The 72,089-nt window shown below is 40.8% G+C and overlaps 1 pseudogene; it reads right to left on the bottom strand.

Moving 5' to 3' along the window:
- Positions 1-16,217: 16,217 nt before the first annotated feature.
- LOC149005004 (protein IRX15-LIKE-like) lies at positions 16,218-62,116 on the bottom strand (annotated as a pseudogene).
- Between the last annotated feature and the right edge of the window lie 9,973 nt (positions 62,117-72,089).

Here is a 72,089-nt window from a genome sequence, read left to right as displayed (position 1 = left end):
GAATTACCTTTATCTTCAATCAAGCAACAAGACAGCATCATTTGGGATCAATCCCAATTAGGGAATCTCACAGTATCTTCAGTCTACAGACTTCTCAGTCACAAGAAACAACAGGTTCACATTCATTGGAAGAAGCTTTGGCACCTCCCTCTCAACCCTCGGATTTTACATTTCACTTGGAAACTGCTCCATGGGAAACTCCCATCACCCTCCCTACTCAGATACAGAGGATGCGATATTCCTGATAAATGCCCACTTTGCTCTGATGTTTTGATTGACATTAATCATATTTTCTTGAAATGTACCTTTGTCAAACAGATCTGGAGCAATTTCAAAGTATGTTGGTGGATACAAAAGGCAGACATCTGCGATCAAACTAAGAATTGGATTTCCAAAATCAAGCATCATTCCAAGGAAGAACAAGCATTATCTCTCCACCTCACTACACTCTCGATTATATGGTCGAACTTCAACAAAGCAGCTCATGGTCTTCCCAACAAATCCCATAATCAGATCTGGCGGCTTGCGTGGGATTTAAATTCAGAATACTTGAAGCTTTGTCAAAGAAGAAATCGAAGATCGAAGCAGCACCTGAATCTTAAATGGTCTCCTCCTCCCTCATATTTCATTAAATTTAATATTGATGGCTCTTCTTTGTTGGATACTTCCAGCAGATTCAAATCTGGCATTGTAGGAGTAGCTCGAAACTCTTGGTCATCACCTTCTCAGCTTTGCATCCCCATGTGGCAACATTTTCGCTATTCAAGCTGAAGCTGAAGCTTTAAAGAAAGCCATTCATCTTGCCATAGCAAACGGTTTCAAGAAAGTGATATTTGAAGGAGACAATGAAATTATCATTAATCTGCTTAATCAGCCATGCCCTATAGTGCCTTGGAAGATTAAACACATCTTAGATGACATCAAGTTCCATGTTGTAAATTTCGACTCTATTTCCTTCATCCACACTCTTAGGGAGGGGAACTTTGTAGCTGATAGCCTAGCCTATTATGCCGCCAATTCCCAGTCCCACATCCCCCCCTCCTCCACCCCCTCTCCCCTCATCCACTGGTTTCTGTACTTTGACGCCTCTGGGAATTACTTCCCTTGTGGCTTTAGTTTCAAATAAATTTCATTTATTACCAAAAAAAAAAAAAAAGATTGGATTTTGGATGGAACCATCCTAATAGGTAGGGGCTTTTTAGACAAGTGAAATGTAGCCATCCTCACTCAGTTCATGCTTTTATAATAGTAGTATGGTAGTATGATCGATATATATAGAGAACGTAAGTACATTCTCATACTTACACTTGGACTTCTATATTCGTCACCTTTCTGAGCTCTTTGTTCAATTTCTTTCTTTTGGGGTGTTCTCTTACGATGGGGAAAGTGTAGTTGGTTTTTGGTGTTCTAGTGATCTATGTTGTTGCTGCAGTGCGCCAGCGGCCGATTGTTCGAATGTTATAATGAGTATGTCAGATTGTCTTCCATTTCTGAGTAATGGAAGCAAAGAAACTAAGCCAAAGGGAAGTTGTTGCTTTGGGTTGAAGACGGATTTGAAGACTAACGAGGAGAGACTCTGTGAGGCTTTCAAGAAGGGTGCTTCCTATGGAATTCCACTCAACATGACTAAGGTTGTTACTCTTGTTTCTGCCAGTGGGGCTTCTACTCATCCCCTCAGAAAAATGAGATGGTGAGTTGTATTGATCTCTTTGTCTCCTTTTGTAATTCTTTTGTTCATTTACCCACAGGTTTCATTGTTTGATGTTGTCTGATGATTTGGGCTTTTCTGTTCTTGTAGCAACATCTGGTTATTATGAGCCTCAATCTTCATTGATTGAGGGGAAGCATAAGATTACATTATCTCATCATGCAACATTATATTGGAATATTTATTGATTAAGGGTAAGTGCTGGATTATAGTATCTTATCATGTATTTATTTATACGAGTGAATGGGATGGAAAAATGTAAAGTTAGATTGAAATCTTTCTTCATTGATTAAAAGTAAGAGATTGATTGCCAACGCAGAGCTAATCTAGTGGTGAAACCAACCTTCTTAGTGAAGAGGTCGTGGGTTCAACTCTTATTGATGCATATTAATATCTCCATCCCTCGGCTTAATAAAGCCCCTTGTATTAAAAAAAAAAAGAAAAAAAAAGTAAGAGATTGATTAAAGTATCATTCCATTTAAAAGAGTGAATGAAAATTAATGAGTGAATGGCATGAAAATTTACATTTTTGGATTGGATTGTGGATGGAACCATCCAAATATGTAGGGGCTTCTTAGGCAAGTGAAAAGTAGCCATCCTCGCTCAATTCGTAATTTTATAATACTAGTAATAACGCACGCACGTGTGATGTGTTCATGAATATATTAATTTTGTGTAATTTAGAAATTAAAAATTTTCCCCCTTTGAGTTGAATTTTAATCTAAAACTTATATATTTGTGATGCTTAATCATAATAATGGTTGCAAACGGACTGAAAATGACACTTTGCTACCATGGTCAAACATGTCACTCTTAAGTTTTGATAAATGCTAACACGAGTGTCTTTTAGTGAAGCAACAATATCTTAGCTTTGGAGATCTAGGAGATTACTTCGAGATCAACGTCTTTAGAGATTATCAGAGAGATTGTGTTACATCCAAAAAAAAAAAAAAAAATCCAAAGGCATAATAGGTAACCTTTCTTTTCCTAGATATAAATTTTTTTAACATTTTAAGGTGCGCTAGAAATTATGTATATGTAATTGGCAAATATAATTATATTTAGGAAATTGGTATTGAACGGTCCTAGAAATCCTACAATTGAATTTGGTAGGATTGAATCTAGATGTTCCATCATAAATGGTTTAGATTATTTAATTCAATAAATTTAATGATTGGAATTTATATGTACATGAAATTACTTTTCTTTTATTGTGAACTACAAATTTATCTTTACTTCATACTACAAAGAGACTAGATCTTTCATTGTACATCATAAATTTTATTTTTATCAATCAATTGCATAATTATATACCACAATAATTTTTTTTTCTTTTTAATTTCCTTCAATTGAGCAAATATTCTTTTTTTAGTTTTTTTTAATAATTTCCTTCAATTGAACAAATATTCTTTTGTTAGTTTCTTCAATATTTTTAGGGGTAATTCTATAGTATAAAGCTCTTTTTTTTTTAAATTTTTTTAATTATAATTATGTGATACAACATTAGAATCTATAAGTTCTAACTTGCACCATTATTGTCATTATTGGAATAATCTTTGGCATAACTCCTTTAGATTATCAAATATATTCATCACCTTTATTAAGATAAGGAAACTCATAAAGAACAAAGAGGGATTTATTTATTTATTTTTATTTACTATTGTTTTTTTGTGTGTTGAGTTTAAAATGATTAATTTTGGAGAGAAAAAGGAAAAAATTATCTTTTTGTTATAAATAATATTTATTATGGATGTCCATTACCCCAAAGAGATTGTACTTCCAATTGAAGATCTTAACCACCTCAGCATACAATCTTGGTGATTCACATTCCCATCTTAATTGAAGATTACGGTGATCTCAACACACAATGTTGGCAGTCAATATTTCCATTCTATGCACCTTCTATCTTGGATGGTAATCTATCTTTTCATATCAAGAATATCTTATTGTGTGTAAGAATTATATATTGTATTTCTTTGTAGACTCTGATATTTCCATATCAGAGTAGATGTTCCTTCTACTATAAATATGTAATGCACTCAACTGAATTAACTAGTTTTGATTGAACTCATATTGTCTTTCTTCTTTGTATTCAATATCTTCTTTATTTTATAACACGTTATCAGCACGATTTCGCTCGAAGTAATTCTGAACGACTCCGCTCAAAGAATTGTGTTTTGAGAAGAAAGACAGCAGACTATGGATCATTTTGTTTTCTATTCCAAAGTGAAAAGAATGATCGACCTCCTCGCACGTTTTTGTAAACAATGGAGTTTACCTTGTCCATCTTGAAATTTAAGTGCATCATGATAAAAAGGTATGTGTTTTATTGAATCTAAGAATCAAACAAATAATAAGATATTAGATTGCCTTAACAATTGTGGTTTGTCATTAACAATTGGTTTTATTTATTGTATATAGTGGTTGCTAGCTTTGCACCACAAATATTGTTAAATGCACCTAAAGTTGCAAGATTTGAAACTGTAAATGAATACAGTTCTGTAGATGCACTTGAAGTTGCAAGATTTAAAACTATAAATAAGTATAGTTCTACAGATGCACTTGATGTTGCAAGATTTGAAACTGTAAATGGGTACAGTTCTGCAAATGCACTTGAAGTTGTAAGATTTGAAACTGTAAATGAATACAGTTCTACAAATGCACATGAAGTTGCAAGATTTGAAACTATAAATAAATACAGTTCTGCAGTTTTTTTTTTAAAATTAATTATACTATTGAAATTATGTGGAGAAAATATTATTGATGAAGACTTGCCAACAAATTTTCAAGCTTCAAATCTGTTTTTACGATAGCAATATTGTAAAAGGAGTTTCAAGAAATACCCTGAATGATATCATGCCTATTTGTGGCTGAGTAAAATAATGGACTATTAATGAAAAGTCATGAAGCTCGTCTTATCTTATTGGTTCTGTTCTATTCCTTGAAGTGAATGCAACAATTAATGATATGCCTGAAAGAAGGCAAAATTAAAATTATGGTCATGACTGTGGAAGAGGATAAGGCAAAAGACAGAATAATTACCGTCATTATTATGGAAATAAATAAAAGAATAATAAGGATTCTCAATATAACAATTCAAGAAGTGAAGATACTATTTGTCACCGATGTGGTATGAAAGCTATTAGACATGTATCTGTCATACTCCACAATATTTAATTAAGCTTTGTCAAGCCTTAATTAAAGAAATAAAAATAATGTGGAGATAAATTGGTTTTTATTATTTCTCTTATTTGATGATGCGGAAGCCAATGTTCATATAATAATCGGTAGTACAACATTGATTGGAAGCTTCGGAAGAGCTAATCTATTATTATCTGGGAGATAAAAATTGGCTATAAATAATTCATTATTTTGTAGTAAGTCTCAAAGAAACTTGTTCTGTTTCGAAACTATTTGTCAAAATGATTATCAGATTGAGACTACAAATAATAGTAAAAGTGAGTAACTATGTATTACTACAAAAGTGTTAGACATTTACTCTCAGTTTGTACTACACGAATATCGCATGGTTGAAACACATGCTTGGGTAAATCAAAAGAACATTAATTCTGATAGTTTATTATTTGGCATGATCGATTGGACCATCCCGGATCAAGTTTGATGCGAAAAATTATTGAAGATTCAATTGTCATCTATTAAAGAACCAGAAGATTCTTTAATTGAGTGAATTTTCTTATTCAGCTTGTTCTCAAAGAAAATATATTATTAGATATTCACCAGCTAAAGTTGAGATTGAACATTCTACGTTTTTGAAACGTATAGAGGGTGAAATATATGGGCCCATTCACTCATCATGTGGACCATTCAGATAATATATGATTTTAATAGATGCATCTATAAAGTGGTCACATGTATGTTCATTATGAATTCGCAATTTGATGTTTGCGAGATTGTTTGCTCAAATAATGAGATTAAGAGCATAATTTATGGATTATAAGATAAAGACAGTTTGTCTTGATAATGCTGGTGAATTTACATCTCAGGCTTTATGATTATTATATAACAACTGAGATCACAGTTGAATAGCTTGTTGCTCATGTTTATATCCAAAATGGTTTGGTAAATTTATTTATTAAATGTCTCCAATTAATAGCTAAACCATTGTTTATGAAAACAAAGCATCATTTGTATGCATCAGACCAAAAAGTTGTCATAAATTCTCCCTATTACAATTGGCTTATGGTCAGAAGCAAAATATTTATCATCTTAAAATTTTTTGGATGTGCGGCTTATGTTCTAATTGCTCCACCACAGCGCACAAAGATGAGTTCCCAAATAAAATTGGGAATATATGTTGGATATGAATCTCCTTATATAATTCAATATATTACCAATGATATGAGATTTATTTAATGAATTAGTTTTTCCAACATGTGGGGGAGAGAATAAACAGTTGGAAAAAGAGATTGATTGTATGCATTATCATTATCTCATTAGATCCTCGCACTGAGCACTGTGAACTTGAAGTTCAAAGGATAATGCAATAAATATTATTAATCAACTGCCAGATTTGCTGACCTGCTAAGAGTTACTAAATCTCATATTCTAGCTGTAAATGCTCCAATTAGAATTGATGTCCCAGCAGGACAATCTTTTAGTGCAAATGAAATTAAACCACGTTTAAAACGTAAAAGATCAATCGGTTCCAGGGATAAAATCATAGAAAAGGAAAGGAGCAAATGATCAAGATGGTCATAATATAGAGACAATTGATTATGAAGATCCTGAAGACATAACTTTCTATAAAACCCCAGAAGAGGTTCAGGTACCTGAAAATAATGAAGAGATCTCGATTAGTTATGTCGTTGCAGGAAAAAGATGGAATCGAAAAGATAAAGTTGTCGACAACATTTTTGCATATTATGTTATTGTTGAAATAATACAACAAGACGAGGATCTTGAACATAAATTTGTTGATGAATATAAATCAAGAAATGATTGGCCAAAACTGTAGAGACGCAATTCAAGCAGAATTGAATTCGCTTGAAAAATAAAGTTTTTGGATCTGTAGTCCAACATCTGAAGGTATAAAGCCAGTGGGGTACAATTGAGTTTTCTGCGAAAAATGAAATTAGAAAATGAATGAAATCGTGATATATAAAGCATGAATTATGGCATAAGAATTTTCGCAGATGCCTGGTATTGATTACATGGAAACATGTTCTCTTGTAGTGGATGCAATCACCTTCAGATACCTTATTAATTTGGCAGTATATGAAAATTTTGACACGCGTCTAATGGATATTATTACAGCCTATTTATATGGCTTACTCGATTATGAAATTTATATGAAAATCCTTGAAGGATTCAAAATGACTGAAGCATATAAAAATTCCTAGGAAGTTTGTTTAATAAGACTTCAGAGATGATCATGACATATATGGTATAATCTCCTTAGTGAATATTTGCTAAATGAATAATATATGATCCAATTTATTATTGTGCCTTTATTAAATGATATGGATCTAACTTTGTTATAATAAGTGTATATGTTGATATTATTGGAACTCCTGAAGAGTTTCCAAAAGCAGTAGATTATTTGAAGAAAGTTGAAATGAAAATCTTGAAAAGAGAATGTTTTGTCTTGATTTGTAAATTGAGCATTTGACGAATGAAATATTCGTTCATCAATCAACTTATACAGAGAATATTTTGAAGCAATTTTACATAGATAAAGTACATCCATTGAGTACCCCAATGGTTGTGAGATCGCTCAATATAAAGAAAGATTTATTTCGATCCCAATAAAACAGTGGAGAATTTCTTGGTCCTGAAGTACCATATCTCAGTGTAATTGGGACATTAATATATCTTGCTAATAGTATAAGATCGGATATAGCATTTTCTGTAAGTGTATTAGCAAGATTTATCTATTCTCCAATATGAAAACACTGGAATGCTATTGAATATATATTTCAGTACCTTTAAGGAATTATTGATATGATATTATTTTATGAATGTGGATATCAACTTACTATGCAGATACATGATATTTATCTGATCTACATAAAACTAGATCTCAAACAAGTTGTTTATTCACAAATGAAGAAGGAATTTCAACAATATTATATGAAGATTATGCTGCATGCAAAGCTCAATTAAAGGGATAATACATCAAAGATGATAGAACGATGCATATTTCACCAAAATTCTTCTTCACTCATGATCTTTAATGAAATGGTGAAATCTATGTTCATTGATTTTGTTCAAGTGATAACTTGACAGGTTTATTTACTGAGGCGTTGCTTACTTCAAATCTTGAGAAGCTGGTATATGATATTAGAATGTACGTACTTAAAGATACTCAATGATGTTATCATCAGGGGGAGTAAAATACGCGTTGCACTCTTTTCCCTTAACCAAGGTTTTGTCCCACTGGGTTTTCCTGGTAAGGTTTTTAATGAGGCAGCTACTAATACGTATTATTTAGATATGTATACTCTTTTTCCTTCACTAAGATTTTTTTTCCCACAGGGTTTTTCTTAGTAAGGTTTTAACGAGGTACATTATCTATTGATGGACATCCAAGGGGGAGTGTTATAAATAATATTTATTATGGATGTCCATTACCTCAAAGAGATTGTACTTCCAATTGAAGATCTTAACCACCTCAGCATACAATCTTGGTGATTCATATTCCTATCTTAATTGAAGATTACAGTGATCTCAACACACAATGTTGGCAGTCAATATTTCCATTCTATGCACCTTCTATCTTGGATGGCAATCTATCTTTCCATATCAAGAATATCTTATTGTGTGTAACAATCATATAAAGTATTTCTTTGTAGACTGATATTTCCATATCAGAGTAGATGTTCCTTCTACTATAAATATGTAATGCAATCAACTGAATGGACTAGTTCTGATTGAACTCATCTTGTCTTTCTTCTTTGTATTCAATATCTTCTTTATTTTATAACACTTTTGTTTTTTCCAAGAGATGTAGTGGTTAGCAATTCTTTTAGGATACGAACAGTTGGATTTCATTTAAGAATAATAATTTGTTTTTTTCCCTTTTTTCTTAAGACCTAGGTCGAAAATGATTAATTTTTGAGAGAAAAAACATGAAGTTTTTCTTTTGTTTTCTCCAAGAGACATTGTAGTTAGCAATTCTTTTGGGATACGAACAGTTGGATTTCACTTATAATAATAATAATAATAATAATAATAATAATAATAATAATAATAATAATAATAATAATAATAATAATAATAATAATAATAATAATAATAATAATAATAATAATAATAATAATAATAATAATAATAATAATAATAATAATAATAATAATAATAATAATAATAATAATAATAATAATAATAATAATAATAATAATAATAATAATAATAATAATAATAATAATAATAATAATAATAATAATAATAATAATAATAATAATAATAATAATAATAATAATAATAATAATAATAATAATAATAATAATAATAATAATAATAATAATAATAATAATAATAATAATAATAATAATAATAATAATAATAATAATAATAATAATAATAATAATAATAATAATAATAATAATAATAATAATAATAATAATAATAATAATAATAATAATAATAATAATAATAATAATAATAATAATAATAATAATAATAATAATAATAATAATAATAATAATAATAATAATAATAATAATAATAATAATAATAATAATAATAATAATAATAATAATAATAATAATAATAATAATAATAATAATAATAATAATAATAATAATAATAATAATAATAATAATAATAATAATAATTGTTATTATATTATTATACCTTGTTGGTATTCATGTACTATATTATTATATCATAATTATAAATGTCCAATTAGAGAGTCCCATGTAAATTTTTGGGAGAAATAAAAATTCTCATCGTTTTTAATGAAATTTGTTTTCATCAATTAACATTTATTGAATAAATAATTTATTTTAAATGGTTGTAATTTTTTTTATTATTATATACAAAATTTATTATTAATGTAAAGATCCAATTGAGTGAGTACAGAAGGGTATTGGAGGGAAACTAAACTATAAATGTCCAATTACAAAATCCCATGTAAATTTTTGGGAGAGATAAAAAAATCTCATTGATTTTAATGAAATTTGTTTTCATCGATTAACATTTATTGAATAAATGATTTATTTTAAATGATTGTTATCGTAATTGACCAATAAACATCATTTATTATTAATGTAAATATCTAATTGAGTGAGTACAGATGCTATTGGAGGAAAACTAAATGTAGCTATGTTCCTTAAGTTCATACTTTTATAATAGTAGTATGATTAATATAGTATGATAGAAACACCCCCTTCCCCTAAAAAATAATTAGAATAGAATTTTTGTCTATGAATTATGGGTCAAAAACTCACTCTAGTCCCCGCAGCTACTGGTTACTCCACTCATCCCTATGAAGTATTTCTTTCTTTCTTTCTTTCTTTTCTTTTCTTTTCTTTTCTTTTCTTTTCTTTTCTTTCTTTTCTTTTCTTTCTTTTCTTTTCTTTTCTTTTCTTTTCCTTCTTCTTCTTCTTCTTCTTCTTCTTCTTCTTCTTCTTCTTCTTCTTTTTTTTTCAATAGTAGAAAAAATAACCTTTATTCATATTATTTTTATGAGTGGGTTTGTGTTTTGTCTGCAGACGGGTTGCGGTAAACCGTATTGGCTATTATATTTGTGTTGTGGAGAATCCTATGCCTTGCAAGCAAGATGAGGGTTGTGCTCATATTTGCAAGTCGGGAAACTACAAAGAATATAACTACATTCCTTACAACCCAATTTAAATTATCAATTTTATTTATTTATTTATTATTTATTTTTTAACTCCAAAATCTAACGATTCTCAATTTTCATTATCAATTTTCAATTTTTCATTTTGACATGTCAAATGTATTTTCCATTACACTAGTAAAAACACACGTACACTTGCATGTGTGCATAGTCAAGTCAAACTAAACCAAGAATAGACCCCATATCAGTATTAGTATCTAATAGAAAAAAGTTTGAATTTTTAACGAAGCGGTGTTCCTGAGTGCAAAAATTGCATATTCATCTTTACTTGATTTACATATTATATTATGCTTAATTTAACCTTCTTCCTTCCACTCTATTCATCTTCTTCATTTCTTATGTCATCATGGGATGTTGTTCTAGGCTATCATCAAAACCATATATTTTTAATTTTGTGTAATGTTAGATTAAATAGGATGAAAAAATATTGTTAAGGCAATCTAGAGGGGGGTGAATAAGTTGCAACTAGTGGACTTGCCTAAGTTTTCGATTTAATTGCATATACAAAGTAAATTGAAGATTTCAATAATAATTAAGAAATGCAATCAATCCACAAGACAAGTATTTTATAATGGTTCGACTTTGCAAGTCTATGTCCACTCTTCTCTTAGCCTCAAGAGAATATTCCATTAGTGATGCTCTTTCAATACAATGGGTAGAGATCAAACCCTTTACAATCTATGTTGATAGGGTAAGAGCACCCTTTACAATTTTTGTTCTAAGTAGGGCAAGAGTACCCTTTATAATTTTTGTTCTAAGCAGGGCAAGAGCACCCTCTACCAATTCTAATCAACTTAGACTAGAATTAAATAATCAATACAATTTAAAGAGTTTGAAGATATTACCTAATAAGGGGTGTGACACTTAACCCCTTGTGTGAATGTGATGCAATGAGGAAATAATGCTAAAGAAATGATATGCACTACTAATAAAGTTCCAATGGCTTTCAATAACTCAAGTTTGACTCCAATGAGCTTGCTTGACAACTTTGGAATGTCCTTCAAAGTTGAATGGAGTTGGAAGACAAGTGATTAATGCTAGTTCATCAATTTGAGAGCTTTGAGAGTTGTGAGGTAGTAAAAGCTCAATAGGCAAGGTGGAGACTCTCAATTGGGGGTGGTTGGGCTTATGAAGAAGGCATTCAATTGCTTGACCCAACCTCTTAACGGATAGAAAATTTCTGTAAAAATTCTAGACAGAGGCCCATTTGACTAAATGGAGATTCATCTCAATTTTTGTAGCTATTAAAAATAACCGTTAGGCAAAGTTGGGACCAGACAGACATCCGTTTGGTTAGATGGTCGTCCGTCTGGCTTGCCTTAGCCAGACAAATGTTCGTCTGGCCAGGAGAAAAATCCACCTGACACTCTATAACCAGACGAATGTCCGTCTGGCTTAGACGGTCGTTCGTCTACAACACAGAGTGTACAATGATGTTGGGACAGGAACTTGATTGGGTTTTTGGTATTTCTAGTTGATGCGTCCAAAATCTGCTCAGCCCTTGGATCTCCACGTGATGTCCTGCAAAACGAAAGCGTCAGATGTGGCCCGACCGCTGGGGTCGGGAGTCCACCTCCGAAGGCTAAGTCAGTTGATGAACTTAATCACAAACGGCTCTGCTAGAAGCACAGAGCTAATGAATGAAGAAACGGGAAAGGTGATCTAGATAGCAGATCGCTGATAGTCTAGGTCTATCAGTATGTATCTGAACCTGAGTCTCAGATAGTATTCTTTTTGATCGATTGATCCCTCCCTCACCTTGTATGGTAGTGAGGTTTATATAGAGTGTACCTTCGAGTCTCCTTCGTTGGATGCACTTGAGCCTTCTTCGGGTAGTCGTTGGATTTCATCAGTGAGATCCGTTGAGTGATAGACTTCTACTAGTTTGGGCTAGTAGAGGACTCCTGAGATAACCGTTAGGTTATGCGATAGTTATCCCTTTGATAATGATTATCCGCAGCCGTCAGTTTGAGTCTGCCATCATCAGGGTGATTACCCTAATCCATAAGTAAGATTAGGGCACGCTTGTAGCCGAATAAGCTTTCTTCTTCAGCAAGCCATCTTCCGGATCCGGTTCGCTCGGGAGCGATTCGGTTTTCTCCGTCTCGACCGGGGTCGAGGGTCGGACCAGGTATGAACCCGGTCTGATCATAAACTCTCCATATCACGAGCCCCCCAGACCAAGCGTTCGGTCGATCCCGAGGGCTTGGTTTTTAACTGAGTTCATCGTCAGGTGATGATCTCTGCGTGCTTCATTAAATGTCATATCACATTTAATGCGGTGGTCACTTTTCCTCGAGCGTTGTGAGTGTAAGGCCACATATCTCATTGCAGTTGATCTGTCGTGGCTCACGTCATCCAAGCGACGGTTTCCGAACGCCTATTTCGGATTCATGAGTTCAAACTTTCAAAACGTCTTTCGATCTTGATCGTTGATTTTGGATCAATCTCAATCGTTCAGATTCCCGAACACTCGTGCGGGAGTTTTAAAAGCGGTTCGTTGTCTTCGTAGGTTTCATTCTTCCCTGTCTCGGAATTTGAACCTTTGTCGTCGCGTCGCGCCTTCCTCGCTCTCAAGCTTCCGTCTCACTTGAATCAGTAAGTTCACCGGTCTTTTCTTTTTGTAGTTTCTTGAAACGAGTAATGGCGGACGATAGGGCTTCTTTAGTACCCCATGTTGGTGATAGCAAGTGATGCTTTTGCTTCTCCCGCTCCCCAACAGTCGGATAGTGATAACAAAACCCTAACCGTCCTCTCGGCAAGAGTTCGCTGAAGTTTCTCAAAAAGGTTTTGAAAGAAAAACCGAAACTTCTCCCCGTCCTCCTCGAGTCCGGATCTTCCAAGATTGTCGAGTCTTCTAGGCAGCCTCAAACCTCCGGGTCCAATGGTGGACCTGGCTCTGTTCCTTCCATTTATAATGGAGAAACCCTTCTTTCAGCTGTCCAAGATTTTGACCTTCCTTCCTCATATCAGGTTAGGGCTCCCCACCCCGATGAGAGGGTTGATTCATCCCTTTCGGGTGAATTTTCTCTCGTATATAGATGCACTGGAAAGCGGGGTTCGCCTTCCCTTTTTAATCCTTTGTTCTCCGCAGTTTTGAATCACTCGGAACATTTGTCCCGGAATGCTCCTCCCCAATAGCTGGCGTCTCATCGTCGGCTTCTTGGGTTTGTGTTTTGAGCTTGGCATTACGCCATCTCTTTCTCTTTTTGTACATTTTCATGTTCTTTCTATCTCCCATCCTCCCGGATGTGTCTTTCTTTCCAAACGCAATAAGGCTGAACTTGATTGGAGGGGCAGCATCCTTGTCAAAGGAACTTGCCCTTCCAACCACAAAAGATGGCGCGAACGATACTTTTTCTGTCAAGCGCCTCCATCAGATCTTAACTTCCCGACCACCTGGAGGAGGTTTACTTCTTCGTCCGAGAGTAACCGGGGCCTTCCCTTATCTAGAGAAGACGAGGCGGCCATCAGAAAGATCAAATCCATTCCGTGGTATCAAGAGATACATGGATATGAAGTGGAGTATAACTCCATCCTTCAAGATCTGGGGCTTGGCTCATTGTGAGCTTCTAACCATCATCCTTTGATTTGACTGAAGTGATATGTCTTGAATTCCCGATTCTTGTCCTTCTTCTTTGCAAGTGCCTCCCGGAATGAATCCCGAAAGCCTGCGGGTGAAGGCCGCTAGGGCTGTTGTGACAGCCGAGCAACGATCGCCCAGGGTCTTGACCGTAGATCAAGAGGCTTCTCTTCCCTCTCCCGACCCCTCTTACAGGGGTATCAAGAATATCAGGCCTGTAGCTGATGCTTCGGGTAAAGGGAAGAAACCAATGGTGGAGAGGGCTAATGTCTCTTCTTCCGCCCGAACCAAGAGGAGGCATGACACAATTGATGCTCCCTCCAACAAAAAATCCAAAGCTTCGGCGGATGGTTAGGAGGTCTTCATCCCCCAGTGGACCCTGAAGATGATCGACAGGGGTTACTCGGGATCCCGAGAAAGCTGCAGAATGGAGCTCCCTCGGTCTTGCTCCTTCCGATCACCGGGAGTTTGAAGCCCTGGATGACACCTCCCTTGTTAGTCAATCTACAAGGTACCGGTCTTCTTGCTTACTTATGTTTTCATAATTTCTTATGACTTCTTCTCGATATCTTCCGTCTTCCCAGAATGCCGTGTTGAGCTTTTATCAACACATGGAAGCATTGAGCCGGGTTGGTCGCACTCTGACTCCTTGCCGCAAACTTGTGAAGAGAAATTGGCCAAGGCCAATTCCGAAATAGACCAGGTTGGACGCAGCCTACCGTGGAGCTGCAGAAAAAGCATGAGGAAGAAGTAATCTCCCTTAAGGAAGCCCTCGAAGCTTCAAAATTCGTGTCTCTCGCTGCCGAGCGCGAGGCCGGGGAAGCAAAAGGCAGCTGCCACGTTGTTTGGTGACAGCCTTGAAATCAAAAGTAGGGAGCTCGAAGGACATCTGAAGTTGGCGATCCCTAGCAAGCCTGAGCATATAAAGCCAGAGCTTCGGAAGGAGTGCATTCGGAAATACCTGAACAACGTACCTTTCTCCGAGTTGCTAGGTCTCTACAACATTCAAGCTTATCGCATGGGGCAGAACAACGTTTGGGAGCAAATCCTTGGAACGATCCCTGACTTCGACACTGCTCCTTTTCGTGAGGTATGCCACCAAGAGGTCTTCGGGAAAGTTGGTATGGATCTCCCAGACTGGGCTCAGGGAGAAGATGATCCTTTTCCAGCTGACCCTCAATATGAGGCATATCTCAATGACGAGCCGACACTTCCAGAGGAGAAATCACAAGCCGAGTCTCAAGTTGTTGTTGTAGAGAATTCAGCCGATGCCACTCTTGAGGAAGGCTCTTCTCATGGTCCTGAGAAAAGTCCTCCCGACCAGGGTCCCTCGGGCAACAATGAAGAAAAGGCTTAGGGAGTTGCTCTTTTGTAAAGATTTACCCTCAATTAAATGAATATACATTTCTTTTTTCATGTTGGCCTCTGAATTTCCCCGTCTCCTGCCGAAATCTTGCCTTGAATATCAAAGTATTAAGAGCAAATTGCACTGGCACCCCAAAATGGAGGCTTTAAAGCACTGACACCCCATTTTATTTTTAAAAAACACAAACACCCCATTCATTAAACATACTAGTCCATTCTGTTAATAAAACCATTAACTTACAGTTTATTTTTTTTAATTCCAAAAATGCCCTTACCAACCATTAAAACCCTAAACTCCAATTTGTTCTCTCTCTTCACTCGGTTCTCCTCTGCTTTACGGTCTCCACCTTCCTCCGGCAAGGTCATTTTGATGCATCCACAACACCACAATAGTTACCCAAGAAACAAGCTCGAATTTTGATTGCAAAGTTGATCTTCCAATTCCAACCAAATCGCATTCAAAAATTGAGTTCACAGCCCATCTCAGACTCTCTCATTAATCCTTAAAACTCTCAGTCACGGACACCCACTTTGGCCAAGAAACAAGCTCAGGTTGAAATTTCATTTTCAAACCCTTCCATCATAGAAACTTCAGATACAATTAAACCATCAACTTCAATTTGCAAATATGTATAATGTAAAAGAACTTGCAGAAACCGGTAAAAAACGAAAATTTGGAAACTGTAAATTTACAGTAGAAAGGAAAACTCAAATTCTATCGATTCATGATGATGATATCAGTGTGATGTACAATTTGGGTAGAATTCTGAAGCGGCGTTACCGTCCATTCGTTCCACCACGAAATGGGCTAGCAGGTCTTTGTTCTCCACCATGTTTTCCTTACAGAGGAGCTCATCGTTGCAAACCCTCTCTATTTCTCTCGTGGAAATCATGAACGAACACCTGTCTTGGAAACGGCACCTTTCTTGCTTCTTGCCGAACACCGGCGGTGAAGATCGCCGACATCCGCCCCGGCGCTGCCGGATAATACCCTCTTGGACCATCCACCAAGATTACATCCCAAGCCACATCGTATAAGTGATTGGGTAGATTGGACGAGTTCCTTCAATTGACCTACCGGGTTGTGTATGAAACATCGTACGCTTCCATGTCGGGGTGTTTTTCTTCGTAATAAGCGATGTAGTACTCGTTTTCATCGAGAAAACTGTGCAGCCGTTGTGATTCGAGCTTTCCGAGAGCTGGAATTCATGGGTTAGACCGAAAACCAAGAAATTCGCGGGATTGAAAGAGGAGACGAATGGGTTTAGACTTCTTGAAGCTGAGGAAATGGTGGATTCAATTTTTCATCAAGAGGCGGTAACGGTGGTAGCAGATGAATTAGATCAGAAATTTAGAAGAATTGGAAGGAAGAAAAAAAGCAGAGACAGAGAGTCCAGAGAAGTCGAGGAATAAAAAGCAGCGAGGAATTCATGAGGGCAGGTGCTTTTAAAAAGAGAGAGTAAATAATTCAAGAAACCTTACTGCAACTGAGTGGACAATGGATGCATACAAATTGGCAGAGGTAGATTAACGTCAATTGATGCGAGTTCCTTGACATCTACAGAAGAATGTAATTGGAAGATCAATTTGCAATCAAAATTCGAGCTTGTTTCTTGAGTCACTATTGTGGTGTTGTGGATGCATCAAAATCCCCTTGTCGGAGGAAGATGGAGAGGGTAAAGCAAAGTACAGCAAGGTGAAGAGAGAGAATAAATTGGGGTTTAGGGTTTTGAGTGTTGGTAAGGGTATTTTTGGAATTAAAAAAAAAAATTGTGGGTTAATGGTTTTATTAACAGAATGGACTAGTGTGTTTAATGAATGGGGTGTTTGTGTTTTTTAAACATAAAATGGGGTGTCAGTGCTTTAAAGCTCCCATTTTGGGGTGCCAGTGCAATTTGCTCAAGTATTAATGATAAAACTTATCACTTAACTTTTCATTCCTCGCCGAATAATAATCTTGTAGAAATATTGTGAAGATGCGTTTCGGGAAGATGCATTAATCTTCCCCACTACTTCATTTATTGCAAAGTCCGCACGTTTCCCTTCTGCGAAGTTCAAACGTTTTCCTGCTTTTGTATACCATTCACTGTTTCCAATAAATCGGAAATACATCCATTATTTTAATGGCAGTGCGACGATTGGAGGTTTCTCTGCATCAGGTGCTCGCTTCCACATGTTTCCATGTGGCATCCCTTCGACCGTTGATCTTGCTTTTTGCGGATTTCGAAGCGTCATTTCGATCTGGGTAGTCGGTTGTCCTTAGCCTTCAACCGTCGTCTTATACCTGAGGCTATTTAAAGCCTTCGTGGGTACTCTCCATCTATCCTTACTTCTGCAAGATAGATTTGCTAGAGTGCCAAAGTAACCTTTCGTCCTTCGGTCTGCTTCCGTATTCCTCGTACTCCAACAACGGCTCTATCCACTTCTGAACAAGTAAGTTTTTTGGTTACTCATCTTTCCCCACTTCCCCCCTGAGTAAACTGCACAGTAGTTATACTTGGGGTTTAGTTTGTTGGTTTGTCAGAAGTTGTAGAAAACTAGGGTTTCCTCGCTGTTGCTGTCGTTTATTTTTGTACTGATACGGCTGTTTTTTTTTTTTGTTGTTGTTGTTGTTTTGCATAGTGGCTCCCAAGATCAACCCGAACTTTATCAGAGCAAAATCTTGCAAGAAAAGCGTTCCGTCGGTGGTGGTTGGGGCCAGTGCGGTGGTTTCAGCTAGTGAATCCTCCAAGCGTAAGGCGACTGCTGGCGGTGAATCTTCAAGTCAGATTCCTGCAGCCTCTATTGATGCCGTCCCTGCGCCTCCTTTGCCCGAAGTGATCGCTCGTCTTTCCCAGGAAGATCTTGATCACTCCGTTGCCGATGGTGTTGCCGGCGTTCCTGCTGGTGAGCCTGTTGGTGAACCTGTTGGTGCACCCCCGAAGGAGACTCTTCGGGCATCTGAGGCAACTATGTTGGCGTCTAATGAAGGTGTGGTCCCAGCAGGTGCTGCTCCTATTTCTAACTCTAGTGCTTGTATGGCATCCTCCTCCTCTCCTTTTGAGTTGGAGGATTTTGCCACTAGGAAGCGCGGCCCCCCCCCCCCCCCCCCCGTCGGGGGGCAAAGGAAGGACCCCCCCCTTTCGTGGTGTTGTTCCTGTCCCCCCCCCCCCCCCCCGCCTCCCCTCTTCCGCAGGCCCGGGGGCGGGACCCCAGAAGGAGGGGCGAGGGGCCCCCCACCAACAAAAAAAAAAAAAAAAAAAAAAAAAAATCATAACATGAGTGCGGAAGATAAATCATAGATCCAATAATGAAAGAATGAATCATAAACGAATCGGAATAATAGACATAATCAGAGTATCAAACAGATAAGTAAAGTGAAGCAAAAATCCCACTTTACATCCAGCGGAAAAGTAGCTCTAAAGAATAAACTAGATAAAAGCTAATCCCAGAGCAAGTACATTGGGTAACTAAATTATTCTCCACTTTGTAGACGACATCCTTGTAGGTGTAGATCTCATAAATAGCACAAGGACGCTTCCACTCAATGGTCGGACTAAGCATCGTACGGAGCATAACCACCCGTGGGATCTTCGTAGTAATTGTGGTAACCGCAATCACCTTCCCCGGAGATATGTCTCTTCGCCTTGCGCTTCCTCATAGGAACCGTCATAGTACTCAAGACTGCAGGATAGTCTAACAACATTGTACAATAAAGGAATGAGTTTCAAAGAAACTCAAGAAGGCAGCTTAAAATCCATAATAACATAAATGGCAGGATTCCGGAACAATCATAAATGCAATATGATATGAGACAAACAATGAATGAATGAATCTAACTCTATGTATGCTGGTCTCTATTGGCAGACATGCTTTAAGTCGTAGCACCGTACTTCTTTAGGAAAGTCCACTCACATCCTCAACCATTTAAGATATCTTGGATTCCCTCCAACCATTTAAGATATCTCCGAGCGACCGATTGGTAATGGGTCCTTCATCCTCAGACAAACCTTGGCAGGGGGTTAAGTCAACACACTCTCTCACAACCATTTGGTATAAGTATCGGCGCATGTCGTGGTAAAACCTAGCCAAATGCAAGTCTTCTACTTGGTTACATCAAGTCGATCCAGATACTTCCATTCCTCGTCCCCGACGATCCTTTCCGGTATCCTTCACACTAGAGTCCTCATAGTCCCCACTCGACTACGGACTCACCAACCCTATTGATCATCCACATATGGTAAACGGGAAGCTCTCACGTCCTCTCACGGGTTGGTTACCGGTCTTAAGCGCCCGTGAGCCCAAGTCTAACCATATGCAACCCTACCAATAAATGGCCCCCACAATGTGATTCCTGTCCTCTCACGGGTTGGTTAGCGGTCTTGAGCGCCCATGAATCCCCATTGCTACCACGGGTCGTTCGGTCTCAATACCCCTCCGATTAGGGTCTGACATAACAGGACATCCTAGCCAAACACTACTAGACAATCCTAGATATGTCATCCAACAGTTTAGGAAGGTGTCCAGAGGGCATCTCCGGAAATATCCCATAATATTCCCGTAGTAGTCCAAGGACAGAAGTGTCAAAAGGACACCTCTCCTTTCCAAACCATACGTAAGCATACACATGCATCAATTCATATCATCACATATATGGTAACTCCATATATGGAAAGAAATCAGTAATTACAATCACTTGTATAACATTGGTAAGTAAATCATTCATGAATCAATTCAATATGAATAAGTAATGCTACTGTAATCAAAGTTATACAACAGTAGTATATCATTGTAAAAATCTAATTTAGGAAACATATTAATGATATTCAAATATAGAAACTAGATTCATGCTATCTATGTAATTAAGGAAATAACCATCCTTACCTTTTATAACTCGCAAAGAATCCTAAGAAATCAAGTAAGATCTTGGCAAACTTGAGAAGAAGGTCCTAAACAAGTATATACAACATATTAGGAAAGATCCCTAGCAGAATATATATCAAAATATCCGAAACAGACCAATTCTGGAGTTGCTGTACTCATTGGTCGAGTGGATTGGTCGAGTGGTCCAACGACCAATCAGTCGACCAATGCAGACAGAGTAGCTTATAAAATCAGAGTTTTAAGATATGAAAACCGAATTTGGTGGTTCAAAAGGGTACTAATCAAGGGGTAGACTATATCAGTAGTATTCTAACATAAAGGGGACCTCAAAACACTAATCAAATCAAGGTATCAAGATCCAAATTAGGAAACAAAAAGTTACCATAAATAAATCAAACATGGATCTTGATGAATTTTGAAATAGAAAACAAGGACAAGAACTATAGGAGGATGGATCATTGCTTTGGTAATGAAAACATGAAAACATGCATAGGTCTTCATGGAATAAGGCTTAGAAGCATAAATCTAAATAAGGAAATAAAACCTACCATATATGTACTATCATGCATCATGAAGAACACATAGTAAGGTAGAAGAGAACAACTAGAATTCTATGGATTATGGATCATGGAAAGAAAACACAACCATTAACCACTAACATGATCAATGAAAGAAGATCCAAAGAGATCGGAATTCAGATTAGAAGATTAACAGAGATTAAATCATGGTTTGATCATGAATCCTTCAAAAGCTTGCAATGATCATGGTTAAGATCATTGTTCTAGCCTTAAATCCTTAGGATGATCATGAGAACATGTTCGGAGATGTTTGCAACAGAGAATGCAGCATCTCTTCTACTGCCTCAACTCAAAAAGGAAAGAAAAACAAAGATGGAGGAGAAGAAGAGAGAGTAGACATACCTTTTGATGCAAAAAGAAGAGTTCCGACGAAGATCCGCCAAGAAAACTCCAAGGATGCAAGAGAGATGACTTGCAGAGGTCTTTGGTCTGCTCCAGAGGGTTTGGAGGCAGCAAATACGAAGTGGACTCGAGGTTAGACTTAAATAGAGCAAGAATCAACCTAATTGCCAAAGACAAAGCACCCATTGGTCGAGTGGATTGGTCGATCGGCCCAAGCCCGACCAATCAGTCGACCAATGCCGACAAAGAAGGCCAAAACAGGGAATTGAAGGTCCAGATCAAATCCAATCCTAAAGGGGTTTTGCACACAAGTCAAGTGACTTACCTAGTAGGTAGAAATGCCTTCAAACCAAGATAGAGAGCACTCCAAGTCCATCAACTAATTAGATCTTCATCAGATTCTGCTTTCCATAAATAGAACCTCATCATCAACCTTCATGGATTCAAAGCCGACACCAAGTCCTCTACCGGGATGGCCCAAAGCTGACTTCTTACTTTACTTCGGGTCATCGGACCTACAAATAACAAGGTTTCCGGGTCAAGGTTAGGGCTGGGTTTCACATTCTCCCCCTTAAAGAAATTTCGTCCCCGAAATTGAAAGCGTACTCCGTGCTTCCAAAGAGGTAAGGAAACTTCTCCTTCATGTCTTCTTCCTTCTCCCAAGAAGCTTCTTCAGGGGTATGGTTCTTCCACCGAATCTTCACCAAAGGAATGGCGCGATTCCGCAGCCGCTTGTCCTTCCTATCCAGGATTTCGGCCGGTTCTTCATCATAGGTCAAATCAGCACTAAGTCCTTCAGTGCTTGCTGCAAAATGTGTTCCGGATTCTCTATGTATTTTCGGAGCATCGAAATATGGAACACATTGTGCACACCAGCAAGAGACGGAGGTAATGCTAATCGATACGCAACAGGTCCAACCTTTTCCAAAATCTCGAAAGGTCCAATGTAACGAGGGCTAAGCTTTCCCTTAACATTGAATCTCATCACACCCTTCATTGGTGAGACCTTCGTAAAGACTTTCTCTCCAACTTGAAATTCCAAATCGGTCCTTCTCTTATCAAAGATAAGATTTCGTCTCGATCAAGTGCACTTAATCCTTTCTCTTATCATATCTACCATAGCACTTGTAGCTTCAATCATCTCGAGACCTAAGACTTTTCTTTCAATTGCCTCACCAAAGACAAAGGTGTCCTACAAGTACTACCATACAAAGCCTTGAATGGAGCCATGCCTATTGTTGCTTGATAACCGTTGTTATAGGCAAACTCAACCAAAGCTAGGTGTTCATCCCAATTACCACCCATATCCACCACACAAGATCTCGAGCATGTCTTCCAATGTCCGAATTGTCCGCTCGATTGTCCATCGACCGTGGATGATGAGCTGTACTCAAGTTCAATTGGGTTCCCAAGGCCTTCTCGCAAACTATTCCAAAACCTTGAGGTGAACCTAGGATCACGATCCGAGACAATACTCAATGGCACACCATGCAGACGAACCACATTATCCACATAAAGCCCGGCTAGCTTATCCAGAGTATGAGTGATCTTCATAGGAATGAAATGGGCTGATTTGGTCAACCTATCAACAATCACCCACACAAAGTTGTCATTGCCTTTACTTGTCCGAGGCAAGCTAGTCACAAAGTCCATGGAGATATCTTCCCACTTCCAACTAGGAATAGGAAGGGGTTGAAGTAATCCAGATGGAGGTTGTCGAACGGCTTTCACACGCCGGCAAGTCTCACACTTGGCAACAAAATCATCAACATCCGCCTTTAGACCAATCCACCAAAAATGTTCCTTCAAGTCCTTGTACATCTTGGTGCTTCCCGGTGTACAAAGAAAGACCGACCGGTGTGCTTCCTTCAATATTTCTTTCTTAACTTCTTCGCTTATGTGCACACACAGCCTTCCTCTAAACATCAAAGCACCATCCATGGATATACCAAAGTCGGGGTCCGACTCAGATTCGAAGAAATCTTCTCAACTTTGGTCAAAAACTCTTGATCGTAACTCTCGCAGAGCAACAATCTTATCTCTAAGACCAGATCTTGCCGTCATGGCGTAAAGAATAAAATCAGAATTCTCGTGGACGATTTCCAAATCAAAACTCTCAATAGAAGACCACAATGGTAAACTCAAAGCATTCAAATCCAAAGTCTTCTTCTCGGTTCCTCCTACTAAGAGCATCAAGCAACAACATTTGCTTTCCTGTGATGATACCGAATATCACAATCATAATCGGAGACGAGTTCCAACCATCTCCTTTGTCTCATGTTCAACTCCTTTTGGGTAAAGAAATATTTCAAACTCTTATGATCCGTGAAAATGGCAATCTTCTCACCGTAAAGATAATGTCTCCAAATCTTCAAAGCAAAGACAACGGCGGCAAGTTCTAGATCGTGAGTGGGGTAATTCCGCTCATAATCCTTCAATTGCCGAGAAGCATAGGCTACGACCTTGCCATGTTGCATCAAGACACAACCCAAACCAATCTTTGACGATCGGTATAAATCGTCATACCACCGGAACTATCGTATAGTCAAAACCGGGCACTTGTCAATCTATCTTTCAACTCTTGGAAATTCTTCTCACAAAGGCCGACCAAACAAACTTCTCTTCTTTCCCGGTCAACTTAGTCATAGGAGCAGCCAACCGAGAAAAGTTCTCAATAAACCTTCGGTAGTAACCCGCCAATCCAAGAAAACTTCTTATTTCCGTTATCGACTTCGGTCTCTCCCAATCAGCCACAGCTTGGACCTTTTCAGATCGACACGAATACCTTCGGCTGAAACTACATGACCAAGGAAAACCACTCTCTTAAGCCGTAAATCACACTTGCTAAACTTAGCAAACAACTTCTTTTCCCGCAACCTTTGCAAAGTGAAACTTAGATGACTCGCATGCTCTTCTTCGCTTCTTCGAATAGATCAAGATGTCATCAATGAAAACAATCACAAACTTATCAAGCACATCATGAAATACTCGGTTCATGAGGTCCATGAACACCGCAGAGCATTGGTCAATCCGAAGGGCATGACTCTAAACTCGTAGTGACCATACCGCGTTCGGAAAGCTGTCTTGAAGATATCACTAGACTTCACTTTCAATTGGTGATATCCGGACCTTAAGTCAATCTTCGAGAACACAACTGCACCCTTCAACTGATCGAAGAGATCATCGATTCTCGGGCAGCGGATATCTATTCTTGATAGTCAACTTATTCAACTCACGGTAGTCGATGCACAAGCGCATACTACCGTCTTTCTTCTTGACGAACAAGACCGGAGCTCCCCAAGGTGACACACTAGGCTGTACGAAACCTCTATCAATGAGCTCATTCAACTGATTTTGCAACTCTTTCAACTCAGTAGGAGCCATCCTATACGGAGCTTTAGATACCGGAGCGGCACCAGTGGACGAGATCAATAGAGAATTCGACATCTCTCGTCCGGAGGCACTCCCGATAGGTCATCGTGGAAGACATCAACAAAGTCGCAGACAACTCGACTTCGTCGACTCTTTTCTCCACTATACCCTTGCCTTCAGATGAAGCATCATCCACTAGGGCATAGACTTGCATCAAAGGCAGATAAAGACCTTCTTACAAACCCTTCTCTTTTCACCTTGAAATTCAAAGACCGGACTTCCACAAATATGGAACCGAATCTTCTTTGAGGAACAAAGGAACACAGCCTTTGTGGGCCGTCAACCAATCAATTCCCAAAATAACATCGAAGTCCTTCATGTCAAGAATCACAAAATTGGCTTCCAAGTTCTTCTCACCAATCAACACAGGACATTTAGATAACCCCTTATCTAGTTTCACAACAGACCAAGTAGGTGTACTAATCAATAAACAACTAGACAACTTCTCGTGGATTAGGTTAGTCTTCTTGATGAATGCAGATGACATGAACGAATGAGATGCACCCGTATCAAATAAGACAAATGCAGAAATAGAAGCGACTAACAATGTACCCGTAATCACATCATGGCTTGGATCCCGCTCAAGCATCGGAAATACTAAAAACTCTACCAGAGGGAGGAGCAGGAGCACTCTTCACCATCAGGGCAGGCTGTCCGGGTGCCGCTTCGGACAGCACGAGCAAAATGACCAGCTTGCTTGCAGAGAAGCAAACAGGATTGCCGGATCCAACAGGGGTGGCTGCAACAGAGGGCTTCGAACAAAAGGCCTTGCACTCGCACTTGCACTTGCACTTGCATTTGCTGGTGGCTCGGTTTCCGCCATACCGTTTAAACCGGCCGGGCCGCCGAAAACCCGTGTTCGACCTACACTCTTAGCCCGAAAGGTAGGAGTGGGGTAGGGTGTAGGTCTCACATAACGACGGTCATTGCGATCCACCCAAAACCAGAATTCCTTGATCGCCAAGGCTTTTGCACACGAGCACTTTCCTTCTCTCGTTTCTTCCAACTTCTTCGAGTTCTCGCACCACTTGAGCATAGCTCACTATAGGCCGGACCGTGAGATAAGCTTTAATGGTGGTGCAGCCCTTTGAAGAACTTCTTTGCTTTGGCGAGGTCTTCCTTCAAAGAATCCGGAGCAAAGAAATGAAGCTCCTCGAACTTCGTTGGTACTCCAACACAGACAAAGTTCCTTGAGTCGAATCATAAACTCAGCCTTCCTTTGCATCCTTCACCGCCTCGGGAAAGTAGTTCATACAAAAAGCCTCTTTGAATAACTCCCAAGTTACAACTCCCGCATGCAAACCTTCCAAAACAGGACGAGTGGAAATCCACCATGCATCAGCTTCTTGTTGCAACTTCGCTCAAAGAAACAAAATCTTCTCGAGCTTCCGAGCATTGCAGATGCCGGAAAGCCTTCTCCAACTCACGAAGCCACTTGTTAGGAAACAAGGGGTCCTTGGTAACTCCAAAGAAAGTGGGTACTTGCATCTTCGTAAAACTCTCCATCAAAGTAGTATGAGGAGTTCCAGCTTAAACCTCCCGCATTCAGGATCGCGGCATGAGGATTCACATTAGCACCAGCCCGGGTCTCATTATGCAGAGTCATGAAACCCACCAACATCCGGTTGAATTGAGCCGCTTGTTGCCGCATCATATTGCCCATAATATTGGCAATATCTCTGAAACTTCCAACATTCGGGGCACCAGGGATCTCATGAGTACCCCCGATCAGCATTTGGTATCTCACCACCTCCATGAGGTACTTCACCACCTCCCCGAGGTATTTCACCACCTCCATGACCACCGGATTCACCACGCCCACTTCTCGCAGTAACCATTCTCGCAAAACCGAGAACATCAAAATACCGAATTTCGAAGATTCAACATAAACCACAAGTCCAAATGATTTGAAAACTTAAATCATGCTCAAAAATATCCATATAGTCATCAAACAATATTCCATAAGGCAAAAATCACATTTTCCAAAAATTCAACAGCAAATGAGGTCACCGTGACCATTGGTCGAGTGGTTGGTCGAGTGACCCGCCGACCAATCACGAATCAATGAAGACGTAATGCAAAATTCGCATTATAAGCCTCATTTCCACATTCCAACCTCATTCTAACTTCTTCCAAAGGTGAGAGAGCTCTAGGGAAAATATCCAAGAGTTCCCACAAGTGTTCTTGAGGTGATTTAGTGCTTCAACAACAACACCACAACACACCATCTTCACAAACAAGGTAAATCTCTCATTCTTTCTTCCATTTTCATCTTCTCATGCTTGCATTTCAATAAAACCATGCTTTACTTGTATCCAATGCTAGAAATCATGCTTAGGAATGCTTAGAAACATATTCCCTAGGTTTTAAACACAATGACATGCATAGACAACAAGTTTTAACACATTTGGTGCTCATCTCGCAAAGTTTTATACCGAAATCGATATCTTTAGAAAAATTTCGTTTTCTCTCAAACCGCTTGAAATTTTCGCACGAGATCAAATGCTACATGCTCAAGATGACATTGTAGATAGGTCCATACAATTTGATTTAACCAATTTCAACTTTTCAAAAATCCAATTTTGACCTAAATTGCAAAATCCCCAAATTTCCTTCTTGCTGAATTTTTCGCTTTAATCCATGTTTTCGATCGATTTTCATCAAAACAACTTCATAGACATGAAATTCCAAGTATTGTGCACATGCTAGTATGTTCAAATCAAATTTCCCCCAAATTTGAAATTTTCCGAAAAATTACGAAAATACCCTTTTGGCTCAAATCTTGAAATAGCACTAATTGGAAATGTCTCTTGTCTCTTCCACGATACATCATGCGGAGGGGAGGACGAGGAGGAGGTAGAGGTCGAGGTCGCATCGTAGGTGCTCTTAGGGGCAGAGGTCGGGTTCCTTTCGAGCCTAGAGAGGAGGTTAGGAGACCGGACCTATTTGACACCCCCTCGAGCCGAGTTTCGTACGAGGCCTACTTCAGCTATTGTAACATCGAGATGGGGCGTCTACTTCACTTACGCCAGCTCGTAGCCTTTAGGATCCGGCAGAGGTTCGACACTTTACAAGTGGACTCATCTCTTCACCGAGGATTTGCCGGTATACCCGGAGCTAGTGAGGTTGTTCTTCAAAGCAACCTTACTTACACACGAGGAGGCTCGGGGCCAGGGACATCCACTCGGACTTGTCCTCGTGGAGCTGGTCCTTCGACTCGGATTCGCTTCTCTACCCGGACACCGGCCGAGATCTTGCAGTCCCTTACTATCCACACAAGCAGTGTGTGTGGATACCCGCAGGAGCAGATCCGGACAGCCATCCGATGCCGTACGAGCTTCGCGAGATAGGCTCTACGCTATGGGATAGCCGCCGATGCTTCACACCGTGGACTAGCGGACGGATGACGGGTTCTCGCACGTATTATCGGTCGCATAGTCGGCCGAAACATCATGCCGAAAGCCGGACATCACCATCGGGTCACGTTGATGGAGGCCTTGGTCATTTACCGCATCTACATGGGCTTCGAGATCGATCTCTCCTACATCATTCAGCAGGTCATGCGGACTTAGTTCTCGCGGCCTAGCATGCGGAACCTTTGCTATGGGAGGCTTCGACTTTGATCTTCAGGCATTTCGGGGTGAGTTTCGAGGATACTCCGATGGACACTAGATCACAGGGATACCCCATTGGGACTCGGACCATTCGACGATGAGACTACATCGCTAGAGAGATCTCCCGGTCCAGAGGGTGAGGATGATGATGAATCGAGGATGAGGATCAGGGATCGAGGATGGAGGAGAGGATATCGGTCCCGATAGTGATGATCAGGCCGGAGATGATACAGATATGCGCGAGGCTGAGCCCCGTGCATCACGAGTTTCCTTCATCACACTTCGAGGCGTGTGCGGCCCTTCACATGCGGTTCCGGAGACTTCAGATCTTGGGTGCACAGATGAGATCGATGACTTCCATGCTAGAGAGGATGGAGGTCGGACAGAGCAGATGTACGAGAGGATGGAGTCTCGACAGGACAGGATAGAGCATCAGTGACTCAACCCAGCAGAGGAGTTCAGAGCATATAGAGATCGAGTAGATCACCTAGATAGACCGTACCTTAGGATTTTCCATTTATGCATTTCAGATGTAATCATTGTAAAAACTTTTGAAATTAATGAAGTTCATTTTGTTTCTCTTTAATTATTGTATGTTATGCACTTTTCTTTTCCTTGCATTAGTGACATTTGTTCAAGTATAATTATGGTATGTTATTCGTAAATGTTCTGTTATGCCTCAAAGTTCAAGTTTCTAATTCCGTGTTCTATTATTCACTTCTAAGAGTAGAAGAGTCATTTCAGATCAATGACTCAAGAATGTTCAGTTGTTGTCTTTTGTGGTTAGGATCTCCTCGAACCTTGTGCTCGATACCAATCACGCCCCGCCCCAGGTACCCTATCCGGCATACCCGAGAGTGTGATCCACGGCCCAGGATGGGGTGGAGAGTGATAAACCTCCCATTTGGGTAAAGGGGGGGGGGGGTGGGGGTAAAAAGTGCAAGTTTAAGGTTTTATTTTTGTTTTATTAAGTGGGATCGGGTTTTTTCCGTTCCTTTGTTGCCTCTTTTCTCTTTTTTTTTTTTTTTTTGTTTTTGCTTGGTTCTTGTTCTTGACATTTGTTTTTACTATGTTGTTGTTTTTGGTAGTGTGGTGTGTGGTTGCCTTGGGGTTGGTTGGGGGGGTTTAGGGCCTTGGGGGGTGGGGGGTTAATCTTAATAGTTGCAACCTAACCACCCATAAATGGCCCCCACAATGTGATTCCTGTCCTCTCACGGGTTGGTTAGCGGTCTTGAGCGCCCATGAATCCCCATTGCTACCACGGGTCGTTCGGTCTCAATACCCCCTCCGATTAGGGTCCGACATAACAGACATCCTAGCCAAACACTACTAGACAATCCTAGATATGTCATCCAACAGCTTTAGGAAGGTGTCCAGAGGGCATCTCCGGAAATATCCCATAATATTCCCGTAGTAGTCCAAGGACAGTAGTGTCAAAAGGACACCTCTCCTTTCCAAACCATACGTAAGCATACACATGCATCAATTCATATCATCACATATATGGTAACTCCATATATGGAAAGAAATCAATAATTACAATCACTTGTATAACATTGGTAAGTAAATCATTCATGAATCAATTCAATATGAATAAGTAATGCTACCGTAATCAAAGTTATACAACAGTAGTATATCATTGTAAAAATCTAATTTAGGAAACATATTAATGATATTCAAATATAGAAACTAGATTCATGCTATCTATGTAATTAAGGAAATAACCATCCTTACCTTTTATAACTCGCAAAGAATCCTAAGAAATCAAGTAAGATCTTGGCAAACTTGGAGAAGAAGGTCCTAAACAAGTATATACAACATATTAGGAAAGATCCCTAGCAGAATATATATCAAAATATCCGAAATGCGACCAATTCTCGGGAGTTGCCGTACTCATTGGTCGAGTGGATTGGTCGAGTGGTCCAACGACCAATCAGTCGACCAATGCAGACGAGAGCTTATAAAATCAGAGTTTTAAGATATGAAATCCGAATTTGGTGGTTCAAAAGGGTACTAATCAAGGGGTAGACTATATCAGTAGTATTCTAACATAAAGGGGACCTCAAAACACTAATCAAATCAAGGTATCAAGATCCAAATTAGGAAACAAAAAGTTACCATAAATAAATCAAACATGGATCTTGATGAATTTTGAAATAGAAAACAAGGACAAGAACTATAGGAGGATGGATCATTGCTTTCGGTAATGAAAACATGAAAACATGCATAGGTCTTCATGGAATAAGGCTTAGAAGCATAAATCTAAATAAGGAAATAAAACCTACCATATATGTACTATCATGCATCATGAAGAACACATAGTAAGGTAGAAGAGAACAACTAGAATTCTATGGATTATGGATCATGGAAAGAAAACACAACTATTAACCACTAACATGATCAATGAAAGAAGATCCAAAGAGATCAGAATTCAGATTAGAAGATTAACAGAGATTAAATCATGGTTTGATCATGAATCCTTCAAAAGCTTGCAATGATCATGGTTAAGATCATTGTTCTAGCCTTAAATCCTTAGGATGATCATGAGAACATGTTCAGAGATGTTTGCAACAGAGAATGCAGCATCTCTTCTACCTGCCTCAACTCAAAAAGGAAAGAAAAACAAAGATGGAGGAGAAGAAGAGAGAGTAGACATACCTTTTGATGCAAAAAGAAGAGTTCCGACGAAGATCCGCCAAGAAAACTCCAAGGATGCAAGAGAGATGACTTGCAGAGGTCTTTGTCTGCTCCCGCAGGGTTTGGAGGCAGCAAATACGAAGTGGACTCGAGGTTAGACTTAAATAGAGCAAGAATCAACCTAATTGCCAAAGACAAAGACCCATTGGTCGAGTGGATTGGTCGACTGGCCCGCCGACCAATCAACGACCAATGCCGACAAAGAAGGCCAAAACAGGGAATTGAAGGTCCAGATCAAATCCAATCCTAAAGGGGTTTTGCACACAAGTCAAGTGACTTACCTAGTAGGTAGAAATGCCTTCAAACCAAGATAGAGAGCACTCCAAGTCCATCAACTAATTAGATCTTCATCAGGATTCTCGCTTTCCATAAATAGAACCTCATCATCAACCTTCATGGATTCAAAGCCGACACCAAGTCCTCATCGGGATGGCCCAAAGCCGCCTCCTACTTAACCCCCGCCCCGCCCCCCCACAAAAAACAACCCCCCCGCGGCGGGGGGGGGGCCCCCCCCCCCCCCCCCCCCCCCCCCCCCCCCCCACTAACGCCCGACGAGGCTGATGGGGTAGGCACGGTGTCCACCCCCCCCCCCCCCCCCCCCCGCCCCACCCCCCCCCCCCAACCTACAAAACTCACCCCCACCACCACGTCAATCTAAATCTATTTACATAATCCTCTCGATTCTGAAAAATTACTTTTTTGCTCCTTGCTAACTCGGAAGTTGTTTGCAGGAGTCTTGCGGTAACTTCCACAACCAAGTGGAAGCAAGCACTAGACTCAAGAGGTTGAGCAATGAAGTTTCTAGGCTTCGGGAAATCTCTCGAAGCTAAAGATGTTGAGATTGCTCGCCTTCGGAATCTAGCTTGGGAGGTGGCAGGAAAAAAAATTGATGATTGGTCGTCTTCGGTCGGACTTGGATGATGCCAGGGAGAAGATCTGGCGATGGAGCGAACAGCTTGGAAAGTCGGGAGCCAAAGGATCTCAAAACGTTACCCGAAAGGCAAGTCAGCTCGTTCCTTTGCCGAATCCCTTCCAACCGATGTTCGCAGAGCCTCGCGTCTTCAAGTATCTACACAAGAACCCTTTGTTGATATGCTGAATGCTTATAACTTGCAAAGTGGCATCGGGATGGTGAGAACGAAGTATGGGAATCAGATTAAGGAAAGATCCTCATTTTGATACGACTCCCTACAGGTTGTTTGCCATCCCGAAGTATTTACCGACCCGGGTATTCCTCCTCCCGATCGGACCAAGGATAAGATTGATCCTCCACCTTCCGATCCAGATATTATGCAATATCCTGGAAGATTCTCCCGTTTATTCTCCGCCGGAAGAAGTCAATTATGACGAGCTTGTACCGAATGCGAGTTTGGTCGAGGACCATTCTTCTCCCGGACAAGCTGGACAAAGAGTATGAAATTGCGGAGGATTTTATGCATACCGAAATATTTTTGTAATCCTCATTTCTTCTCTTCTTTTCCTTGACTCCCCACCAATGGTTGACTCATATGTTTGTTCTAGCAAAGTCGCGTCGATCTTGTATAACTTGTTAACAAATCACCTGTAATGACTTTCTTCTTTGATCGAAGATTGTATCCAGCCTCTTGTAATTGTTTTGATACTGGCCTCTTTGGATCTTTTGAAGAAATAAGAAATTACTTTATCTTGAACTTTGCTAGCCACTTGAATCGCCGTTGTATTAGGTCTTAGTTGTCTGAAACAATGCCTTTACTCAAGGATTTCCGGAGAAATACAATAAGTCCGAGAAGGAACTCACTCGGGTTTTAAACCGATGCCTTATACCCGAGGATTTCCGGAGAAATACAATAAGTGAACGGGGACCGGGTTAAACCGGGGACCGATGCCTTATAGTTGGATCTTGTTGTTGGATGTGGTGTGTGATGCCCCCCAATCAAAAGATAGTTTGTTGAAAGCCAAAAATTGCATTGATTGAGTTGAAAATGATTACATCGCGAACAAAATTGAAATCATCCTCAAGGATAAAATTTTTTGAGATGCCTAGCATTCCACGAACGATCCAACTCTTTCTCGGGAATCGATGTTCTTCAGCCTCGTAAGCTCCTAAACCGACCGGTTTCACAACCATATAAGGTCCTTCCCAGGAAGGGTCCAACTTTCTTTGGTGACGCGGGTCGGAAGCTAGGGTGTTTCTCAACACCAGATCTCCGGCTAAGTACCGACGATTCTTCACTTGAGTATTATAATGAGATGCTATCCTTCTTTGATAATGTTGAGTTCGTGCTATTGCCTTTGCCCGAACTTCGTAAATCAAGACTATCAAGCAGTCCTTGTTCATTTGCTTTTTCCTCGAACTCACGATCCCATAATGTCCCCGCCATTATCTCCACTGGTGCTAATGCTTCGGATCCATATACCAACCTGAATGGAGTTTCTCCTGTAGGTGTTCGAACCGTAGTTCTATAAGCCCACAAGACATTATGTAGTTCTTCGACCCAAGAAGCTTTGTTAGCCTTTGAGTCTTCTCTTTATTCCTTCCAAAGAGCGTTCGGTTAGTAACCTCTACTTGGCCATTGCTTTGGGGGTATGCCACTGAGGACATACGATGCTTGATCATATATGTTCCACAGAATTGCTCAAATTGTGGACAATGAACCGAGTACCATGGTCAAGTGACAATAATCTTTGGTATCCCAAAGCGATATATGATTGATTCAAGCACAAAATTCTCCACTTTTTCTCAGCAATTGTCGCCATGCAATCGGCTTCTACCCATTTTGTGAAGTAATCAATTGCTACTATCGATATTCCCGTCCGCCCGATGCCTTGGTGAATTTGCCCATGATATCAATTCCCCACATTGAAAAGGGAATGGGATTTAGAATTGAAGTCATTGTTTCCGCCGGGCGCTTCGACATCGTAGCATGAATTTGACAGCTTACTACATCGACGAACGTAGTCCATAGCAGCCTCTTGAACCTTAGGCCAATATAACCCAAGTCTTAAAATTTTGTGGGCCAGTGGCTCGCCAACCATGTGAGCGCCACAAATTCCTTCATGAACCTCACCCAAAGCTGATTTTGCTCCTTCGGGGCCTATACATCTCATAAGGGGTCCAGCATAAGATCTTTTGTATAGTCTCCCATTCTCGAATGACAAATCTAGCTGATCGAATCTTGATCAACCTTGCCTCCACCGGATCCCTGTAACTTGTCATCGCTTAGATACTCGATTATTGGATCCATCCAAAGAACGTTCCGCTTCAATATAAGAAATTTCTTTCTCATGATAACTTGGAAAAGTTATCTCTTCAATGTAGACCGAAGGGTCTAGATTCTTTTCCTTGGCATTGGCTAGTCGGGATAGCTCATCTCGCCACCGAATTTTCATTCCTCGAAATCTCGAGATATCTTCAAATTCCGAAATTGGTTTTGAAATGCCCGCACTATCTCCCGATATTTTTGCAAGCGGGGTTCTTTAATGCCATACTCCCCCCGGACTTGGTTGACTATAAGCCGAGAGTCACTATAAATAGTTACATCTGCAATAGCTAATGCTTTTGACAACCGAAGTCCCGCTATCGTGGCCTCATATTCCGCTTCGTTATTACTTGCATCAAATGCGAATCTCAAAGCATATCGAATAATAAATCCCGCTGGACTTTTTAATAGAATTCCAAGCACCGCTCCATCTTTATTACTCGAACCATCCACATATACCTCCCAAGTGGTTGGTATAATGGGATCCTCAATGGTGGGTTCCACCGGTGCAGTAGTTTCTACTACAAAGTCGGCTAATGCCCGAGCTTTGATTGTCGCTTCGGGCTTAAAGCTCACTTGGAATTCGTCGAGCTCAACCGACCGAGGATACCATCCTTCCGCACAAATCAGGTTTGTTAAGAACTTTACTAAGAGGAAAAGTTGTAAATACCTCAATTGGATGAGCTCGAAAATATGGCCTTAGCTTCCTGGCGGTCATCATGAGAGCCAGAGCTCGCTTCTCAATCTGCGAATATCTCGTCTCCGCATCTAGCAACACGTGGCTTACATAGTAGATCGGCCACGTTTCTTATCTTTCTTTCTCCCGAACAAGTACCGCACCGACCGCCGAAAGGGATGTCGCTAGATATAGCTGTAATATTTCCCCCTTCTCCGGGTCCGGACAGGATCGGTGGTTGTCCAAGTGCTTCTTTTAATTCCTCAAAAGCTTTCTCGGCACTCTTCAGTCCACTTTGCTTCCTTATCGCGCCCTTCAAGTCTTTAAGTGCCTTGAAGAAAGGCAAACATTTTTCTCCAAACTTGGAGATAAATCGATTTAAAGTAGCAACTCTCCCTGTCAAACATTGTACATCCCGAACGGTTTTGGGAGCCTCCATATCAATCAGAGTTTGTATTTTGGCAGGATTAGCCTCAATTCCCCTCTATGATACCATGAAACCCAAAAATTTGCCCGAGGAGACTCCAAAGGCACATTTTTCTGGGTTTAACTTCATTTGATGCTTCATCGCATCGAGAAAACCTCACCAAATCTGCAATATGATTTGCTTTTGTAAAGCTTTTCACTAGCATATCGTCAACATACGCTTCAACATTCTTTCCTATCAGCTCTTTGAAAATCTTGTTGACGGCCCTCTGATATGTTGCTCCTGCATTTTTCAGGCCAAAAGGCATGACCTTGTAATAATAGCTCTCACGATCAGTCATGAAAGCCGTATACTTCTCATCCTCCTTATTCATAAGGATATGATTATACCCTGAGTAGGCATCCATGAAACTTAAAGTTTCATATCTTGAAGTCGCATCTATCAAGAGGTCAATCCGAGGCAACGGGTAGCAATCTTTTGGGCAAGCTTTGTTTAGATTTGTGTAGTCTGTACACATCCTCCACTTCCCATTCGCCTTTTTCACCATCACCACGTTGGCCAACCAAGTTGGGCACTCGATTGGTTCTATGAAACCAGAATTCTTAAGTTTTTCAACTTCGCTCCGAACGGCTTCATACTTTTCAATAGAGAAATTTCTTCTTTTCTGTATCACTGGTTTAGCCTTAGGGTCTATCCAGAGTTTGTGCTCTACAATGGCCCGATCGATCCCAGGCATGTCCTCAGCAGACCATGCGAATACATCCTTATTCCGTTGAAGAAATAACTTCAACTCATCTTTAAACTCTTCCACTGTTCGACCCGATATAAGTAATCTTTTTCTCATCCTCGGTACACAACTGAATTTGCTCCAGCTTTTCCACCGGTTCGGGCCTTTGCATCTCTCGTCTCTTCCCGATCATCTCGAACTTCTATGGGGAGGGCAGTAACCTTCCTCGGACCCTCCTTGTCTTTTAAATAGGCAACATAACACCGCCGAGAGATCTTCCCGGGTCGAGGAGACTTGACCAATTCCCATATCGGTCGGGAATTTTATCTTCGGGTGTTTTGTCGAAACAATAGCACCTATCTTGGATAAAGATGGTCGCCCGAGAATCATATTATAGGCTGGTAGTTCTCGAACCACCAAAAAATTGATTCGGACAGCTTGTTTCCTTAGGAAAACTTCCAATGGATAGATCCAACCGAACCGATTCTTCCGCTACCGCAGATGACCCCGCAAAGCCATATAGGTGTGTAGATGAAGGTTTCATCAAGTCCCGATCCACCTTCAATTTTTGATACACTTCGTAGGAAATTAGGTCACCTGCGACCCGTATCAATCAAAACTCTATGCACTTCCCGCCGTGCAATCTCTACCTTGATGACTATAGCATCATCATGAGGTAAACATACGTCTCTTTCATCTTCTTCGCTAAAGGTGATAGAATCTTCACCATTCAGCTTCTTTCGCTTCTGCGCCTCTCCGGCTCCAACAAATTTGGATTTGGTTTTTAGACTCCGGAATGATTCGGCTCTGGGCCCCCCGAAGATGGTAAGGATCGGTGACCAAGTAGCAGTTTCAATCACCTCCTTGCCTTTTTTAGACTTCGGGGCCTCCCTCGATCGTTCTGAACTAACCAAATGATCCCTTTTTGGAGCAGCCGCACGTGGCCCACGTGGCTCCTCCCTTCTCCCCGCTAACAAAATCGGACAGATGTCCCCGAGATATCAATCTCTCAATATCGCGCTCGGATGACGACAGTCATTAGTATAATGACCATAGTCCTTGTGGAATCGGCAATACTTTTCCCGATCCTGCTGCTCTCCGGGTTTCAAAAGAATTTTAGGCGGCTACTTCAAAATATTTTTTCTTTTGAGGATATTCAAAATATCAGCCCGAGGAGCATTCAATGGAGTGTGCTCACTTCTACCGGGGATCTTTGGCGCCAAGGCTGGGATTTTCCAACCCGATCGCGAACATTCTTCTTTGGCTTCTCGCTTCGTCAGAGCCTTTTGTTCCTTATTGGAGACTTTATTATCTCCTTGGCGCGCATCTAGAATCTCCATGACTTCAGCCCGCTTCGGCATCTCTCGTACCAACTCAAGCATAAGTCGTGGGTATATCCCGTAGTAATAACTCCAGGAGTTTCCGATTAGTGAGTCCCGTGAATAGAGCGGTTCTGGCTACTTGTTCGTCCAAGTTTTCTATCTCCATCGTCACTTTGTTGAATCTTTTTAGAAACTCTCTCGATCGATTCGTTCTTTCCTTGTTTGACAAGAAACAAGGTTTCTTCCGTTTTCTTAACCTCGTATCCCACTCCGAATCGCCCTATGAATTGGCACGCCAATTCGTCAAAGTTTACGATCCTTCCGAGGGGAGGTTAGAAAACCACTTTTGTGCCGCTCCGATTAGAGATGAACCAAAAAACCCCGCATAAAATTTCATCGAAATTACCGAAACCGCCATGGTCTCGTTGGTAATAGCCGATGTGAGCTGTTGGATCTCCGGAGCCATCGAATGTTGAGAAGGTAGGCAAACGGAAGTTATGGGGAAACCGATATCCCGCAATTGGCTCAGCGAAAGGAGTTTTCCTAATGACTGAGTAAATATCCTCAGTTATTCTTCCCTTAGCCAACTGCCCTAACTTCTCATTGATGTTGGCCAATTCTTGACCAATCTGGGTCGGGTGATCTTCAACAATATAATCACGACCTCGATTAACACGATCATCCCGCGCTACTCGATCATCACGAACAGCCCGTCCTTCACAAACATTCCTCTCGTCACGAACTGCTCGATCATCACGAACGGTTCTTCTGACAGTGGGTGAGTGAGTTCTTACCCCAGTATCCAACCTTGTATTTGAATCAGTTGTACTCTCTTGCGGTCTGTCGAACCAATCGCCTCGCCTCGGTTGATCATCAATCCTCCGAAGTCCTCGGTCTCCTTCACGGAAATTCTAATCAACATTCCGGTCTTCAGCCATTCTCTGGTCACGTGGCAATGCACGTCTCCCTGAATCGCGTTGATCAGGCTCTTGTGGTAAAACCACTCATTGGGTGAGCACGCGGAGTGCTTGGCTCACCTCCAAGAGTTGAATCTTTACCTGATCCAATTGATCTTGGATTGTATCAGGAGGAGGATTACGTCCTCCCTGGCCATCATCCACTTCGATAGGATTTTGGCTTTCCTGGGGAATATCTGGATTATTCACCCCGGTGTATCTCGAACACCGGAATTGCGTTGTGCAAAGCTGCTGCTGCGGCTGCTGTTCTAGTCACCATGGCTTTTCAAGTCGTTTCCCACGACGGCGCCAAATGATGCGTCCAAAATCTGCTCAGCCCTTGGATCTCCACGTGATGTCCTGCAAAACGAAAGCGTCAGATGTGGCCCGACCCGGGGTCGGGAGTCCACCTCCGAAGGCTAAGTCAATTGATGAACTTAATCACAAACGGCTCGCTAGAAGCACGAGCTAATGAATGAAGAAACGGGAAAGGTGATCTAGATAGCGGATCGCCGATAGTCTAGGTCTATCAGTATGTATCTGAACCTGAGTCTCAGATAGTATTCTTTTTGATCGATTGATCCCTCCCTCACCTTGTATGGTAGTGAGGTTTATATAGAGTGTACCTTCGAGTCTCCTTCGTTGGATGCACTTGAGCCTTCTTCGGGTAGTCGTTGGATTTCATCAGTGAGATCCGTTGAGCGATAGACTTCTACTAGTTTGGGCTAGTAGAGGACTCCTGAGATAACCGTTAGGTTATGCGATAGTTATCCCTTTGATAATGATTATCCGCAGCCGTCAGTTTGAGTCTGCCATCATCAGGGTGATAACCCTTATCCATAAGTAAGATTAGGGCACGCTTGTAGCCGAATAAGCTTTCTTCTTCAGCAAGCCATCTTCCGGATCTGGTTCGCTCGGGAGCGATTCGGTTTTCTCCGTCTCGACCGGGGTCGAGGGTCGGACCAGGTATGAACCTGGTTTGATCATAAACTCTCCATATCACTAGTCAACTCTAAGCCTCATACACTTTCCTAACATGTCCTAGATCAGTCTAGTGACATGATATGCATATAATTAAGTGTGATTACATGAGTGTATGTGAATGTGTCTTAAGTCCTTAATTTATCTAAGTCTTGAACTTGACTTGATTTCTCATCTTCTTGTGCTTTGATCTTGACGCTCATCTTGACCTTGGTTCCTTGTCCTAGATTACTTGAGCTTGAGCATCTGGTGAGTTTGGTCCAATCAGTCGAATTTGATCCACTTGTTTTAGTAATGAGCTGGACAATCACAACTTAATGTAGACATTAGTAATTTGTGTTTGTTATCATCAAAACTAATGGAGGCTAATGTAGCAATGCTGACATGATATTTCCCAACAAGTATAATGTTGGATTGGAATATTTATTGGTTGAGGCAAGTGTTAGATTGTAGAATTTCATCATATAACATTTGATGGGATCTTTATAGATTGAGGGCAAACGCAGAATTACAGTCTCTCATCATGGGTTTCATTTACACAAGTGAATGAGATGAAAAAAATGTAACGTCAGATTGAATGGGTTGGGAAAATGTAATGTTAGATTGAATGGGATGGGAAGTGTAGCGTTAGATTGAAATCTGTATCGATTGATGGTGAGCACTGGATTACAATATCTCATCATGCATTTATTTACATCAGTGAATAAAAATTAATGGGCAAATGGGATGTGAGTTTACATTTTGGGATTGGATTTTGGATAGAACCATCCTGTATAAGTAAGGGCTATTTAGGCAAGTGAAATGTGGCAATCTATTTTCCAACCAAAATCATACTCTCTTAGTGGGCAGGGACAGATCTCACCTGCAAATTGTGCAATAATAATGACAAATCTATTTGGCACATTTTCCTGTCATGCAATTGGATGAAGAGAATTTGGGCAGCGGGACCATTGGGACTTAGATTGGAATTTATAAATAATAACTTCCATTAGCTTTTGTAATTCCATTCTACTTCGCTGTGACTTTTGATAAAGATTCTAAAATCTGGTTTTCTCCATATTCATAATAACATGCTATCATATCTAGTTTGAAAGAAATATCAAGGTCTATAATAATAAAGATCCAAACCTACTAAGACTACTTGCCAATGTCAAAAGGTGGGTTGGGGACCTAAAGTTATCCCCTAAAAATAGAGCATAAATAACCAATGCAGAAATTAGACAATCACTTGCCTCCTTTAAATGCTTAAACTCATCTCACCAATCTTATTCTATGTAGGTTTACCTGATAAACTAGGAGGTGACAAATGGAGTGTTGGACTTTTGTGGGATGGAACCATCCAGGATATTAGCATAGGGATAACACCCGCAGGACAACTACGGGAGAATCTACTTGATGCGTCCAAGATCTGCCCAGCCCTTAGATCTCCTGAGAATGACCTGCAAAACAAAGCGTCAGATGTGGCCCGACCGCTGGGGTCGGGAGTCCACCTCCGAAGGCTAAGTCAGTTGATGAACTTAATCACAAACGGCTCTGCTAGAACACAGAGCTAAGGAATGAATAATTGGAATACGATTCAGATAGTAAGCATCTGAGTGTTCACGTCCAAGTGTGTGTGTCCTTCCCTTGTGGGGAGGTGATGTTCATATAGAGTATACCTTCGAATCTTCTTCGTTGGATGTATTTGAGCCTTCTTCGGATAATCGTTGGATCTCAACAAATAGATTCGTTGAGTGATAGACTTCTACTAGTTTGGACTAGTAGAGAACTCCTAGGATAACCCGATCGTTATCTGATGGTTATCCTCTTGAAAGCGATAAGTGACAGCCGCTGAAATCTACCTGCCGTCATTAGGTTAATTAACCTCCTCCATAAGTATTGGATTAGGGCGTGCTTGTGGCTGATTTAGTTTTCTTCCTCAGCAAGCTACCTCCTGAACCCGGCTCGCTTGAAAACGAGTCGATTCCCTTCGTCTCGACTGGAGTCAAGGATCAAACCATGAATGAACCAAGTCCAATCATATTTTCTCAGTATCACGAGCCCCCCAGACCAAGCGTTCGGTCGATCCCGAGGGTTTGGTTTTTAACTGGGTTCGTCGTCAAGTAATAGTCTTGCATAATCCTTTAAATGTCATTGCGCATTTAATGCGGTAGTGTCGCTTTTTCCTCGAGCTTTGTGAGGGTACCACTACGCATCCTCCTGCAGTTGAAACTATCATGGCTCACACAATCAAAACGACTGTTTTTGAACACCTGTTTTGGATTCGTGAGTTCAAACTTTCGAGCCATCTTCAAATCTCGATCGTTGATGTTGAATTAATCTCGATCATTCACGTCCTCGAACATTCGTGCAGGTGCTTAAAAGCGGTTCGTTGTCTCCGTAGGTTTCATTCTTCTTGTCTGGAATTTTGAAACCTCGTCGTCTTCTTCGCGCCTTTACAATTCTTTCGTTCTCGAGCTCTCTGCCTCAGTGAATCAGTAAGTTTACTGATCTTTTTGCAAAGTTTACATTCTATCTCCAGGTTTCTTTTTCTCTGGAAACTGCAGTCAAACGTTTTAGTAATGGAAGATAGTAGGGTTTCCTCTGAGACTTCCCCTGTGCCAAGCGCCGGTAAATGCAATAGTGGCAATGAGGCCTTTGTTTCCCTTCCCTCTGAGCAGTCAGATAGTGACAACAAAACCCTAACTGCTCTTTGGCGTGACTTCGCAGAAGTTAGCCAACAAAGAGCAGAAGAAAAAACTGAGACTTCTTCTGTTCATCATGAGTCCGGACCTTCCATGACTCCTAGGGTGACTGCCGAGTTTTCTGAGCGGTCAAAAGAATCCACCAAATCTGCCGGTGGACCTGGATTTGTAGCTTCCTCCTATAATGAGGAAAATCTTCCTTTAGCTGTCAAGGGTTTTGGCTTTCCTTCTTCGTACCATCTTAGGGCTCCCAAATCAGATGAGAGAGTTGATTCAACCCTTCCGGGTGAATTTTCCCTGTATATAGATGCACTGGAAAGCAGGGTTCGCTTTCCTTTCTTCAACCCCTTATTTGCAGCCGTTCTGAATCATTGGGACATCTGTCCCGAAATGTTTCTTCCCAATAGCTAGGTAAAAGCTGCCAAGGCTGTTGTGACTGCTGAACGACAGTCCCCTCGAGCCTTGACTGCAGTACAAGTATCTTCTGCACCTCCTCCAGACCCTTAATACAAGGGTATCAGGAACCTGAAGCCAGTAGTTGAAGCTTCGGGGAGAGGGAAAAAACCAATGGCGGAAGAGATAGACCTCCCCTCTTCTACTCAATCCAAAAGGAAGCATGACTCAGCTGATGCTTCCACCCTGAATAAATCCAAAAAGAATAAAGACTCTGAGGAGATCTTCATGCCTCAATGGACGCTGACGCGGACAGATCGAGCAACTCAGGATCTTGGGAAGGCTGCTGAATGGAGCTCTCTCGGTCTTTTGCCTGCCGATCGTCAGGCCTTTGAAGCTCTGGAGGATGACGTTCTTGTTAGTCATTCCACAAGGTATTAATCTTCTTGATATTTTGCTAATTGCTTTGTAATCTTCTCCGAGATTTTCTGATAATCTCTCCGTCTTTTCAGGAATGCTGTGTTGAGCTTTTATCAACACATGGAGGCATTGAGCCGAGTTGGTCGCAATGGCTCCTTGCTGCAGATCTGTGAAGAGAATTCGGCAAAGGCCAATTCTGAAGTAGACCAGCTGAAGAAGGCAGCCGAAGAGCTGAAGGAGAAGCACGATGAGGAGCTGAATTCCTTAAGGAAGGAACTTTACTCAGCAAATGTTCGTGCCCATGCTGCTGAACGTGAGGCCATGAAGCATAAAAAGGAGGCTATTGCCTTTGGCGAGAGCCTTGAGCTTAAGTCCTTGGATAATGAGCGCCTATCGAAAATGACAGTTCCTAGCGAACCCGAACATATCAAGTCATTTCTTCGGAGGAAATGCATTCGGGAGTATCTGAACAGTGCCCCCTTTACTAAATTGATGGGCCGCTTCAACCTTCAAGCTTTTCGAGCGGGGCAAAATGACGTCTGGGAAAAGATCCTTGAATCTAACCCTTCCTTTGATACAACTCCCTTTCGAGAGGTGTGTCACAAAGAAATCTTCGGGAAGCTTAAGTTGGCTTTCCCAGATTGGGTTTTGGAAGAGGAGGATCCTATTCCAGCGGACTCGAATATTGAGGAGTATCTTGCTGATTCACCGCCTCTTCCCGAAGAACCTTCTAAGCCTGCTTCGGAAAGAGATCCTAATAAAGACTTCTCGGTTGATAATGAAGAAGAAACATAGGAAACCATTTCCCATATGTATATCTTTTTTTTGTAAGGGTTGGCCCTCCACGTTCTTGATGAAATAAAAATCAATCTTTTTTCTCGAACTCTTCCAATGATTGCCTTAATGCTTCTTCGTCTCATATCCCAAAATATCGTCTTTAGGTCAAGACGTAAATGATATAAGTTAATCTTGTAGAGTAACTTGTACCTTAACTGGAGATAACGTTCGGGATATCACAGAGATGCGCTCGGGAGAGATGTGTTCATTTTCCTCTGAACATTTACTCCCAACCGTTCCTCTATTTATTGCGAAGTCCAAACGTTTTCCTGCATTCGTATGCCAATCACTTCTCCCAATAAGTTAGAAATACTTCATGTGGTGCGACGGTTGGTAGTATCCTCGTATCAGGTGAATATTGTTCCACGTGGAAGCTTTGATCAGCCTTCGAATTTTAAATTTGAAGCGTCGTTATCCCCTGACCATTGATCCTTCGTTTTGAGGAGTTCAAAGCGTCTCTTCAATCTTGTCCCTTGATTACCTTGGGGTTTCAACCATCGCATCACACCTTGAGGCTATTTAAGCCCCTCAAAGGTACTTCACCCTTATCTTGCTATCTACAAATTATTTCTGTCTGATAGATTTGCAAAACAACATTTCGTCTTCTTTTGCTCTATACGTACTCTTGTCCTTCAACACCATCTTCGATCAGAAGTTGAAAAAGTAAGTCTTTTGCTCCATTTTTGTCACGAATCTTCATCTCTTCTTCTCCCTGAGTAAACTCCACAGTATTCATACTTTGGGTTTACTTATGATGGAAGTTGTGAACTGTTCATGAGTAACAGAGACCTAGGGTTTCCCCTTTTTCTGTATGTTGTAGGATCTTTGTACTGACACTACTTTTTTGTATTTGCAGTGCCTCCAAGAATTGATTTGAGCTTTATTAGGGCGAATTCCTGTAAGAAAACTGCCCAGTACCGACGAAGGTTGCTTCCTTTGAGGGGATTGCATCTGGTGAATCTTCTAAACATATGGAGACTGCTGTTGGTGAATCTTCAGATCAGATTCCCATAGTTTCTGCTGATGTTTCTCCTACGCTCCCTCTGCCTGAAGAAACCGTTCGGTCTTTCAAGGAGGATGTGGCTCCCTCCGTCGTTGTTTGTACTATTGATGCCCTTGCTGGAGAAACCGTTCGGGATCCCCTGATGAAGACCCTTCGGACATCTGAGGCAACTATGTTGGCATCTGATGAAGGTGCGGTCCCTGCAGGTGCTGCTTCTATTTCCAACTCTAAGGCTTGTTTGGCATCCTCCTCCTCCCCATCTCTGGAGCTGGAGGATTTTGCCACCAGGAAGCATCCTAGGTTGGCGGATGATGTAGCTCATCCTTCTTGTTCTTCGAGGAAGTCTGACTTGGTATCAAGCGAGTTTGACAAGGCACTGGAGTGGTGCACTGCTGTTCAAATGCCTGCCAAGAGTAGAGTCCTCTCCACCATTCCAGACAATGACTTTATGAAGTCACTGGTGATGTAAGTTTTTCTTCATTTCCTTTTTGTTCTGAAGATTTTTCTTTTTCTCATGACTAACTCGAAAGTTGTTGCAGGAGTCTTACTGGTAACTTCCACAACCAAGTGGAAGCAGCCTCTAGACTCAGTAGACTGAGTGATGAAGTTTCCAAGCTTCGGGAAGACTCCAAAGCCAAAGACGCAGAAATTGCTCGTCTTGGAAACTTAGCTTGGGATGTTGCAAGGGAGAAGAATTCCGTGATCGAACGTCTCCATTTGGATTTGGATGATGCTAGGGAGAAGATCCGGCGGCTGGAACGAGAAGCAGGAAGGTCAGGGGCGAAAGGATCTGAAGCGTTACCCCAAAGGCAAGCTGTTATTCCTTTGCCCGAATCCCTTCCAACTGATGTTCGCAGAGCTTGCATCTTCAAATATTTGCATAGTAAGCCTTTTGTTGACATGCTGAACGCTTATAACTTGCAGCATACCGGGATGGCAAAAACGAAGTATGGGAATCAATATTAAGGAGACATCCTTATTTCAACACGATTCCCTACAGCCAATTGTCATCCTGAAGTGTTTGCAAAGCTGGGTCTTCCTCTTCCTGACTGGACCAAGGATACGATCGACCTTCCACCTCCAGATTCGGATATCATGCATTATCTCGATGATTTCCCTCCTTATGCTCCTCTCCAAGGATTCAGTTATGAAGAGCTTGCCTTGAATGCAGGTTTGATCAAAGACCATGCTTCTTCCGGTCAAGCTGGATAAGAGTATGGAATTGTAGAGGATTTTGTACTTGCAGAATGCTTCGCAATCCTTAAGGGGAAAAAAACAAATGATAATATATGTTTTCTTGACCCCGTTCTTCTTCTTCTTCTTCTTGAATCCATGTTGCTTCTGGACTCTGTGTTACTTCTGGAAAAGCTCCTTCGATCTTGTTTAACTTCTTGATGATGTCTTTTCTTTTTTGACTGAGCGAAGATTGTACCCCAACACTTGTTGTCTCATATGTATGCTTGATGTAAAGGTCGGCCTCTTCTGGTCGTTTAAAGAAATAAATAATTAAACTTCATCTTTGAACTTTGACAGTCACTTGAGTCATTGTAGAAGGACCCACACGAGTTTTAAACCGATGCCTTTACTTAAGGATTTCCGGAGAAATTCAATAAGTCTGAGAAGGAACTCACTCAGGTTTTAAACCGATGCCTTTACTTAAGGATTTTCGGAGAAATTCAATAAGTCTGAGAAGGAACTCACTCGGGTTTTAAACCGATGCCTTGTAGAAGGACCCACACGGGTTTTAAACCGATGCCTTTTGATTTTGTCGCTGGATCTGTTCCTCGAATGTGTTGTATGATGCCCCCAATCAAAAGACAGTATGTTGAAAACTGAAAATTGTATTGATTGAGTTTGAAATTTGTTACATCATGAACGAGAATGATAATCTTCAAGGATAATATTTCTTCAGATGCCTGGCATTCCACGAACGATCCAACTCTTTCTGGATTGTCATGTTCTTTAGCTTGTAAGCCCTCGAACCGACTGGTTTAATAACCATTGATACGTCCAAAATCTGCTCAGCCCTTGGATCTCCACGTGATGTTCTGCAAAACAAAAGCGTCAGATGTGGCCCGACCGCTGGGGTCGGGAGTCCACCTCCGAAGGCTAAGTCAGTTGATGAACTTAATCACAAACGGCTCTGCTAGAAGCACAGAGCTAATGAATGAAGAAACGGGAAAGGTGATCTAGATAGCAGGACGCTGATAGTTTGGATCTATCAGTATGTTTCTGAACCTGAGTCTCAGATAGTATTCTTTTTGATCGATTGATCCGTCTCCTCACCTTGTATGGTAGTGAGGTTTATATAGAGTGTACCTTCGAATCTCCTTCGTTGGATGCACTCGAGCCTTCTTCGGGTAGTCGTTGGATCTCATCAATAAGATCCGTTGAGCGATAGACTTCTACTAGTTTGGACTACTAGAGGACTTCTGAGATAACCGTTAGGTTATGCGATAGTTATCCCTTTGATGATGATTATCCGCAGCCGTCAGTTTGAGTCCGCTGTCATCAGGGTGATTACCCTAATCCATAAGAAAGATTAGGGCACGCTTGCAGCAGAATAATCTTTCTTCTTCAGCAAGCCATCTTCCGGCTCCGGCTCGCTCGGGAGCGATTCGGTTTTCTCCGTCTCGACCGGGGTTGAGGGTCGGACCAGGTATGAACCTGGTCAGATCATAAACTCTCCATATCACGAGCCCCCCAGACCAAGCGTTCGGTCGATCCCGAGGGCTTGGTTTTTAACTGGGTTCGTCGTCAGGTGATGATCTCTACGTGCTTCATTAAATGTCATATCACATTCAATGCGGTGGTCACTTTTCCTCGAGCGTTGTGAGTGTAAGGCCACGTATCTTCGTTGCGGTTGATCTGTCGTGGCTCACGTCATCCAAGCGACGGTTTCCGAACGCCTATTTCGGATTCGTGAGTTCAAACCTTCAAAACGTCTTTGAATCTTGATCGTTGATTTTGAATCAATCTCGATCGTTCAGATTCCCGAACACTCGTGCGGGAGTTTTAAAAGCGTTTCATTGTCTTCGTAGGTTTCATTCTTCCTGTCTGGAATTTGAACCTTTGTTGTCTGCTTCGCGCCTTCCTGCTCTCAAGCTTCCGTCTCACTGAATCAGTAAGTTTACTGGTCTTTTCTTTTTGTAGTTTTTTGTAACGAGTAATGGCAGACGATAGGGCTTCTTTAGTACCCCATGTTGGTGATAGCAGTGATGCTTTTGCTTCTCCTGGTCCCGAACAGTCGGATAGTGATAACAAAACCCTAACTGTCCTCTGGCAGGAGTTTGCTGAAGTTTCTCGACAAGGTTTTGAAAGAAAAACCGAAACTTCTCCCCGTCCTTCTCGAGTCTGGATCTTCCAAGATTTTCGAGTCTTCTAGGCAGCCTCAAACCTCCGGGTCCAATGGTGGGCCTGGCTCTGTTCCTTCCATTTATAATGGAGAAACCCTTCTTTCAGCTGTCCAAGATTTTGACCTTCCTTCCTCATATCAGGTTAGGGCTCCCCACCCTGATGAGAGGGTTGATTCATCCCTTTCGGGTGAATTTTCTTTGTACATAGATGCACCGGAAAGCGGGGTTCGCTTTCCCTTTTTTAATCCTTTATTCTCCCAGCTTTTGAATCACTGGAACATTTGTCCCGGAATGCTCCTCCCCAATAGCTGGCGTCTTATCGTCGGCTTCTTGGGTTTGTGTTTTGAGCTTGGCATTACGCCATCTCTTTCTCTTTTTGTACATTTTCATGTTCTTTCTATCTCCCATCCTCCCGGATGGGTCTTTCTTTCCAAACGCAATAAGGCTGAACTTGATTGGAGGGGCAACATCCTTGTCAAAGGAACTTGCCCTTCTAATCACAAAAGATGGCGCGGACGATACTTTTTCTGTCGAGCGCCTCCATCAGATCTTAACTTCCCGACCTCCTGGAGGAGGTTTACTTCTTCGTCCGAAAGTAACCGGGGCCTTCCCTTATCTAGAGAAGACGAGGCGGCCATCAGGAAGATCAAATCCATTCCGTGGTATCAAGAGATACATGGATATGAAATGGAGTATAACTCCATCCTTCAAGATCTTGGGGCTTGGCTCATTGTGAGCTTCTAACCATCATCCTTTGATTTGACTGAAGTGGGATATGTCTTGAATTCTCGATTCTTGTCCTTCTTCTTTGCAAGTGCCTCCCGGGAACGAACCCCGAAAGCCTGCGGGTGAAGGCCGCTAGGGCCGTTGTGACAGCCGAGCAACGATCGCCCGTGGTCTTGACTGCAGATCAAGAGGCTTCTCTTCCCTCTCCCGACCCCTCTTACAGTGGGTATCGGGAATATCGGGCCTGTAGCTGATGCTTCGGGTAAAGGGAAGAAACCAATGGTGGAGAGTGCTAACGTCTCCTCCTCCGTCCGAACCAAGAGGAGGCATGACACAATTGATGCTCCCTCCAACAAAAAATCCAAAGCTTCAACGGATGGTGAGGAAGTCTTCATACCCCATTGGACCCTGAAGATGACCGACAGGGTCACTCGGGATCCTGAGAAAGCTGCAGAGTGGAGCTCCCTCAGTCTTGCTCCTTCTGATTGCCAGGAGTTTGAAGCCCTGGATGACACCTCCCTTGTTAGTCAATCTACAAGGTACCGGTCTTCTTGCTTACTTATGTTTTCATAATTTCTTATGACTTCTTCTGATTCTGAAAAATTACTTTTCTGCTCCTCGCTAACTCGAAAGTTGTTTGCAGGAGTCTTCTTCGGTAACTTCCACAACCAAGTGGAAGCCAGTTACTAGACTCGATGAGGTTGAGCAATGAAGTTTCTAGGCTTCAGGAAATCTCTGAAGCTAAAGATGTTGAGATTGCTCGCCTTCGGAATCTAGCTTGGGAGGTGGCAGGAGAAAAGAATTCGATGATTGGTCGTCTTTGGTCGGACTTGGATGATGCCAGGGAGAAGATCCGGCGACTGGAGCGGACAGTTGGAAAGTCAGGAGCTAAAGGATCTGAAACATTACCCGAAAGGCAAGCTGTCGTTCCTTTGCCCGAATCCCTTCAACCTGATGTTCGCAGAGCCTGCGTCTTCAAGTATTTACACAAGTAAGCCTTTTGGTGATATGCTGAATGCTTATAACTTGCAAAGGCGTATCGGGATGGTGAGAACGAAGTATGGGAATCAATATTAAGGAAAGATCCTCATTTTGATACGACTCCCTACAAAGTCTTGTTTGCCATCCCGAAGTATTTACCGACCCGGGTATTCCTCCTCCCGACTGGACCAAGGATAAGATTGATCCTCCACCTTCCGATCCAGATATTATGCAATATCCGGAAGATTCTCCCTGGTTTATTCTCCGCTGGAAGAAGTCAATTATGACGAGCTTGTACCGAATGCGAGTTTGGTCGAGGACCATTCTTCTCCTGGACAAGCTTGACAAAGAGTATGAAATTGCGGAGGATTTTCTGAATATCGAAATATTTTTGTAATCCTCATTTCTTCTCTTCTTTTCCTTGACTCCCCACCAATGGTTGACTCATATGTTTGTTCTAGCAAAGTCGCGTCGATCTTGTATAACTTGTTAACAGTCACCTGTAATGACTTTCTTCTTTGATCAAAGATTGTATCCAGCTCTTGTAATTACTTTGATACTGGCCTCTTTGGATCTTCTGAAGAAATAAGAAATTACTTTATCTTTGAACTTTGCTAGCCACTTGAATCGCCGTTGCATTAGGTCTTAGTTGTCTGAAACAATGCCTTTACTTAAGGATTCCCGGAGAAATACAATAAGTCTGAGAAGGAACTCACTCGGGTTTTAAACCGATGCCTTATACTTAAGGATTTCCGGAGAAATACAATAAGTCTGAGAAGGAACTCACTCGGGTTTTAAACCGATGCCTTATACTTAAGGATTTCCGGAGAAATACAATAAGTCTGAGAAGGAACTCACTCGGGTTTTAAACCGATGCCTTATACTTAAGGATAATTCAAAAATTCAATAAGTCTCGAAGGAACTCACTCGGGTATCAAACCGACGCCTTGCAAAAGGAACTCACTCGGATTTTCATCCGATGCCCCGACTTAAGAAAGTTCGAAAAATTTTCCATAAGCGTTGAAGTGTTGAAGGACCCACACGAATTTTCATCCGATGCCTTATAGTTGGATCTTGTTCTTGAATGTGGTGTATGATGCCCCCCAATCAAAAGATAGTTTGTTGAAAGCCAAAAATTGCATTGATTGAGTTGAAAATGATTACATCACGAACAAAATCGAAATCATCCTCAAGGATAAAACTTTTTGAGCGCCATGCCTAGCATTCCACGAACGATCCAACTCTTTCTGGGAATCTATGTTCTTCAGCTTGTAAGCTCCTGAACCGACCGGTTTCACAACCATATAGGGTCCTTCCCAGGAAGGGTCCACCTTTCTTTGGTGACGCGGGTCGGAAGCTAGGGTGTTTCTCAACACCAAATCTCCGGCTAAGTACCGACGATTCTTCACTCGAGTATTATAATGAGATGCTATCCTTCTATGATAATGTTGAGTTCGTGCTATTGCCTTTGCCCGAACTTCATCCAACAAATCAATACTATCAAGCAGTCCTTGTTCATTTTCTTTTTCCTCGAACTCACGATCCCGTAACGTCCCCGCCATTATCTCCACAGGTGCCAATGCTTCGGATCCATATGCCAACCTGAATGGAGTTTCTCCTGTAGGTGTTCGAACCGTAGTTCTATAAGCCCACAATACATTATGTAGTTCTTCGACCCAAGAAGCTTTGTCAGCTTCGAGTCTTCTCTTTATTCCTTCCAGTAGCGTTCGGTTAGTAACCTCTACCTGGCCATTGCTTTGGGGGTATGCCACTGAGGACATACGATGCTCGATCATATATGTTCCACGGAATTGCTCAAATTGTGGACAAGTGAACCGAGTACCATGGTCGATGACAATTATCTTTGGAATCCCAAAGCGATATATGATTGATTCAAGCACAAATTTTTCCACTTTTTTCTCAAGAATTGTCGCCGCAGGTAATCGGCTTCTACCCATTTTGTGAAGTAATCAATTGCTACTATCGAGATATTCCCGTCCGCTTAATGCCTTGGTGAATTTGCCCATGATATCAATTCCCCACATTGTGAAAGGAATGGGATTTAGAATTGAAGTCATAATTTCCGCTGGCGCTTCGACATCTGTAGCATGAATTTTACAGTTACTACATCGACGAACGTAGTCCATAGCAGCCTCTTGGATCTTAGGCCAATATAACCCAAGTCTTAGAATTTTGTGGGCCGGGGCTCGCCACCCATGCGAGTGCCACAAATTCCTTCATGAACCTCAGCCAAAGCTGATTTTGCTCCTTCGGGGCCTATACATCTCATAAGGGGTCCAAGCATAAGATCTTTTGTATAGTCTCCCATTCTCGAATGACAAATCTAGCTGATCGAGTCTTGATCAACCTTTCCTCTCTTCGGATCCTCGGGTAACTTGTCATCCCTTAGATACTCGATTATTGGATCCATCCAAAGAACGTTCGCTTCAATATAAGAAATTTCTTTCTCATGATAACTTGGAAAAGTTATCTCTTCAATGTAGACCGAAGGGTCTAGATTCTTTTCCTTGGCATTGGCTAGTCGGGATAGCTCATCTCGCCACTGAATTTTCATTCCTCGAAATCGAGATATCTTTAAATTCCGAAATTGGTTCTCAAATGCCCGCACTATCTCCCGATACTTTTGCAAGCGTGGTTCTTTAATGCCATACTCCCCCCGGACTTGGTTGACTATAAGCCGAGAGTCACTATAAATAGTAACATCTGCAATAGCTAATGCCTTTGATAACCGAAGTCCCTGCTATCGGGGCCTCATATTCCGCTTCGTTATTACTTGCATCAAATGCGAATCTCAAAGCATATCGAATAATAAATCCCGCTGGACTTTTTAATAGAATTCCAATACCGCTCCATCTTTATTACTCGAACCATCCACATATACCTCCCAAGTGGTTGGTATAATGGGATCTTCAATGGTGGGTTCCACTCGGTGCAGTAGTTTTTACTACAAAGTCGGCTAATGCCCGAGCCTTGATTGCAGTTCCGGGCTTAAAACTTACTTGGAACTCACTTAGCTCAACCGAGCAGGATACCATCCTTCCGGACAAATCAGGTTTGTTAAGAACTTTACTAAGAGGAAAAGTTGTAAATACCTCAATTGGATGAGCCCGAAAATATGGCCTTAGCTTCCCTGGCGGCCATCATGAGAGCCAGAGCTCGCTTCTCAATTTGCGAATATCTTGTCTCCGCGTCTAGCAACACGTGGCTTACATAGTAAATTGGCCACTGTTTCTTATCATTCTCCCGAACAAGTATCGCACCGACCGCCGAAAGGGATGTCGCTAGATATAGCTGTAATATTTCCCTCTTCTGCTGTCCGGACAGGATCGGTGGTTGTCCAAGTGCTTCTTTTAATTCCTCGAAAGCTTTCGGCACTCTTCAGTCCACTTTGCTTCCTTACGCCCTTCGGGTCTTTAAGGGCCTTGAAGAAAGGCAAACATTTTTCTCCGGACTTGGAGATAAATCGATTTAAGGCAGCAACTCTCCCCGTCAAACATTGTACATCCCGAACGGTTTTGGGAGCCTCCATATCAATCGAGCTTGTATTTTGGCAGGATTTGCCTCAATTCCCCTCTCGTGATACCATGAAACCCAAGAATTTGCCCGAGGAGACTCCAAAGGCACACTTTTTCGGGGTTCAACTTCGTTTGATGTTTCCTCGCATCGAGAAAACCTCGACCAAATCTGCAATGTGATTTGCTTTTGTAAAGCTTTTCACCAAGCATGTCGTCAACATATGCCTCAACATTCTTTCCTATCAGCTCTTTGAAGATCTTGTTGACGGCCCTCTGATATGTTGCTCCTGCATTCTTCAGGCCAAAAGGCATGACCTTGTAATAATAGCTTTCACGATCAGTCATGAAAGCCGTATACTTCTCATCCTCCTTATTCATAAGGATCCGATTATACCTCGAGTAGGCATCCATGAAACTTAAAGTTTCATATCCTGCAGTAGCATCTATCAAGAGGTCAATCCGAGGCAACGGGTAGCAATCTTTTGGGCAAGCTTTGTTTAGATCCGTATAGTCTGTACACATCCTCCACTTCCCATTTGCCTTTTTCACCATTACCACGTTGGCCAACCAAGTTGGGCACTCGATTGGTTCTATGAAACCAGAATTCTTATGTTTTTCAACTTCGTTCCAAACGGCTTCATACTTTTCAATAGAGAAATTTCTTCTTTTCTCAGACATCGGTTTCGCCTTAGGGTCTATCCAGAGTTTGTGCTCGCAATGGCCCGATCGATCCTCGGCATGTCCTCAGCAGACCATGCGAATACATCCTTATTCCGTTGAAGAAATAACTTCAACTCATCTTTAAACTCTTCCAATTGTTCGGACCCGACATAAGTAATCTTTTTCTCATCCTCGGTACACGCTGGATTTGCTCCAGCTTTCTCCATTGGTTCGGGCCTTTGCATCTCTGTCTCTTCCCGATCATCTCGAACTTCTATGGGGAGGGCAATAACCTTCCTCGGACCCTCCTTGTCTTTTAAATAGGCAACATAACACCGCCGAGAGATCTTCGGGTCGAGAGGAGACTTGACCGATTCCCATATCGGTCGGGAATTTTATCTTCAGGTGCTTTGTCGAAACAATAGCACCTATCTTGGATAAAGATGGTCGCCCGAGAATCATATTATAGGCTCGTAGTTCTCGAACCACCAAAAAATTGATTCGGACAGTTGTTTCTTTAGGAAAACTTCCAATGGAAAGATCCAACTGAACCGATCCTTCCGCTATCGCAGATGACCCCGCAAAGCCATACGGGTGTGTAGATGAAGGTTTCATCAAGTCCCGATCCACCTTCAATTTTTGATACACTTCGTAAGAAATTAGGTCAGCTGCAGACCCTGTATCAATCAATACTCTATGCACTTCCCGCCGTGCAATCTCTACCTTGATGACTATAGCATCATCATGAGGTAAACAAACATCTCTTTCGTCTTCTTCGCTAAAGGTGATAGAATCTTCACCATTCAGCTTCTTCCGCTTCGCGCCTCTCCGGCTCCAACAAATTTGGATTTGGTTTTTAAACTCCGGAATGATTCGGGCTCTGGACCCCCGAAGATGGTAAGGATCGGTGACCGAGTAGCAGCTTCAATCACCTCCTTGCCTTTTTTAGACTTCGGGGCCTCCCTCGATCGTTCGAACTAACCGAACGATTCCTTTTAGGGGCAGCCGCACGTGGCCCACGTGGCTCCTCTCTTCTCCCGTAACAAAATCGGATGAGATGTCCCCGAGATATCAATCTCTCAATATCCGCCTTCGATGACGACAGTCATTAGTGTAATGACCATAGTCCTTGTGGAATCGGCAATACTTTTCCCGATCCTGCTGCTCTCCGGGTTTCAAAAGAATTTTAGGCGGCGACTTCAAAATATTTTTTCTTTTGAGGATATTCAAAATATCAGCCCGAGGAGCATTCAATGGAGTGTACTCACTTCTACCGGGGGATCTTTGGCGCCAAGGTTGGGATCTTCCAACCCGATCGCGAACATTCTTCTTTGGCTTCGCTTCGCTCAGGAGCCTTTTGTTCCTTATTGGAGACTTTATTATCTCCCCGGCGCGCATCTAGAATCTCCATGACTTCAGCCTCGCTTCGGCATCTCTCGTACCAACTCAAGCATAAGTCGTGGGTATATCCCGTAGTAATAACTCCAGGAGTTTCCGATTTGTGAGTCCTGTGAATAGAGCGGTTCTGCCACTGTTCATCCAAGTTTTCTATCTCCATCGTCACTTTGTTGAATCTTTTCGGAAACTCTCTCGATCGATTCGTTCTTTCCTTGTTTGACAAGAAACAAGGTTTCTTCCGTTTTCTTGACTCGTATCCCACTGGAATCGCCCTATGAATTGGCGCGCCAATTCGTCAAAGTTTACGATCCTTCCCGAGGGGAGGTTAGAAAACCACTTTTGTGCTGCTCGATTAAAGATGAACCGAAAACCCCGCATAAAATTTCATCAAAATTACCCGAAACCGCCATGGTCTCGTTGGTAATAGCCGATATGAGCTGTTGGATCTCCGGAGCCATCGAATGTTGAGAAGGTAGGCAAACGGAAGTTATGGGGAAACCGATATCCCGCAATTGGCTCAAAGAAAAGGAGTCTTCCGAATGACCGAGTAAATATCCTCGATTATTCTTCCCTTAGCCAATTGCCCTAACTTCTCATTGATGTTGGCCAATTCTTGACCAATCTGGGTCGGGTGATCTTCAGCAATACGATCACGACCTCGATTAACACGATCATCACGTGCTACTCGATCATCACGAACAGCCCGTCCTTCACGAACGTTTCTCTCGTCACGAATCGCTTCGATCATCACGAACGGTTCTTCGACGATGGGTGAGTGAGTTCTTACCCAGTATCCAACCTTGTATTTGAATCGCTTGTACTCTCTTGCGGTCTGTCGAACCGATCGCCTCGCCTTGGTTGATCATCAATCCTCCGAAATCCTCGGTCTCCTTCACGGAAATTCTGATCAACATTCCGGTCTTCAGCCATTCTTTGGTCACGTGGTATTTGATCACGTGGCAATGCACGTCTCCCTGAATCGTGTTGATCAGGTTCTTGTGGTAAAACCACTCGTCTGGTGAGCACGCGGAGCGCTTGGCTCACCTCCAAGAGTTGAATCTTTACCTGATCCAATTGATCTTGGATTGTATCAGGAGGAAGATTACGTCCTCCCTGGCCATCATCCACCTCGATAGGATTTTGGCTTTCCGGGGAATATCCGGATTATTCACCCCAGGTATCTGAACACCGGAATTGCGTTGTGCAGCGGCTGCTGCGGCTGCTGATCTAGTCACCATGGCTTTTTCATGTCTTTCCCACAGACGACGCCAAATGATGCGTCCTGCTATCTAGATCACCTTTCCCGTTTCTTCATTCATTAGCTCTGTGCTTCTAGCAGAGCCGTTTGTGATTAAGTTCATCAACTAACTTAGCCTTCGGAGGTGGACTCCCGACCCCAGCGGTCGGGCCACATCTGACGCTTTTGTTTTGCAGGACATCACGTGGAGATCCAAGGGCTGAGCAGATTTTGGACGCATATATGGTCCTTCCCATGAAGGGTCCAATTTCCTCTGATGGTGTGGATCTGAAGCTAAGGTATTTCTCAATACCATTTCTCTTGCTGAGTATCGACGGCTCTTTACTCGGGAATTATAATGCGACGCTATCCTCCGTTGATAATGTTGAGTTCGTGCTATTGCTTTTGCACGAGCCTCATCCAATAAATCAAGGCTATAAGGCAGTCCTTGTTCATTCGCTTTTTCTTCGAATTCTCTGTCCCGTAGTGTTCTAGCCATTACTTCCACAGGTGCCAATGCTTCAGATCCGTAGGCCAGTTTAAAAGGAGATTCTCTTGTAGGTGTCCGAATCGTAGTTCGGTAGGCCCACAGGACATTCTGCAATTCTTCGACCCACAAGGCTTTATCAGCTTCGAGTCTTCTCTTTATTCCTTCAAGTAGTGTTTGGTTTGTAACCTCTACCTGACCATTGCTTTGGGGGTATGCCACTGATGACATACGATGCTCGATCAAATAAGTTCCACAAAATTGTTCAAATTGTGGACAGTCAAATTGAGTGCCATGATCGGTAACGATTATTTTTGGCATTCCGAACCGGTATATAATTGACTCGAGCACAAATTTCTCCACCTTTTTTTTCAGTGATGGTTGCCAAGGCACTAGCCTCGACCCATTTGGTGAAGTAATCGATTGCTACTATAAGATACTCTCTTCCGCCCGACGCCTTGGTGAATTTGCCCATGATATCGATTCCCCGCATCGCGAAAGGGATGGAATCTAAAATCAAAGTCATGGTTTCAGCTGAGCGTTTAGATACCGTAACATGGATTTGACAGTTGCTACATCGGCGAACGTATTCCATAGCAGCCTGTTGGAGTTTAGGTCAGTATAATCCAAGCCTCAGAATTTTGTGTGCCAAGGCTCGACCGCCCATGTGAGCACCACAAATTCCTTCATGCACCTCAGCAAGGGCTGATTCCGATCCCTCGGGACCCAAACATCTCAGGAGGGGTCCAGAGTAAGATCTTCTGTACAACCTTCCATTCTGCATAATGAATCGTGATGATCGTAATTTGATTAATCTCGCCTCTTTCGGATCCTCTGGTAACTTATCATCTCTCAGATATTCAACTATTGGATCCATCCAACAACGCTCCGCTTCAATATAGGAAATTTCCTTCTCGTAATAACTTGGAAATGTTATCTCTTCGATGTAGACTGAACGGTCTAAATTCTTTTCTTTGGCATTGACTAATCGGGATAACTCATCTGCCAATGTATTTTCTTCTCTTGGAATCTAACATACTTTCAGATTCTTAAACCCTTTCTGCAATACTTGCACAATCTCTTGATATTTCTGTAACCGGGGTTCCTTAACACCATATTCCCCCTGTACTTGGTTGACAATAAGCTGAGAGTCACTATAAATAGTTAAGTCTGCTATTGCCAAAGCTTTTGACAATCTAAGTCCAGCTATTAGGGCTTCGTACTCCGCCTCATTATTACTTGCTTCAAATGCAAATCTTAGTGCATACCAAATAATAAATCATGCTGGACTCTTCAGGAGAATTCCAGCTCCTGCCCCATCTTTGTTGCTTGAACCATCCAAATATACCTCCCACACTGTCGGGATAGTGGGCTCGGTAACTTCTTCCATGGGTGCAGTAGTCTCTACTACAAAGTCGGCTAGTGCTTGAGCTTTGATTGTCATTCGAGGCTTAAAACTTACTTGGAACTCACTGAGTTCAACCGACCATGCCACCATTCTTCCAGATAAATTAGATTTACGAAGAACTTTACTAAGAGGAAAAGTAGTAAATACCTCGATGGAATGAGCCTGAAAATATGGCCGTAGTTTTCTAGCTGCTATCATAAGAGCTAGAGCCTGCTTTTCGATCTGAGAATATCGTGTTTCCGCGTCCGCAGTACGTGATTGACATAATAAATTGGCCATTGTTTCTTGTCCTTTTCCCGAACAAGAACTGCTCTGACCGCCGAAGGGGATGCTGCTAAATATAGCTGCAAGACTTCTCCCTTCTCGGGTAGAGATAATAGCGGTGATCTTCCTAGTGTCTCCTTTAGTTCCTCGAAAGCTTTCTGACATTCTTCAGTCCATTTTACCTCCTTGCTTCCCCTCAAGTCTTTGAGAGCCTTGAAAAAAGGTAGACACTTTTCTCCTGATTGTGAGATGAAATGGTTCAAAGCGGCTACTCTCCCCGTTAAGCATTATACATCCCGAACAGTTTTGGGGGCCTCCATGTCAATCAAAGCTTGTATTTTGGTTGGATTAGCCTCAATACCCCTTTTTGATACCATGAAGCCCAAGAATTTGCCTGACGAGACTCCAAAGGCGCATTTCTCCAGATTCAGCTTCATCTGGTATTTTCGTAGTACCAAAAATACCTCTGTTAAATCTTCAATATGTTTCGTTCTTGCAATGCTCTTTACCAGCATATCGTCAACATAAGCTTCGACTTTTTTCCCGATCAAATCCTTGAATATTTTGTTGATAGTCCTTTGGTAAGTAGCCCCTGCATTCTTCAGGCCGAATGGAATGACTTTATAATAAAAACTTTCACGATCAGTCATGAAAGCCGTAAACTTTTCATCCTCCCTACTCATGAGGATTTGATTATACCCTGAGTAAGCATCCATGAAACTCAAGGTTTCATATCCTGCAGTTGCATCTATCAGCAAATCAATCCTAGGCAACGGGTAACAATCTTTAGGGCAAGCCTTGTTGAGGTTTGTGTAATCTGTACACATTCTCCACTTCCCGTTTGCCTTTTTGACCATCACGACGTTGGCTAGCCAGATGGGGCATTCAATTGGTTGAAACCAGAACTCTTCAGCTTCTCGACTTCGCCCCGAACGGCTTCATATTTTTCCATGGAGAAATTTCTCCTTTGCTGGATAACTGGTTTCACCTTGGGATCTAGCCAAAGTTTGTGTTCTGCAACCTGCCTATCGATTCCTGGCATATCATATGCAGACCACACGAACACGTCACTATTCTGCTGAAGAAAAGACATCAACTCCCCTTTGAATTCTTCCAGCTGCTCATACCCGATATAAGTAACTCTTTTTTCATCACCGGGATACAACTGGATTTGCTCCAGTTTTTTTATGGGCTCGGGCCTTTGCATTTCTGCTTCATCCCGATCATCTCGTACTTCAATCGGTAACGCCGTTACCTTTCTCGGCCCTTCCTTATCTTTTAAATATGCAACATAACATTGCCGAGAAATCCTCTAGTCAGATGAAACTTGACCGACTCCCATCTCAGTCGGGAACTTTATTTTAAGGTGCTTCGTTGAAACGATAACACCTAATTTTGACAACGATGGTCTCCCAAGAATTAATTGTAAGCAGGGAGATCCCGAACCACCAAGAAATTTACCTGAACGGTGGCTTCCTTGGGGAAGCTCCCAATTGATAAGTCCAATTGGACCGATCCTTCGGCAACTACAGATGATCCTGCAAAGCCATATAGATGTGTGGATGATGGCTCCATCAAGTCTTCACCCACCTTAAGTTTTTGATAGGTTGCATAAGATAAAAGATCTGCAGCAAATCCAATGTCAACTAACATCCTGTGCACTTCTCGCGGCGCAATCTCTACCTTGATGACTATGGCATCATCATGAGGTAAACAAATGCCTCTCTCATCTTCTTCTCCAAAGGTGATCGAACCCTCACCATTTGGTCTCTTATGCTTTTGCGTTTCTCCGGTTTCAACAAATTTTGATTTTGCTTTCAGCCTCCAGAGTGATTCAGGCTCAGGACCTCCAAAAATTGTAAGGATCGGTGACCGAGTAGCATCAATTACCTCCTTACCCTTCTTAGATTTAGGAGCCTCTACTGGTTGATCCGGGCTAACCGATCGGTCCCTTTTTGGCCCCGCATTACGTGGTTCCTCTCGCCTTCTATTGACGAAACTGGACAAATGTCCTTGGGATATCAATCTCTCGATATCTGCCTTTAAATGTCTACAATCATTGGTATAATGACCATAATCTTTATGGAAACGACAATACTTTTCTCGATCCTGCTCCCCCGGTTTTGTAGGAAGCTTCGGAGGCCACTTCAAGATATTCCGCTTCTTGATAATATTCAGAATATCACCCCGAGGAGTATTTAATGGAGTATACTCACTTTTGTCAGGAGGTTCTGCCGCCACGCCTGATAAGGCTTTCCAACTCGATCTCAAATATTTTGCTTTGGCTTCTGCTTATTCTCAAGAGCCTTTTGCTCTTTTGCAGAGGCTTTATTGTCTCCCTGGCGCGCATCCAAGATTTCCGTGACTTCCGCCTGCTTTTGGCATCTCTGTACCAACTCAGCATAAGTTGCAGGCATATCTTGAAGTAATAACTCCAAGAGTCTTCGATTAGTGAGTCCGGTGAACAAAGCAGTTTTAGCTACTTGCTCATCTAAATTCTCTATCTCCATTGTAACCCTGTTGAATCTTTTCAGATATTCCCGAATTGATTCATTCTTCCCTTGTCTAATAGTAAACAAGGTTTATTCGGTCTTCTTGATCTGAATTCTACTCTGAAACCGCCCTATGAATTTGCGTGCCAACTCGTCGAAATTCACGATCCTCCCCGATGGGAGGTTCGAGAACCATTTCTGTGCCACTTCAGTTAAGGATGAACCAAAGACTCTGCAGAGAATTTCATCAGAATTACCTGCAACTGTTATAGTCTGCTGATAATAACCGATGTGGGCCGTAGGATCTCCGGAGCCGTCGAATGTAGAAAAAGTTGGCAGACGAAAATTGTGAGGAAACTAATATCCGGCAATGGGCTCGGCAAATGGAGTCTTTCGAATAACTGAATATATATCATCAGTTATCCTACCTTTCGCCAATTGCCCAAGCTTCTGATTGATATTAGCCAATTCCTGACCAATATGTGTCGATCGATCTTTAGCAACACGATCACGACCTCGAACAACGTAATCATTATCACGAACAGCGCGATCATCTCAAACAGCACGATCATCACGAACAACACGATCATCACGGTCAGCACGATCATCACGAACAACACGTCTAATAGTTGGTGAGTGAGTTCTCACTCCTGTAACCAACCTTGTATTTGAATCAGTAGTACTCCCTTGTGGTCCATCGAACCGATCATCACGCCTAGGGAGATTTTCAGTTCTCCTAGGTATTAGGTCGCCTTCATGGAAGTTTTGACAGACATTTTGTTCGTCAATCAGTCTCCGGTCTCGCTGTGATGCACGCCTTCCTGCATCACGACGATCGGGCTCTGGTGGCACCACCACCTGCTTGGTTAGTGCCCGAAGTTCCTGACTTACATCCAGCATCTGGAGTTTCAGTTGATCCAGTTGATGCTAGAGCGAATCTTGAGGATTATTACCTCCTTGACCGCCATCTACTTCGAGCGGCCGACTTCCATGAGGAATATCTGGATTGTTTACTCCAGGAATTTGGACGCCAGCATCCCGCTGTGCAGCAGCTGCTGCTGCTGTCGCTGATTTAGTCACCATAGCTTTCTGAAACGCTTCCCACAGACGGAGCCAAATGATGCATCCAAGATCTGCCCAGCCCTTAGATCTCCTGAGAATGACCTGCAAAACAAAGCGTCAGATGTGGCCCGACCGTTGGGGTTGGGAGTCCACCTCCGAAGGCTAAGTCAGTTGATGAACTTAATCACAAACGTCTCTGCTAGAACACAGAGCTAAGGAATGAATAACTGGAATACGATTCAGATAGTAAGCATTTGAGTGTTCACGTCCATGTGTGCGTGTCCTTTCCTTGTGGGGAGGTGATGTTTATATAGAGTATACCCTCGAATCTTCTTCGTTGGATGTATTTGAGCCTTCTTCGGATAATCATTGGATCTCAACAGATAGATCCGTTAAGTGATAGACTTCTACTAGTTTGGACTAGTAGAGGACTCCTAGGATAACCCGATCGTTATCTGATGGTTATCCTCTTGAAAGCGATAAGTGACAGCCGCCGAAATCTGACTGCCGTCATTAGGTTAATTAACCTCCCCCATAAGTATTGGATTAGGGCGTGCTTGTGGCTGATTTAGTTTTCTTCCTCAGCAAGCTAACTCCTGAACCCGGCTCGCTCGGAAACTAGTCGATTCCCTTCGTCTCGACCGGAGTCAAGGGTCGAACCATGAATGAACCAAGTCCAATCATATTTTCTCTATATCACTACTAAAAGCCATTTGGACAGCTATAACAATAGCCCAATGAAGCAAGTACAACTTCAACAAATCTGATGTGATGAAGTAATGGCAACATATATGACACATTGAAAAGTGATACAAAACTTATCTCCTTCTTTAATTCTATTTTGACACATATTCTACCTATAACCACTCAACTTGAAGTCTGTAATTTAAGACACGACACTGAAAAACTCTGGCTACTTAGTTTAACAATCCATCATGTATAACTCACTTGTTTAGAGACTACGATTCATGATGGATGTCATTGCAATTTTATTAGCTAATTTAAATATCTTATCTCTTATTAAAAAAAAAATGTAGCAATTTTCACTTAGTTCGTACTTTTATAATAGTAGTATGACAGTATGATAATTTATTCTCGACAAATATTATCAAATTATTTTTAATTTTTGACTAAAAATGAATTCTTATATTCATTTATAAGGAGACAAAATAGATAACAAGAATTGATTAAAAAAAGGCCTTATGTCACATCCTCCCAGCCGATACCCTATCTGGCATACCCGAGAGTGTGATCCACAGCCCTAAAGATCAAGTTTAGGAACAATCATATCCATTTCGCACAATAACATAATCAAAAGCAAGAACAAATCATAATGTTCAAGTAATTTATAATAAAAGTCAAGAAAGGATCTCAGAAGGATCACTATAGAATATCAGAGTGCGGAATAACAAGATACCAAATCAAAAGACAACTGTAGAGTATAGCGGAAATATACCCTACAAACACATGCGGAAGGTAGATCGAAATCTAAATAAAGCTCTAAGCTAATACAAGTAAAGTAAAAGATAAGTCTAGAAGAAACAAAGGAAATCAAATTCACATCTTCAGTCAGCTCTTCTGGTTCTTCAGTCTTCATCTTCTTCACCTTGCGCTTCCTCATACGGGCCGTCAAAGAAATCCAAACTCAGAGAAGTCTAACAACGGATTGTACAAAAAAAAGGAATGAGTTTCGAAAGAAACCCAGTAAGGCAAGTTAATCCATAACAACATAAATAACATGGAAGCAAACCATAACAAGATGCAATGCAATATGAAACAAGTAATGTATGTATGCATCTAACTCTATGTATGCTGGTCTCTATGGCAGACATGCTTTAAGTCATAGCACCGTACTTCTTTGGGTAGGTCACGCATACGGCTCCTGTTGGTAGTGGGTCCGGGCATCCCTCTCGGACAAACCATGGTAGGGGGTTAAGTCAACACACTCTCTCACAACCATTTGGCATAAGTACTGGCGCATGTCAGGGAAAAGCCTAGCCCAATGCAAGTCATCTACTTAGTTACATCAAGTCAATTCCAGATACTTCCATTCCTCCCCTCTCGGGATCCTTTCCGGTATCCTTCACACTAGAGTCACGGATATTACTCACCGAACTCATCAACCCTATTGGTTATCCACATATGGTAAACGGGAAGCTCTCATGTCCTCTCACGGATATAACTCACCGGTCTCGAGCACCCATGAGCCCAAGTCTAGCCATATGCAACCCTCCAATAAATGGCCCCCACAATGCGATTCCCGTCCTCTCACGGATATAACTCACCGGTCTTGAGTGCCCGTGAATCCCCATTGCTACCACGGGTCGTTCGGTCTCAATACCCTTCCGAATAGGGTTTGATATAATAGGGGTATATCCTAGCCAAACACTACTAGACATCCCTAGGTATGACAACCATTGATTCGGGAAAGTGTCGATGGGCAACCCCGGAAACATCCCATACTATTTCCGATAATGTCCAAGGACAAAAGTGTCAAAAGGACACTTCCCAATCCCAAACCAAACTTAAGCAAACACATTCTCAGATCAGTCATGACATACACAACCAGTAGTTCATCATATAAAAGAGAATGTAAAAGCAACATCAGATTAAGCAGTAATAAGTAAATTCATATAACATAAACAATGAAAAGATTATATAAATAAGTGCTAATGTTCCCACAGTAGGAGATCAGAATTAAAATACAATAACAGTAAGTAATCTCATAGTTTCATAAAGTAGAAACCAGAGAACAAGCAATCTATGTAGTTAAGGAATCAACTATCCTTACCTTGATTATCGCCGAAGATAATCCAAAGATCAAAGAGAGAGACACCAAACATGGCAAGAAAAACCCTAACAAGCATAGATACAACATTAGGAAAGATACCTAAAAGATCGGAGAGCAAACAATTCAAAACGAGCGAAAATTGAAGCTACTGACTTCATTGGTCGATTGCCTTGGTCTCGACCCGTCGACCAATCGATCGACCACCAATCGAGTCGCACGGAATAGTGAAAACTGTTTTGGCTATAACTTCTTCGTTTGAAGTCGGATTGATCCGAAATTCGAAGGGGAACTTCCTAGGATGTATTAGAATCATATGGGAAGATAAAATCATCAAGTCATGGTAAAAAGATGGGTTCTTGATTTGACCCAAGAAACTAGGGTTTCACCCTTATGGTTCCCATAAAAAGGTTAAGATCCCAGGAGGGAGGGAATCGATGATTGGCCAATTACAACAAGAAGAATTAAAGAATATTGAATTTAGATCAACCTCCACATTACCCATGAGGTTTCCCTCACATGAGAGGTTACCAAAGGTTCTCAGATAATCACCCAGGTTAGGGTTTCAAAGGATTAGGGTTAGGGTTTTCAAGGATTCCACTGGCTGGGGTTGAGATCATGATGATGATCATAGATCTCAAGGAACAAGATGAGATCATGGAGTGGATGGTTGCAAGAGTGCATCATCTTCTTCCTGATCTCAGCTAAGAACAGATTAAAGAAAGAAAATCAGAGATGGAGAAGAAAGAAAAGAGAGTAGACATACCTTTGATGCAAGAGGAAGAAGATTACTTCAAGTCTTGTGAGAGATCACCAAGGAATGCAAGGGAATTGATTAGATTAGGGTTCTAACTCGTTCCAGAGGCTTAGGAGGCATAGGAGGCGGAATATTCCCGAGATTTGACTTAAATAGAAGAGACAGGACCAAATTGGTAAATTCAGACACCATTGGTCGATTGGATTGGTCTACTGGTCCAGTCGACCAATGAGTCAACCAATCAGGACAGCAAGGTTCAAACAGGGATTCGGAGGGCTATACATTGTCAAATTGAGTGAGGTTTTCTTCTACGAGTCAACCAAGAAGTCTAGTTTCCAGAAATACTTTCAGATCATGAATGGGAGTTCATTAGGTCCACCAACTAAGCTCATCTTCTTTGATGCGCAAGCAGGATTTGACAGACATAGTTCAGCAACTTCGGACAGGGATTTGAAAGGTTATATGGGGTCAAATTGAGTGGGTTTTTCTCCTGGAAGTCCATTAAGAAGTCTAGTTTCGGGAAATATAATCGGATTGAGCATAGGAGTTCATTAGGTATTTCAACTAATTCACCCCTCTTCGGTGCGCAGATTCAGAACAAAACTGATGGCTCTCATTGAAAGGCTAGGGGTAATCAAGATTCACCCTAGGGAAAGAGAAACAAAGAATGCACAATCTGAAAAGGTGTTGGGAAGTTTCCAACAGATAAAAGAACATTAGGGTCTCAGATATGGTTACCTCTCATAAGAGTTGGTTACCTCCCATGAGAGTTACCCATAATTAATCTTTACAAAAACAACCCAAGGTAGATAAAGGAACATCTCATTAATATTTCAAAATCAAGAATGGAATTAGGAAGGGTCTACCAATGAGAGGAAAGAATGTAAATAAATTCAAAGGAAAGAAATTCTAATATCCCATGGGGAGACTAGGGAGAATAAAGATTCACCCTAGGGAATAAAGATAAAGAAATCATAATAAAGAAAGTCTTGGGGAGGATCCAATGAATTAATAGAAAATAGAAGGGTTGCCAATTGTTCCAAGGAAAAACAAGGATCAACTCCTCAATCATGAGGACACAAGGGAAGGTCATGGTAATAGTATGAGACCTTCCCCACAATCATAAAGATAGGTAGAAAATTCATGGAAAGTATCATCAAGATTGTTGGTGGAATCAAATTCAAGAATCATTGCCATATGGCTTCAAGAACATAGAGTGAATTGGGGGATTCACTCTAGGGCTAAAATAATTAGAGAAGAGGTCATTACAGCAGTGTAATACGCTTCTCATAATCGGAATATCGAAGTAGAGAAGAAAGAATGAATTAAAGAAGAAGCGAATTGAATATTAACCTTTTAGAAGAGAAACCGATGAAGAAATCTGAACAGATGCTTGAGGGTCTTCCTTGGCTTCGAAAGAGAGGATCTAGGGCTCTTCCCACGTTCTCCAAAGGCTTAGAACAGATTGGGATTGAAAAACATGGAGTTCCCCCTCTTTAAATAGCACACAGAGTCCAAGAATTACTAGGATTTCACCAAACTGACCAAATTGACCCTGTTGATTGATTGGTTGCCACAAAGGATGTTTACCACGAAATTAAAAGAAATAAAGCTTTTAAAAACCTTAAAAACAGAAAATTACCAAAATGCCACTGCGTGGACAACTTGTTCAAAAATAGGGATTTAATGGGCCTAACTTCAATAATTTTTGGATGGGCTTCTTTCAACACATCATACTACTTACCTAGTATGGAGGGATGTCTTCAAACCAGGTCCAACTAAGCTTTAGGTCCATCAATCAAGTTCTTCTTCACTAGTGAGTAGTTCAACACCAAATCAATTAAGGTTTCCATAAGGAAACACCATCCCTCATTTTGGGACATTGGATCAACCATAAGAGAAAGGTCTGACATGGCTTCCTAAGATTTTCAAAGATAGTAAAACTGAAATCACGGTCAAACTTCAAATCAACATTTAAACAAAACTGAAATCACGGTCCAACTTCAAAGTCAACATTTAAACAAACCCTTCTTTATCCAAAACAGATAGGGTGACCTGGCTAGGTTTGGGCTGGATTTCACACCTTAACTATCCTACTCTACTTCCTTATCCAGAACAACTTTTCAGAATTAGAGTTGAAGAAACCCAATTAAGTGGGTGCTTTTCAAATCTTATAGCCCAATGTTGCTCTGTTTGCACACATGGTAACCTTTCTTGCTTGCCATATATTCACCATTTAATATTTAATAAATAAATTACATATACACCCCTGAGTTTGTAGTTAATATCATTTATTGCTTTGAAAAAATTTCAAATACAAATATACCCTTATTGTTAAAAATTAGATTAAGTGATGATGTCATCATCAAATAAATATTTAAAGGACCAATCTAACCCTCGGATATCTTTAGCTCATGTTCACTGTTAAATTTTTGACAAAATACTCTAGTCGAACGATTAATCCCAAAGAACTAATCAAACCAACTCTAACTATGGTTTCACTTCCCTACACTGCAACTAACGAATAAGGATCCCAGCCGTGAACTCTCTACCTTCTGAAACTCTCCACTCGATTTCATTACAAATTTGAGATCAGTAAAAGGTTTTAGAGAACAAGTTTATTTTGAGTGAGTTGTTATGAAAATGAAATCAATTTCGAAGGCTGATATTTTCTGCAAGCTTCAAAACCAGAAGACTATTCACCTTTATTTTGGGTGCCTACTTCTTCGTCTCATTCTCTAGCACTGACACCATAAGTCATTGAATTGGAAAGGGGGAGAATATTCTCATATATATTATGTTTAAGTAAAGCAGGCAGGAATGTCCACTCATCGATCAACTATTGAGAATGATGAAAACCTTAACCTAAACTAGCAGTTTTAAATCTATAGTTACAACTTACCATCTGAAATCTTTTTCAACCATTGAGCCTTGTGGCATTGCTAATCCTAACAAACAAAATCAAGAAAAGAATCTGAAACATTCAGTGTTGGATTTTGGTTTAAAAACAAATAATATAATATAATATATGTTATAAATAATATTTATTTATGGATGTCCATTACCCTCAAGATTATTGTACTTCCAATTGAAGATCTCAACTTCCTCAAGATGCAATCTTGGTGATTCACATTCTCATATCATTGAAGATCTCAGCCAATATTTCCATTCTATACTCCTTCTATCTTAGACGACAATCTATCATTCCATATGAAGATCATCTTATTGTATGTAAGAATCATATATTGTATTTCTTTGTAGACTCTGATATTATCATATCAGAGAAGATGCTAGTTCTATTAGAAATATGTAATGACTAACTCAATAGAAGTGCTGAACTGATCTTGTCTTTTTTCTTTGTATTCTATATTTTCTCTTTATTTTATAACACGTTATCAACATGACTCCTTTCAAAGTATTATGTTTTGAGAAGAAAGACAACAAACTATGCATCATTATGTTTTATATTCCAAAGTGAAAAGATGATCAACCTCCTTGCGCGTTATTGTAAACAATGGAGTTTACCTTGTCCATCTTGTAATGTAAGTGCATCGTGATAAAAAAATGTATGTATTTTATTGAATTTAAGAATAAAATAAGATATTAGATTGTCTTAACAATTGTGGTTTGTCATTAGCCAATCTAAACATTGGTTTTATTTATTGAATATAGTGGTTATTAGTCTTGCACCACAAATATTGTTAAATGCACCTGAAGTTGCAATATTTAAAACTGTAAATGAGTACAGTTCTGCAGATGCACTTGAAGTTGCAAGATCTTGAATACGTTTATAGGGAATGAGTTACAAGATTCTAAATGAGATGCACATGAAGTTGCAAGATTTGAAACTCATTTGTTGCAAGATTTGAAACTGTAAATGAGTACAGTTCTGCAGATGCACATGAAGTTACAAGATTTGAAACTATAAATGAGTTCTCTATGGAAATTATGTGGATAAAATATTATTGATGAAGACTTGTGGAGACAATATTATTGAGATGACTTTTGAAGAATCTTTTTCACTGTCTGTTACAAATATACAATATATGTAAAAGGAGTTTTAAGAAATACTCTGAATGATATCATGCCTATTTGTGGCTAAGTAAAATAATGGACTATTAATGAAAAATCATGAAGCTCGTCTTATTAGTTCTACTCCATTCCCTGAAGTGAATGCAGCAATTCATGATATGCCTAAAAGAAGACAAAATTATAATTATAGTCATGACTGTGGAAGACAACGAAGTAAAAGCCGGAATAATTATCGTTATTATGATGGAAATAAATAAGTGAATAATAAGGATTCTCAATATAACTCTTCAAGGAGTGAAGACAATATTTGTTATCGATGTGGTATGAAAGCCATTAGACATGTATCTGTCATACTCCACAATATTTAACTAAGCTTTGTCAAGCCTTAATTAAATAAATAAAAAAATAATGTGGAGATAAATTGGATTTTCCAAAATCATGATACTTGAACAATTTTTGCCTATAAAATGGATGATGTTGATGGCTTCACAGATACTACACATCTAGATGTTGCAAATTCCTTTGCAGATAATAATTGAAGATTTGGTTATGTTAGTCGAGTTAAAATAAAATAAAATAAATATTATATTAGTTTGTAATTCTTTTCTCTTCAAATCTCATCTCATATGTTAAGTTATCTTAAATTTAATTATTTTCTTTTCTAATTTTTTTTATTGAATTTCTATATATCTTTTGATGTATTTTGTTTAATTTTGATGAAGAATGTGAATATTCTTTTATATGCTACGACGCATATTATACTGAGAGAAAAAAATATATCTATATTTCTCTTATTTGATGATGCAGAAACCAATGTTCATATAATAATCGGTAATACAACATTGATTGGAAGCTCCGGAAGAGATAATCTATTGTTATCTGGGAGATGAAATTGGCTCTAAATAATTCATTATTTTGTAATAAGTCTTAAAGAAACTTGTTAAGTTTCGAAGCTATTTGCTAAAATGATTATCAGGTTGATACTACAAATAATGGTAAAAGTGAATATCTATGCATTACTACAAAAGTGTTAGACATTTTCTCCCAGTTTATATTACACGAATATTCGCATGGTTGAAACACATGCTAGAGTAAATCAAAAGAACATTGATTCTTATAGTTTTATTATTTGGCATGACCGGATTGACCATTCCGGATCAAGTATGATGCGAAAAATTATTGAAAATTCAATTGTTATCTATTGAAGAACCAGAAGATTCTTCAATTAAGTGAATTTTCTTATACTGTTGTTCTCAAGGAAAATATATTATTAGATATTCATCAGCTAAAGTTGAGATTGAACATTCTACGTTTTTGAAACGTATTGAGGGTGAAATGGGCTCATTTACCCATCATATAGACCATTCAGATAATATATGATTTTAATAGATGAATCTATAAAGTGGTCACATGTATGTTCATTATGAATTCGCAATTTGGTGTTTGCCAGATTGTTTGCTCAAATAATGAGATTAAGAGCATAATTTATGGATTATAAGATAAAGACAGTTTGTCTTGATAATGCTGGTGAATTTACATCTTAGGCTTTATGATTATTATATAACAACTGAGATCACAGTTGAATAGTCTGTTGCTCATGTTTATATCCAAAATGGTTTGGTAAATTTATTTATTAAATGTCTCTAAGTAATAGTTAAACCATTGTTTATGAGAACAAAGCATGATTTGTACGCATTAGGCCAAAAAATTGTCATAAATTCTCCCTATTACAATTGACTTATGGTCAAAAGCTAAATATTTCTCATCTTAAAATTTTTAGATGTGCGGTTTATGTTCCAATTGCTCCACCATATCGCACAATGATGAGTCCCAAAATAAAGTTGGGAATATATGTTGGATATGAATCTCCTTATATAATTCAATATCTTGCCAATGATAGGAGATCTATTTAAAGCAATACTTGCTAAATATTATTTTGATGAATTAGTTTTTCCAACATGAGGGGGAGAGAATAAACCGTTGGAAAAAGAGATTGATTGTAATGCATTATCATTATCTCATTTTAGATCCTCGCACTGAGCAATGTGAATTTGAAGTTCAAAGGATAATGCATTTATTAAATATTATGAATTAACTGTCAGATTTGCTGACCTACTAAGAGTTACTAAATCTTATATTCCAACTGCAAATGCTCCAATTAGAATTGATGTCCCAGCAGGACAATCTATCAGTGCAAATGAAATTAAACCATATTTAAAAACGTGGAAGATCAA

Source organism: Hakea prostrata, chromosome 9 (assembly GCF_041222555.1).
Source record: "Hakea prostrata isolate BN-2017 chromosome 9, UWA_Hpros_2, whole genome shotgun sequence".
NCBI classification, from domain to species: Eukaryota; Viridiplantae; Streptophyta; class Magnoliopsida; order Proteales; family Proteaceae; genus Hakea; species Hakea prostrata.
Note: the sequence above shows the minus strand (reverse complement) of the source record. Positions and strands in the feature narration are given on the sequence as shown.